General features: G+C 31.6%; 9 protein-coding genes and 1 pseudogene across 9 annotated transcripts; 6 read left to right on the plus strand and 4 right to left on the minus strand.

The window, feature by feature from the left end:
* Positions 1–1,375: 1,375 nt before the first annotated feature.
* LOC130494800 (cytochrome P450 704C1-like) lies at positions 1,376–3,521 on the minus strand. Its single transcript, XM_057004944.1, has 5 exons — positions 2,928–3,521; positions 2,556–2,840; positions 2,148–2,486; positions 1,852–2,052; positions 1,376–1,741 (listed from the first exon to the last, which is right to left on the minus strand). The coding sequence occupies exons 1-5, from the start codon at positions 3,450–3,452 to the stop codon at positions 1,553–1,555; spliced, it is 1,539 nt and encodes a 512-aa protein (XP_056860924.1). The 5' UTR covers positions 3,453–3,521; the 3' UTR covers positions 1,376–1,552.
* A 5,296-nt stretch (positions 3,522–8,817) lies between these two features.
* LOC108847432 (protein LITTLE ZIPPER 1-like) lies at positions 8,818–9,625 on the plus strand (annotated as a pseudogene).
* A 5,742-nt stretch (positions 9,626–15,367) lies between these two features.
* On the plus strand, positions 15,368–16,750 carry LOC108845855 (40S ribosomal protein S13-2). Its single transcript, XM_018619046.2, has 5 exons — positions 15,368–15,505; positions 15,598–15,670; positions 16,019–16,157; positions 16,234–16,420; positions 16,519–16,750. Exons 1-5 carry the CDS (start codon positions 15,483–15,485, stop codon positions 16,550–16,552), a joined length of 456 nt encoding a protein of 151 aa, XP_018474548.1. The 5' UTR covers positions 15,368–15,482; the 3' UTR covers positions 16,553–16,750.
* Positions 16,751–25,903: 9,153 nt separating this feature from the next.
* LOC108845198 (pentatricopeptide repeat-containing protein At1g10270) lies at positions 25,904–27,214 on the minus strand. The gene has a single exon (XM_018618450.2). The coding sequence runs from the start codon at positions 27,212–27,214 to the stop codon at positions 25,904–25,906; it is 1,311 nt and encodes a 436-aa protein (XP_018473952.1).
* A 278-nt stretch (positions 27,215–27,492) lies between these two features.
* LOC108845199 (pentatricopeptide repeat-containing protein At1g10270-like) lies at positions 27,493–28,698 on the plus strand. The gene has a single exon (XM_018618451.2). The coding sequence runs from the start codon at positions 27,493–27,495 to the stop codon at positions 28,696–28,698; it is 1,206 nt and encodes a 401-aa protein (XP_018473953.2).
* A 1,378-nt stretch (positions 28,699–30,076) lies between these two features.
* On the plus strand, positions 30,077–32,925 carry LOC108844576 (uncharacterized protein At4g17910). Its single transcript, XM_018617857.2, has 16 exons — positions 30,077–30,216; positions 30,296–30,359; positions 30,445–30,490; positions 30,630–30,763; positions 30,856–30,923; positions 31,020–31,092; positions 31,165–31,254; positions 31,338–31,411; positions 31,492–31,579; positions 31,655–31,781; positions 31,859–31,963; positions 32,031–32,154; positions 32,227–32,278; positions 32,364–32,408; positions 32,477–32,575; positions 32,658–32,925. Exons 1-16 carry the CDS (start codon positions 30,176–30,178, stop codon positions 32,808–32,810), a joined length of 1,383 nt encoding a protein of 460 aa, XP_018473359.1. The 5' UTR covers positions 30,077–30,175; the 3' UTR covers positions 32,811–32,925.
* Positions 32,926–38,886: 5,961 nt separating this feature from the next.
* LOC108847749 (uncharacterized) lies at positions 38,887–40,985 on the plus strand. Its single transcript, XM_018621077.2, has 6 exons — positions 38,887–39,259; positions 39,452–39,669; positions 39,755–39,898; positions 40,088–40,296; positions 40,397–40,655; positions 40,735–40,985. Exons 1-6 carry the CDS (start codon positions 39,034–39,036, stop codon positions 40,861–40,863), a joined length of 1,185 nt encoding a protein of 394 aa, XP_018476579.1. The 5' UTR covers positions 38,887–39,033; the 3' UTR covers positions 40,864–40,985.
* On the minus strand, positions 40,929–42,725 carry LOC108847748 (UDP-glucuronate 4-epimerase 4). Its single transcript, XM_018621076.2, has one exon. It carries the CDS (start codon positions 42,354–42,356, stop codon positions 41,049–41,051), a length of 1,308 nt encoding a protein of 435 aa, XP_018476578.1. The 5' UTR covers positions 42,357–42,725; the 3' UTR covers positions 40,929–41,048.
* Positions 42,726–43,351: 626 nt separating this feature from the next.
* Positions 43,352–44,404, minus strand: LOC108845201 (3-phosphoshikimate 1-carboxyvinyltransferase, chloroplastic; the record flags this gene model as incomplete). Its single annotated transcript, XM_018618453.2, is given in 5 exon segments — positions 43,352–43,547; positions 43,550–43,718; positions 43,791–43,852; positions 43,945–44,155; positions 44,282–44,404. Coding segments are annotated over 5 exon segments (612 nt in total), but the record flags the coding sequence as incomplete, so codon positions are not given.
* A 285-nt stretch (positions 44,405–44,689) lies between these two features.
* Positions 44,690–46,585, plus strand: LOC108847944 (protein GRAVITROPIC IN THE LIGHT 1). Its single transcript, XM_018621325.2, has 2 exons — positions 44,690–44,913; positions 45,092–46,585. Exon 2 carries the CDS (start codon positions 45,151–45,153, stop codon positions 46,402–46,404), a length of 1,254 nt encoding a protein of 417 aa, XP_018476827.1. The 5' UTR covers positions 44,690–44,913; positions 45,092–45,150; the 3' UTR covers positions 46,405–46,585.
* Positions 46,586–55,858: the final 9,273 nt, after the last annotated feature.

Raw genomic sequence — 55,858 nt, forward strand, 5'->3', positions numbered from 1 at the left:
CAATTTTGATTTTCGCAGGTATGTACTGCTGCTCTTATGGACGCCCAAAAAGATTTTTCTAACATGTATAAATCATAGGTGAAATATGGATTTGGTACCCTCTTTATATTGGCTAACTATGCATTTGAATCAACGATGCTCAAATAAAGCCTTTTAGTGCTTCAGAGTAACCACGTCTGTGTTACGTAGAAGAAAACATTGGTCACTTGAAACTCTACAGGTTAGTGGCCTCCTTTCATATCTCTGTTTTGATTCTCCAAGTTCCAAGTCTGATTTTGGTGTTGGCCTACTCATTTACTTTGATCTTGTAGGTCTATTTGCTTCTGCATCAACCTCAAATCCTATGTGGTATATCTCGGACCTCCATACTTTCTGCGCAATCACTTTAAAATACATAAATACATACATGAGTTTATATATGCATATATACGTACGTACTTTCATACTGTATACAGTCAAAATTGCTTACATACATCATTGTTTATTTGATTTCTTGATGTTCTGCTTCTTTATTGACTTTTCTGATTTATTGTTTCACTTCTTTATCTGCTTTATTGATTTGTTGTTTATTTGGTTCCTTGTGTGCTTGCTTCCTTGCTTTATGTGTGTTTTCGCTTGCTTCCTTATGTTCTGCTTTTGTTCTTCTTTGAATTTTTATTTGCTTACTTGGTTCCTTATATTATTTTGTGATTCCTGCTTACTTAACTGGCCTACCTCCCACAGAATTTTGTGATCTGATAATATCGACAATATTATCATTCTTTGATCATCTGTCTGTCTGAGAAACTGATTTTTAGATATCAATTGTTGCTCTAACATGAAGGAAGCCAATAACATCGTTTTGGTGCTTATTAGCAGTCCGCATTACAGGATTTTTGTTTAGTAAAAATGATTTTCAAACTGGCTATAGTTTGGAGTTTATTAACTGCTATTTTGGCCTAATCGCCAAGTAATCGCAAAACGATGAAGCCAAAGCCTCAAATCTCTGTTTGATCTTCTTTCTTCTTCACTTTACATTGAAAAGAAAACTGAAAGCAATTAACAGCTGTAGTCACTTTATGTATTCCTATAACCCATGGGGAGATACTGATCTTGTGAATGTTGATTGATAAAAGGTTGGCCAGACTATGTCTTATCCAAACCAAAATTAACCAGACGACAGTAAAACATTTGCTGACCTTCATTTTTTAGGTAAAGGTTAAAAACATACATAACATAATGCTAACCTTTTTAATCAGAATAGTTTGGACAAGTAGAATAGCTATAACTGCAATTAATCATCTTTTTGTAGATTGGAGATTATCTGGATGTGGCAATCTACTAGGAGGAGGTTTCTGTTTCTCGTTGTGAGATTTAGGTGTGTGTGGGGACAAGGGAAAGAACAATTCATGGTTGTTTCCCATTTCAAAACTTTAGACAACATTTTATGTCTAATATGTGGTGTAATGATTTGACAAATTCAATGATGTTTTGTCTAAATGGGTAACCAGATGTTGGGTTACGTGAAGCAACTCAGCAAGACTATAAAAGTGTGGAAAGTGTAGTAATGAAATCAAGTGCTTGTCCTTAGGATTGCATGGAGATGGAGTCCTCCTTCAATATGAAGCGTAAGCATTCTCTTGTAACGCACGTTACTCTTCTCATCGGTCATTTTGAAGCGAAAGAAGTGAAGAAGTGCCATTGATACTATCTTCATTTGCCGATATGCGAAATCCTTGCCAAGACAGATTCTTGGACCAGCCTATTACGTACACAGTCAAAGAAAAAAAACATGTTAGAAGATAATGTCTTCACTCTTAAGTCTTAACTAAACATAACATAGCTTGTCCAAGAAAGAGAGTGTGTACAAACATGAAAGCTTATGAATTTGAAGGGTGATTCTTGTTGGAACACGCCATCCTTAAGCCATCTCTCTGGCTTGAATTCCTCAGCATCATGTCCCCAAATATAAGTCATCCTTCCCATTGCATAGGCCATGTAGTAGACATTATCCCCTCTCTTCACTCTATGTCCATCTGCAAGTACGTCATCATTTTCTGCACACCTCATGTCCTTTGAAAGGGACCAAAAAAGAAGAAGAAATTGTTAAATCCTCGTTGGTTTGGTTCCATTAGATCTTAAACTCTTCAAAGGAGTGCTCATTTTACCACAGGCACAGGAGGGTAAAGTCTCAAGGTCTCAGACAAGGCTGCATGGAGATATTGCATCTGATCAAGAACCTCTTCGTTTATACTTTGAACAAAACCATTTACATCGGTTGTCCTCTCGTGACTTGATGTCACGTCTCTGATCTCTTGTAAGATTTTCTCCTGAACAAGTGGGTTTTTGCAGAGCATGTACAAGAACCAAGAGAGTGATGCAGCGGTTGTATCCTTTCCAGCTATCATAAAGTTCAAGATTATATCCCTCAGGTACTTATCGTTCATGTTCTCCGGATCTTTCTCACTCTCCACTAGAAACCTTGATAATATGTCCTCTCTAACAACCTAAGAACAAGCCAAAAGTTGTAAGAATCCAATCAAAAAGATAGTGTAAAACTTTAAGAGAGAACTCACAGTGTTATGTTCCTTGGCAAGTTCTTTTCTCTTAGTGGTAATAAGTCTAAAGACAAACTTGTCTATTGTAGCAATGCACTTCTTGAGTCTAGATTGTGATCCGATGTTGAGAAACCGTTTTAGCTTCCAGAGAGGATCAATGAATCTTAAACTAGTTGCAACGTTACCTTCATCAAAACCTTCCATGAACTCCTCTCCTTCTTTGCTAAATTCATCCAAACATTTTAACTCCACACCAAAACCAACTTTGAAAATCGACTCCAGTGTATATCTCATCAACATATCCTAACATCAAAAACAAAACAAAAGTACCCTTTTTAGTTTCCATAAATAAACTTGTAGGTTTCCATATTTAGAATTCATGAGACTCACTTGAGCATCAAAAAACTTTCCAGAGAGAGCAAACTCCGAGACAAACCCAACAAGCTTACATGCGTTTGTCCTAAAAACAGAGCAGCTAAAGTCTCTTAAAACTCTAGTAGAGAACTCAAAGCTCGCGAGCTTCCTCTGCTGTTTCCACTTCTCTCCATCGACAGCGAAGATACCATGCCCCAAAAGATCCGCAAGATTCTCACGACTGCTGTGTCCTTTGCTGTAGTTATCAAACCTTGTCTTGAGAATATGCTCCACGTTGCGAGCATCTGCAGTGAATATCTCGCTCTGTCCCGGACTCAAGAACCTGAAAGTTGGCTTCTTTCTCGCGAGCTCTGTCTGGTAATCGTATAACTCGTCGCTGTGGAATAAGAGGTCAAAGACCGTGGCGTGTACGGGAGAGTACTCCTTGTTGTGTATTGATTTTCCGGTGAAGATTCTGATCGTTAGGTAGGCTGAGAAACACAGAACGATAAAGATTGTGGCGGCTAGTGCGATGGATATGGTCGCCAATATCTCCTCCATTCCTTTCTTACTTTCTGCTATGCAGACTTTTTTTTTTTTTTGATCAAGATTGTGGCTGCTATGCAGACTTTTCTTTATTAGCTTTATTTTCTATTTAAATATTTTTCCGCTGGAGAAGTCACCTTCAAGAAGTACACAGATTTTACCGCGCACCGGGAAGAAAATGATTTTATTGGGCCTAAGCCCATTATATAAAGGTCGGCCTTTTGAAAGGAATTCAACCTTTTTTGTCGGCGAAAGGAATTCAATTTGATCTCTTGTTTCCGATAGTTGTATTTTCTAAATAAATTAGTTTATAAAAGAGACATTTTAAATTGAAAGTTTTGGGATGTCTACTTGAGGACAAAGCATCTCCATAATGTGATGCAATGAAATGATAGCAACGATAGAATGAAGGGGAAAGGAGAGGGCTAAGCTAGTGATGGGGCTTAAGAATAGACAGCGGAAAGAGTAAGTCATAGGAATCATCAATGGATAATCTGAAACTAAAATTGAGAGATTCTGATGGTAACAAGAAGAGGAGAATCTCCTTTTAACAACAATCTCATCACTATTAAAGCAGTAATAACTCAAGGACTTACTCTCTTCTTACTCTGGTAACTTTCTTGGCACTTTATGAACTCTTATATCTTTGGTTTTAGTGGTAAATGTCTAAGTTGGGGTTGATCCATTTTTGTAATAGTATATGGGATACTCAAAAGTAGAGATAACAATAATAGAGTATAATTATAACAAGTTTTGAACACTTTTTTAGAGAAGCGTGGATGGATGGGGTTTCATTTCGGTGTTGACTATCTCCTCTAATTTGATTCCTCTTGCTACATAGTTTTTCTTTGCATTTTGGGTTTCAATTAAAATATCAATACAAGACATGAGTAATGCACAGGTCGCACTCCCTCTAAGCCGGTACTGATATCTTTAATAGTGGTCCTAGTCCTTGGCATCATCAATTTATTTTAATTTTGTTTTCATCATTATCATCAATACATATAATGAGTATTTTTTAGTCGATGAGTAGCTTGATGGTTTCATTGAATAAATTGTTCATATGAAACTACTTTGTTCTGTTTCTATATTCTACATATAACCTGTATAAACTATTGGACGGGAACGATAACAACAAAATGGTGCAAGTAAACTTTAGAACGTAAGTTTTCTTGTTGTGTGTATGTAACGGAATGATTAACCATCATGAGATATGACTTTCAGTGAGTTGAAAATTCTGGATTTACACTCTTCCACCTTGGAGGCTCGGGTACGTAATCTTTTCCTTTCGTGACAAAACAATCCGGATTAGGTTTCACAAAAGTCATATTAAATAGAAAACACAAAGAAAAAGAAAAAGAAAAAAGACGGACTTGATGTTTTAAAACACTTGTACTTGCGATGAAGATCGAGGTTTTCACGTACGTACTCTTACCTTTTGACTTGCTTTGTTTTACAAGTAATCATGATTTGACCTTTTGCCAGTCAAAAAAATCTGCCAAATGGTTTTATAAAACGCATTACAATTATTGTTCTCACAAAAACAAGCAGAGGATGCATAGACGATATAGAACAACCTAAGGAAAAATTGATTTATTGGCTAAAACTTTTAGATCAGCTTACAAAAATATATAAGAAGTCATGGATAAGACCGGTCCAGAGATTAAGCCACCCAAACCGTAGATTAGGACATCCAAATTATTGAAACATATTTAAAAATAATAATAATTAATAGTATTTTTTTTTGTCATCGACTTAAGAACATACTCAAAATGACTCTATGAATCATGCTGGTAATTCTACATTCATATGAACGATAAAAAACGGTTGATTTCTGATATTTCGTGCTAGCTTATCGGCCGTCGTGTTTTGCGTCTGTGGTATATGAATGATCTCTGAGTTAATGAAACTTTGTTGCAGGATCTTGATATCTTCTAAATAACTTGCGAAAGTGGGTCATTCTTTTGGTTCTGAAACCATCTTCACCAGGTGAGAACAATCCGTTGTAAATGTAACCAGCATCTGACGTAAATTCTTCATACACTCCATAGCCCATAGTAACGCCTGCATGAAACGGAGATAAACTAGCCCTTACATTTTTTGCTCCCATCAATCCCTGAAAACCTTCTAATATACTATACCAACCTTGTTCGGAGAACATTCATTTTCTTTCCATGACCCATTAGTGAAACACCACCGGCCTACAATAGATGGTAAACTTGGGGCCTCAATAGGTTTTGTTGTTATTCCGGTGTTCCTCACATGTGTTTCCTTCCAAAAGGTTGATTCTGTTTCTGCCAATTTTAATGTTTCCCTAGGATCTATATCCAGATTATTAAATACTTTATTATTTCTTTCTTTCCAAATATACCATAATTTTCATGCAAATTGATGATCCTCCATCTATGGTTGGACTCGTCAAACAAAATGATCCATGTTTGTGAAGAGAACAAGTGGGAAATGTAGCTGGATTTAAAGTGATCTGTGAGAGTGCCCAAACTTAACGCGTTGGTGGGCATTCAAAAAAAACGTGATTTATTGATTTCTCCGAAGCTCCACATTTATCACATCATATATCCCCTTGCAATCCTCTTGCTTGCAAATTTTTCCTAACTGCAATACACCCTGATACTAGCTGCTATAAAAAAATGTTTCATTTTTGGTGGGCACCATATTTTTCCTTGTCTGGATAGACCCGTTCTACCTGATAACCTGATTTGACTGTATATTTTTCATTGTTTGTAAAGTGCCATCCAGCTGTATCCGTCATATATGTTTTACTCAGTGGGATTCTTGCAATGATCTTTGCAGCCCGAGGGTCCACTAAAGCTTGAATTGCCTGAAGATTCCAAGTTCTCAGCATCTATGAGAGAATCAACTTTGAGGTCCGGGTAAAGTTTATGTTGGTTTTTGTTTGCTGGTCTCGTGCGATTGGTTGGGAGCCATGAATCATTCCATATAAAGATAGATGATCCTGATCTCACCCGTTTAATTAGTCATTTGCTAACCAAAGATCTAGCTGAAGTGATACTTTGCCATCCATAAGACAGAGAGTATGAACGGATCGGTTCCAGGGGTGAAGCATTCCTGTAATACCGTCCTTTAAAAACTCAAGAAAATAGAGTATTCGGTTTCTCTATCAGGCACCATAACTGTGTTCCAAGAATTGCCGTGTTGAAATCATTTATGTCTTTAAAACCCAATCTGCCTTCCTCTTTATTTATACAAACTTTGTTCCATGATTTCCAGTGCATACCTTTGGGGCTACCACTTGGATTCCACCAGAATTGTGCCACTGCACTTGTTAGTTTCTTTATAGTTGCCTTTGGTATTCGATAACAAGACATTACATGATTTGGAAGTGCTATAATGACTGATTTAATAATCACTTACTTCCCTCATTTAGTAAAGAACTTAAAAGTCCAACCATTCACTCTACTAATTAAACGTTCCTGAACAAAACCAAAAACTTGTATCTTGGACCCTCCCATATTCTTTAGTAATCCTAGATAAGATCTCATTTCTCCTGTATTTTGATTCCCAAAATATCCCGTAGCTCTTGTTGAGCAGATTCGTCGATCATATGTCCAAATTGAATCGAAGACTTTTGAAAATTTATTAGTTGACCTGATACCTTTTCATATTCCTTTAAGATCCTGAGAATGGTTTGACACTTTTCTTTTCGTGCTCTGCAGAAGAAAAGACTGTCATCTGTAAAGAACAGATGAGATATCGATGGACAAGTCCTGGTCACTTTCATTCCGGTGATTTTTTTTCTACTTTCTGCCTTTTTGATAATCGCTATTAAAGTCTTTGTGCACGTAATAAACAAAAAAGGAGCTAATAGATCCCAGACGCAAACCCCTTTGCAGTATCATAGTAATATCTATAAACAAATAAATCATGTAGGGTTTTTATTAAAATATTTCTTAATAGATATTTTTAGGATAAAATTTGTTAAACCTTTCAACAATATTTATAAATTTGTTAAAAATTAAATATATTAATAAATTTCTAGTTTCCTATCAGGATTAAATATATAATAAATTATCAACAGATGAGACCTTATGGATCAAGTTCTACATCTAGTTTCTCTTGAATTCAAATTTGATCAATTCCAATTTTTTCGTTTAATTTTTAAAAATTAACAGATGCAAATGAAGATACTTTGACAGCATCATGTTTGAATCTGAAAGCTTCTTTAAAGAATGATACTCATTCATACATAATTGGTAATGATTTGGTTAAGGAACTAATGATTCTTCTGGAATCGATACCCGGAAAATTTGAAATCCATTGAAGTACTCAAATTTTTTTTTGAAAAAATCGAAGATTGTTATTAAACATACATAAATTGCTTATCACACATTGTTCGTCATTCTGGTGTGTTGCCACAACTAAAAGAAGTTTTCGAAGTTGATATTGATTAAGTTTGTTTTGCGATCTACCACATCACAAGAAACATTAGTGTGGACGTCGCCGTATGGAGATGTACAAAATTTCTGGCCCAAAATTTTCTAGTCACTGAAAAAAATTGATGATATAAAACCTTCTTTATAATTTTTTTTCTTTATTCAAGAAAATGTTAGCCATTTTAATGAAATAGTTTAATCGTAATGAATCACATTGAAGTAAAAATAAAATGTGTATAAGGCCAAATTTATTGCATGATTTTTAGGGCGGAATTCTTAGCGTAATAAAAAACCGTCTCTTGACTTTAGTTAAGAAAAACTAAGAACCATCTCTTAAATAAGATATTTAAGAGACGATTCTTAATTTTTCTTAGTTAAAATTAAAAAACGATTTTTATATTATGCTAAGAATCCTATCTTAAGAACCCTACGATGAACATGCCTTAAGGGTGAACCCAATGTATGATTCATTTGAGTTACAACGTACAAGTAAAGATTAGTTAATTACAATCGTTTGGTCAAAGATCCATTGATTCCCTTTATACATCTAAAAAGCTTGTACTACTGCTTCATTAGGTTTAGGTTAGAACGTATTGTAGTTTGTAAATATACCTGAAAATAATAGTTGTTGATGTATGAATAGCTGTTACAAAGATTTGACTAACTGTCATATTGACCATCAAAACCATGTGATTTAGTTGACAAACAAACAAAATGATCATAAAGTTATAATAAAAATTGAATAGTTTGTTTCATCCTGTGTACCTCTTTGACGGTGAGTCTGAGCTTTTTAGGGAAACTTACTAAATTCTTCTAAATAGTACTTTTAACTAGATCAATCAGTCCCCCCACCAAACCAAAAAAAAAACCCATAAAAATACAGTAAAGATTAGACTGTTTTTGTTTGTACTTTGTTCTATTTCATCCATCTCCAAACAAATTCATCTTCTTCTTCTCCCTCATAACCTCTTTCCTTGTCCCTTTGTAATCATTCATCTTCTTGTTACCTTTTAAATGAGTCTCTCTCTTTCCTCTCACACTCTCTAAAGAAAATGCAAAACACAAACTTACAACAAATTTTCATCTATATAACACCTCTATATCCCTTACCCACTAATCAAACACGTCTCACTTCTTTTATCTTTCTCCCTTCTTCCTCTCTCTATAATCTCCAAAGATGTGTTTACGTTCTTCAGAACCATTCTCATACACACCCACGAGATTAGTTTTGTATCTCAAAACACATGCACACGTTCGTATCCCTCGCCTGTCAAGGTTTTAACCGCACTCACCTCTCAGAAACTATATATATATATATATATAATCGACTCTTTAATTACGTTCTGAGTCACTATAACGTTTTGATCTCTGTTTTTAATAACTTTTTCAGGAGGAGAATGAAGTGGCAGAAAAAAAAGGAGATGGAAATGAACAATATAAAGCTTTACACTGAGAATCAACACATCATACAGGAGAACGAAAAACTTAAGAAGAAAGCTCTTCTTCTTCACCTAGAAAACAAAGCTCTCTTCTCTCTGCTTCAGACCAAAACAAGTTCCCATGTTCTTTAAAAACCTTACCGTCACCAAGATCATAGTCTTCTACTTCTTTAGTGATTTAATAATAAATATCTAAATGGCTCTAGTTATCTAAGTGGTCTTTTGTTTTGTTCAAATCTAAGGGGTCTTATAATTTACAATCAAGGGTTTAGTATTTCTGGGTTTACATCTAATTTTTTTTCTTCGTTATCTGTAATAATAATCTCTGTACTGTATGCGTGTTCTTTTGTTTAATGGCTAATCTGTCATTTAAAAAAACCAAAATATTAATCTAATCGACTAGAAATTTACATATCTGGCACGAACATCTCACGTGAAGTGGGTGTACCCCCTCAACGACTTTAAAAATCACCGGTAAATATTAAATTGGAGTATTCAACATACTTATGATTTTCACATGGCCATGCCGTGACGGCGTGACCGTTTAAAGATGGCAAAGCCATGCCGTTTCGATCAACAGAATCAACCATGCGAGCAGTTTAATATAGTAGAATCATACACGCGAGTAGTTGGAAGCAAAGGATTCTACATTCAGTCATTCACATACATGAAACGTCATGTCCATCGAAGTCTACCTGTTTTTAACCTCCAAGTCTACCTGTTTTTAACCTCCAAGCTGCGCATTGGGAGATGGAAGTTGGGTACAACAGCTGCTTTCGGTGAGATCCATTTCGAGCACTTCCTGCGTTCTGAACACATGAAAGCACATTAACTTGACTCTATGCAGAACAAAAGGTGCTTAAGGTCCTAAGGTTCAAACGGCCCATCGTGACTGCTCATAATATAAACTATACTCTCCCTGCCCAATAGTGGGTAGATCATGACCAAGCGGAGTCTAAGATTGATAAGAACAATTTAAAGTCTTGAATCACGCTTCATAGTACATTTATAAGTTCAATTAGGTCTCAGATTAATGTTTTAGTTTTATGGCTATCTTTAAGCAAACTAGTAACGGAGTATGAGCGATCTTGTTAACTAGATTTAAAAAATAACAGTTAAGTAATTATGTTCCACCAGATTTGTGGATAAACACCAGTTGGTATGCAATTAAGAATCCGAATTGCATAGTGATGCACGTAAACGAATGTCTTTTTTTAGTCTACGGAAAGTTACACTACTATGACCTTCTTAGCAATATAATTTAGAGAGGCATCCAAGTTTGGTTCACAAGTTTTACGGCATCACTGACTCTACCCTTCCTTCATATATGCTCTACTTCAGACAAGAGATCTTGTTCGCAAAACCTGGTGATGAGGTTCCAGTAACACAACTGTGGATCACTAACTGTGCCAACAGACTTGTGAAATATCTCAACTGCCTCATTAATCTTCCCGAGTTTGAAACATTCATTCACCATAAAATTTTTACAGCATTAGTTTTCTTATTAACATTTAGCTTCGTTGTTGTCTTAAATATGTAATTATATTTTAAGAAGATTATGTATAACTTAAGATATATTGTGCTGCAACAACCGTCTTACGGCATTTATATGGATTCAGAGCTACCGGTTTGGTTCACAGAGTCCATATAGTCTATTTTGTTGTTGACAAAAAAAAAGATATATTGTGCTTAAAATGAAATAAAAAATAAACTAAAGTGTTTGAATCAAAATTATGTAAATAAATATAATGATAATATTCTGAAGTCTCATGCATATATATAAATTTTACAAAAAACTAAATTGTTACATTTGATTAATATTTTATTTTCATTTGTCAATGCGTTTTGAGTCATCCTATAATTTATATTTATGAAATAAATTATTATTATTGTAAAATTATATTTTCTTATTATAGTCAAATCTATGATTTTAGATATAAGTTGGATTAGTCGAGTAACTCATGTTATGAGTATATTAACTTACATATATTCTTTCAAATTCAAGCTGAAGTATAATTTTTATTATAATTAAGTCAAGTCAAATTAATTTATTTATCGTTTAAATGTGAATGTATTTTCATAATATATATCAAATTAAATATTGATTTTATAAATTATATTAGAAAAGATGATATATAGAAAGTTACTTCTCATACTTTTTGGAAAGCTCGTGAACTCATATCAATATTTATAGTAAAAATATTTTTATAAAATTCTAACTAATTTCATGTCTTCTCTGATTATGGTTATATTAAAAAATTACACAAACATAAAAACATTGAATTTAAAAGCAAATTTAATATTAAAAAAACATACAATTTTAATAATGATAAAATATAATATATTTACCTCGTTAAAGTATATAGTGTGATTTTAAATATTTATAAGTATTTGATCAAAAAGATGTTTATTGTTAACCTTTATTTCTCGTTATATCTCTTAAAAATAAGCAGAAAAAAATTGTGATTGCATCTGAGAAATCATATGATATAAGTAAAGTATAATTTATAGATATTTTTTGTTGTAATTGAAAGATATTATAGTAACCAAAATATAGGAAATACAAATAGCATTTCAATAATACTAACTATAAATGATTTTAGTCAATATATCAGTTTATGTTACTTAATTATTTTATGTAATCATCTAAAAAATAGATAGATATATAAAAATTATTTCTGTTACTTTGAAAAATATAAAGAAAGTATTTTATTAGTATATTTTATGTTATTTTTAAAATATATTTAATACAATATTACTATTTGTGAACTTTCCTTTTTAATGATAGCATATTATTTATTCATATATTTTCGTTTCTAAATTCAATTTATAGCCTTTATAAATATTTCCTTTTTTATTATATATTTTATTTGTAAAATTTTACAAAAGGAATTTAAATAAAAAATCAATTATAGTATTTAAATATTCTATTTTTGATTCATTAAGGGTATCAATGTAATCAACCACCGTGAGAATTAATGTGAGCGCGACACATAGGAAACTGACTTCAAATAATATTATAGAGATACGAATTAGTCTTACGTAACAGCTTAAAAATCAATTAAAAATGTTGGTCCAAAATCCAAATTGCTATGAAACATTATATTAACTCAAAATATAAGAAGTGTGTATTTTTTCCTTAAATAAAAGCTATGGAGCTACGTAATATGATTAACATATATATAAAATTAGTGATTATGAATAATAAAGATTTGATAACAATTTTTGCATCCTTCATCATTTTGTTTAATTTTATATTATTAAAAATTAAACAATCAAATTAACCATATAATAAAAACAAATTTCATTTTTTCATATATGTTATATTTTAAATTTTTTAAAACAACTTTAAATTACATAAAATGTTAAAAATATCTTTGAAAATTTTGTGATCAGTGACTTAATCTTTTGTGTTATAAAAAGATACAAATAATCATAAAACCGTATTAATATGAATTTATATATATTTATATATATATATATATATATTATATATATATATATTAATTTCATTTAAATTAAAAAATGTACCATTTAAAAATACTTAAATATGTTAATTTTGAAATTTGCATTGAAAGAGTATTGAGACCTTAAAATTTTAATTTGAAATTTGCATCAAAAAAATACCACATCGATACCACATAGAAAATTTTGAGATTAATGGTTAGTTTTTTTTTGTTACATCAAATATACAAATGTTAATAAAACCATATGGGTAGAAAATCTCAATGATAAATATTTATATTAAAATATAATATATTTTTATGTCAATATCTTTGAAATATAATTATATACCATATCAAATAAATAAAATGATTATTTTGATTTATTTACCATAAATATATTGTAAATACACAAGATTCACTATTTTGATTTATGTGATTACTCTAATCTCCTATATATTAACTGATAAACAATTGATTACTCTAGCAAGAGTAAGATTTTATTAATTAATATTGTTCGAAAATCTTATACAAGAGATCGATAAACTACAATTTATTTAGAAGTTATTGAAATCACTTAGGGAGAACATGGATTACACAACAAATTTGCTTTCCTAACCCTAATTCCAACCCCCTTTCTATTTGTCACAACACCAATAGTGAATATTTGGAAGTGTGGATTGACAATTTGAAATGGTAACATTTTTAAAGTGTAGCTCATTGTTTTTCTTAAATGATCCTAGAATAGTTTTTAATAATTAACTAAATGAGTCACGTACATAGTAAAATATGTTTTGGATTAAAATTATTGGATACCCAAAATCAATATGAACCATCATCATTTTCGTTTAAATTTTTTTCACAATTAAAAATATAGGGTTGGACAAAATATATGGATCCAAAAAACCGAACCAAAACCGATCCACAGAATAGTAGTGAACTTTAACCAAAATTGGATAGATATCCGAATGGGTTTAAAATTTTGGTATCTAGAGAACCAGAACCGAACCCGATCTACCGAAATATTTTGGGTACCCGAATATATCCAAACAGATTTATATACTTAAATATATTAATTATTTTTAAATTTAATATTTAAAAGAATATACAAAATATATAAGATGTTTTAAAGTTGTCTAATATACTTAGAAATATATACAAATAGTTATAAGTACATGTTTAAAATAGCTAAACGATACTTAAAATACCTAAAATACTGAAAACACCTATTGATTTTTTATCCAAATATTTAAGCTAAACTAATTTTTATGTTAAGTTTAACTATTTTGGCATACATTATTAAAATTTATATGTTATATATTATTTTTTATTTTTAGATTTTGAAAATTAAAATTATATATGAAATTTAATTTTTGAAAAAATTAATTAGGTTGTCTGAACCCAAACCCGAACCAAATCCGTAAAGATCCGAAACAAATCCGTAAGGATTCAAATCGAATCAAATGATACTCGAATACCCACTTCTAATCAAATGTAAAAAATATTGGTAACAAAATGTATATTGTTTATAATATTTAAGTATAATTTATTTAAAAGATTATCATCTAGTTTTCTTTTGAAAAGAAAATTAATAAATGGCCGGGAAAAGTGCATATTCCAACCTGAACAATTTGGATCGTGCCAAATACAACCCGAACTAATGGTTAGTGCCAAATACGACCTGAACTCAATTAAAACTTTAAAAACCTACTCGAACTTTTTAAAACGTACCTAAATCTACATTGAAATATTATTAAAAAGTTGACATTATATAAACTACTATTTTTTCATCGTATTAAATTTTAAAACTTTGGTGATAATTTTTTCTGATTTACATAAATACATAACATGTTTTTACTTATTATATCTTCAATAAACTTATATCTTACTAAAATATAAATAATAAAATATTTATAATTACATGATCTTAAATATACTTAAAATTTTGAAGTTATTTATAAAATTTCTTGTATAGATTATTTTTATTTTTAAAACTTAAGTGATTTTTTTTCAAAAGTTATTATTATATATTTTAATATTTTGTTCAATTTTGAAAGGTAAAAGGTTCAAAATATAAATAACTTCAAAAATTTTGAACAAAATATCAAAAATAACTTTGAAAAAAATTCACTTAAGTTTTAAAAATAAAAATAATCTATACATTTTTTTTTTATAAATAACTTTAAAATTTTAAGTATATCTAAGATAATTTAATTATAAATATTTTATTATTTATATTTTAGTAATATATTAGTTTATTGAAGATATAATAAGTAAAAACATGTTATGTATTTATATAAATCAGAAAAAATTATCACCAAAGTTTTAAAATTTAATACGATGAAAAAATAGTTGTTTATGTAATTTCAACTTTTTAATAATATTTCAATGTAGATTTATGCACGTTTTAAAAAGTTCGGATAGGTTTTAAAAGATTTAGTTGAGTTCAGATCGTATTTGGCACTAACCATTAGTTCGGGTTGTATTTGTCACGATCCAAATTGTTCAGGTTGGAATAGGCACTTTTCCCGTGCGCCTTGTTTTCATTTGTGGGGATTTCATTTTTTTCATGGGCTATATTACAAACAAGAGCTAAGCTCAATAGTTGAATTATTAATAAAACGAGACGTAGGCCCAATTGTAAATGATGAAACTAGGGTTTACTATATTTTTCCCTCTAAACAAGAACAAACGATCTGATCTCATCAAAACAGTTGGTAGAAACAGTGAAGAAACCCGTAGCTCTTCAGGATGGGTCGTATGCATTCAAGAGGGTTCGTCAGTTTCTTATCATCTGTTTCCGATTTAGTATTGATTTTTTATTTATTTGTTTGATATCCTCTTATTCTCATCTGTCTTTATGTAGAAAGGGTATCTCTGCATCTGCTTTGCCATACAAGCGTTCACCCCCGACTTGGCTCAAGACCACCGCTCTTGATGTAAGACTTTCTCATGAAATTTTGGGTTTTGATTCGTATTTTAAATATTAGCTTCACTTCTATCTTTCATTGGTGTTGTAAAGACCATAACTTTGGATATTAGGTTCAGTTCTATAATTTGCATTGCTGTCGTAATGACCAGAAATTTGAGATACTAACTTCAGCCCTATCTTTCATTCTTGTGGTAAAGACCAGAATTATGTAGTTACAATCTGTTTTTATTGGATTTGTCGGAACGTTAGTTTTCCAGCTCTGTTGGTTTTCAATTAGTTACATTAACCCATTTCAGTGTATTTAGTTGATTTTATTATCATTTGTCTGCTCAAACGATGTGGTATTATTGAACAGGTTGATGAGTCGATATGCAAGTTTGCAAAGAAAGGTCTGACACCATCTCAGATTGGTGTGATTCTTCGTGACTCTCACGGTATCCCTCAGGTGAAGAGTGTTACCGGAAACAAGATCTTGCGAATTCTGAAAGCACACGGTTTGATCTTAGCTCTGAACTATATGCTATATCTATATAGGAGGAAACTGAAAGAGTTTCATTTTGTCTTGAAAAGGTCTTGCTCCTGAGATTCCTGAGGATCTTTACCACTTGATCAAGAAAGCAGTTGCTATCCGCAAGCACTTGGAGAGGAACAGGAAAGACAAGGATTCCAAGTTTAGGTTGATTCTTGTGGAGAGCAGGATTCACCGTCTTGCTCGTTATTACAAGAAGACCAAGAAGCTTCCTCCTGTCTGGAAGTAGTAAGTGCACTATCCCTGCCTATTTTTGAAAATGTCTTCTGTTTTTTCTCTTTCGTATCTTGTTTTATATTTCATGATTGTGCCCTTCTTTGTTGCAGCGAGTCTACTACTGCCTCTACTCTTGTGGCTTAGAGAGAGAGTGAAGTGCAATGGACTTACTATCAAGAAAGACTACCGTTTCTATTTGAGTATCAGTAGACTTAATTACTCTGTTTGCATTTAGTGATTTTTGTTGGCTAAATTACAATGATCGTTTTGATCATTTCAATGAACAAACGTTGGTTAAATTTGTCTTTCATAAGTATCATAAGTCAAAACTATTTTTAGTTATTGATGTTGGACCAATAAAAAATAGTTAATAATTACAATGATGTCTTAACATATCTGTAGTTTTCGGATCTTTATAATATTTATCCTTTCCGGCACTGGAGCGCCTGCTTCCTCAACTTATATTCGCACGGCCCTGTTTCTAGTCTTCTTCTTTGTCGCGCTATTCTCTGCATCAGCAGAGTAAAATATATAAATGAGGTTTGATACACTATATATTTACTTTATGTCTCTGAGCTGCTTATTGCACGACAAAACTCATTGCAGTATACACATGAAGTCTCTCTTGACCTGAATGATGAGCCATGTACAAGTAAACATGATATGAGTTAAATTTTCAAACCTTAATGACTGAAGAAATCATGAGACATAACCTTGTAAATGTGGTAACCTTATTGTATTGATTAAAGACAAGTAAAATATATATACATTACAATATCTACTAATTATAAATGAGGTCCTCTAATTATCTCTTTCTTACATGCCCCCTCAAGATAGATGCAGGTGTTTGACTCCATTCTTGGAAGAGAGGTCGATGAATTTGGAGCGAGAAAGGGGCTTCGTTAAAGCGTCGGTGAGCTGATCCTTAGTAGAGATATGAGTGACACGCAGAGCACCCGACTGAACATTATCGCTGATGAAATGATAGTCAAACGCAAGATGTTTCATCCTGGAATGGAAGATAGGATTAGCGGAGAGGTAGGTAGCACCGACGTTATCACAGTAAACAACTGGCGCAGTGGGGAGTGCAATGCTGAGGTCAGAGAAGAGGGAACATATCCAGCGCAGCTCTGAGGCAGTATTGGCGACAGCCCTGTACTCAGCTTCCGTAGACGAGCGAGCCACACCACGCTGTTTCTTCGACGACCAAGAGATCGGGTTAGCTCTGATGTAGACGACATAGGCATTAGTTGAGACGAAGTCATCTGTATCACCAGTCCAGTCGGCGTGGGAGTATGCGTGAAGTGTAAGAGGTATATTGGGCCGAAGAAGGATTCCATGAGATGAAGTACCTGCAAGGAATCGTAGAACTTGTTTGACGGCTTGCCAATGAAGATCAGTTTGCTGGTGCATGAACTGGGAGAGACGGTTGACGGCGAAAGCAATATCAGGTCGCGTAAGGGACAGGTACTGAAGGCTCCCAAAAATGCGACGATACTCTGTTGGATTGTCTAGGAGTGTACAAGAGGCAACCAAGAGCTTGGGGGTTGGAGACATTGGTGTTGCGACCGGTTTTGAGTTCGTCATGTTCGTCTTCTCAAGTAGTTTGGTAATGTAGCATTTTTGCATCATGTGGAGGCCTGAGCGAGTTCGGGTTGCTTCAATTCCAAGAAAGTAATGAAGATCACCAAGGTCTTTAATGGAGAATTTTGCAGCAAAGTTTCGGATGCAGTCATCAACCAAATTTGTGGAGCTACCTGTGATAAGCATGTCGTCGACATAAACAAGAATGTATACACAGTATCTGCCAATTCTTTTCATGAATAGCGAAGTGTCAGCTGTGCTGTTGAGGAAGCCAAGTGTGAGCAAGTAGTTTCGAAGTTCCATATACTAGGCCCGAGGTGCTTGGCGGGGACCATATAGCGCCTTTTTGAGAAGACAAACATGATTTGGTTTATCTTGATCGACAAATCCCTGAGGCGGAGTAACGTACACTTCTTCGTTCAAGGTACCCTGGAGGAAAGCGTTATTGACATCGAGCTGGCGAACAGACCAGGCGTTATCGACAAGGTACATAATGCGTAACAGTAAAGATTTCAACCACAAACTTCAATCATTTTAAAAGAAAAAAAATATGAAATGATTAAAGTTTGTGGTTGAAGTCTTTACTATTACGCACTATACCTGAAACTAGGTGGTAACATGTGCAATGCGCTGCGCAGTGTGAATTGATTAAAATAGATTATAAATTTTAATCTATATATATTAGAAAGATAAAAGTATAATCACAAATATTATATGTTACAAAATAAAATATTGAACGAAATTGTACAAATTTATATAATTTCTTTTTTAAACCTTGTGTAATTAGTTAGGTGTAATTGAAGTGTTTTTATGGAAGTAAATCTATAAGATTAAGTAAAGATTTGTAAAACATGCTCAAACGTAATTTTATCGCCTATGTTTCGTAATTTATTTAAAAATTGTTTATGAATTTAAGATAAAACGAAACATACACGATAAAATTATTGCTTTATAATATATATTATGAATATAAGATAAAACGAAAGATAAGCAATAGAATAATAAAATATAAAAGAAAAAAAAGAAAAGAATTATAAAGAAGCAAAAAAAAAAAATCACAACTCTTTTGAAAAGTGTCTTCAATTAAAAACTATTCGTTTGCAATTCTTTAAATAACAATAACAATAACAATAACAAATGATATCAGCTTACCAAAATAAACGCATTCATTTAACAAAGTCTTATGATTTTCATTTTAGTCTTCCATATTGACTTCAAGCCAGAGATGAAATCCATAGCACTTATTGTCTTTGCATATTTTGAAGTTTGTAAATTGTGATACGGTATCACATTATTTTTGTGAACATCCAAAAAATATAGCTACGTCTAATGAGTCAATCAAATATATTACATCAACTCAATTAAATTCTCATAAATTATGGTCAAACGTAAAATTTGTCAAATGAATCATGTAAATATGGAAAATATTATTATTTGATTTGATATTAATAGACACCATAAAATCCCCCATTAATTAAATTCACAGGTTGATTCCCTATTTTTTACTTGAATTATATAACTTTGTCATATATATTAAGATTATATATATGTTTTTATATTTACTTGAATTATATATCTTTAGACAAATGATATATGTTAACATGTTAATACAATATTATACTGACCAAAAACTCCACTAAAAATGTGTTTTAATAAGTTGAGCCTTTGATAACATTATTTTCTTGAGCATCCAAAAAATATAGCTATGTCTAATCGAGTCAATCAAATATATTATATCGACACAATTAAAAGCATTTCTATGGTCTCTCAACCAGAAGCTGAGTATTGCTTTCATTGTCTAAGGACTTTCACCTTAATCTTCCATAGAGACTTCTTTTTGGTTTTACATCAACAATGAAATTCAAACCTTGCGTTGTGAATGATACTTTTTCATCGTTTGCATTGTGATGGAAGCTTTGGCGATGTCAATGCAATATATATAGTCTTTCGAATATAAAGTGTAGGGGGGGGGGGAACTTCGCTAGGTAATTAATAATTTAATGCAAATAATAATGTCTACGATCACTAATTGATCGTATCATTTGGATATAAATTATTTATGTCTACAATTCCAAATTGCCGACTAATTTGCATTAATTTATAATCCTCTGATTGATAACATTTATGTGTAGTATCCCTGATTGATCATGTCTCTGAATTGAATTCAAAAATCTAATCAAGTGACGTTTCAAAATTGTATTATCGTCATATCTAAATCCGAGTTATATACAAGTTATCTATATAACTTGGCTGTATGACGAATGAGTCAAAGCTATATATATATTTATAAAAAAGTAAAAAACAAAAAACAAAAAACAAACAAACCATATAAATATCAGGAATGATATATATCCATATAACCGGAATGTGACCTTGTGCGGCATGAGATATAATATATAACCGGAATGTATATAGGGTGAAATGATGTAATCGAGTCATATAAATTTGTAAATTTTAGGGTGAAAACAAGTATATATTAAAATAAGAAAAACATGATTTTATATGATATAGTAATGTAACCGGTTTAAAATGATATAAAAGATCTTAATAAAGAACCGATTTTGATATTAACGAGTATAAACTAATCGATGCAACTAAGTTTATAATATTAAACCGAGTGTAAACTAAGTTAGAGATCACATTGCATACATGCTAACAAACACGTTATATAGTCATGTGAATTAAACATTATGCTAAGCTATAATTAATAAATAATGGTGTTGCCATTTAGGGAATGACATTCTTGTTAATAATACATGAGCATAAGGTTAGACTTCAATAGTGTTTCTATTTTAATACTAAGGGATATCTTTGATGAGCATCTTAATTTGTTACTGTGTCTGCTACTAGGAAAGATCTTCAATCATCAAGGAATCAGTTCTCAAAAAGAGGTTGTGTGTGGAGAATATGCCTATGTTCTCATTCTCAATGCTCTGCGATTCTTTGGATCAAGCCCTATGTTCTCAGTCTCAGTTGGAGGCATCACTAAAACTTCTCACATGTTCCTTTGGAGTAGAATTGTGCAATCTGCTAGTTCTTTCTTTCCATGAAACCACACAAACCCATAAATAAGAGATTAAGAGATTGATAAAAAAATATTAAGAAAATAAACTCTTAAACCAAACAAGTTTCAAGTTTAGAAACAAAAGAAATTGCAAAACTATAAATTAGATAGTATAGGGTTGGGAAATCGGTCAATTCATACATTAACAGAGGTTTGCAGTCCCGATCAATACATAAACTGATGACATGTGCTACAACATACATCAGTTAAGATTTATTTTAAATTTCATACACAAACTAATAAAAATTGGCTAAATCATACATTGACTATTTTCCGTTAGTCAAACGTTTATAGATGATGAGATATCATTAACGGAAGCTTATGTGTCGTTGAGTTGTATATTACAATTTAAAATAATAATTATTAAAAATTAATTTTTTAAATTTGTTGGAAGGGGGATTCGAACCCATGATTACCCAGATAAAATAATACTGCTAAACCACTGTGACAAATTGATTTCATTTTTTGTATTCACTATGGTTTACAATATATCCTTAGTAGATATTAATTCTGATATTTCTTCTTCTTCCAATCTTCTCCAATTTTTATCTACCAAAAAAATCATAGATGAGTTCATTTCATCAATTATACATATTTGATCATTTACATTATCTATTAATTATATAACTAGAATAAGACCCGCGCCTTGCGCGGGATGAAATTGTTATTTTTATTATGTTTTAGAGAATGAAACAATAGTTTGGTTTCATTTGGATTAGGGGTGTTCAATCCGAATATCGGGTTGGTTTGAGTTCGGTTTGGTTTTTCTGATATTTCGGTTTGTAAAATATAACTAATATTCTAAATCCATATTTACTTAGTTTCAATTTGGTTTATATACTGTCAGTTTTCAGTTTATTCGGTTTATATCAAAATCATAATTATTTAGTTTGAAATCATATTATATATTATACGAATTTTGAAATCGTGTTGTCAAAAATTCATTTATTAAAAAATATTATATATTTAAATAAAAAATTAAAAAAATTAAAAAGCTTCTATCATCTAATAAAATAATCAAATCTAGAGTTAATATCAGAGCACCAAATTTAAAAAATAAAATTAAAAAACAAAACAGAAGCATGAAAGAAAAGTTTTTATATTCTTTCATATTTAGTGTTCATCAAATTAATATGTCTTCGACTGAACACAACTCTGTTAGTTTAAAGATAAAAAAAATGTAAAAAATTTCAACTAATTGTGATCCATCAAATTTATAATTTTTACTTCAAATTAGTTACTGTTGAAATAAAGCAAAAAAATCAAAAAAGAAAAATTAAAAAAATAAGAAGCTTCAGTTGCGGTAAATTGTTAATTAATTTTAATTAAAGTGATTTAATATATAGTGAATATGTTCATAATATATAGTGAATATGTTCAGCTGAACATTTATAATTGTAATTGTGGACCAAAATCTATTTTAAATTTATGATGAGCCAGATCGATTTGGGCTTAAAAAAGTTGTAAAGAATTTCAACTAATTGTTATCCATCAAATTTGAATATTTATTAAATAAAAATTCATATTAATACAATTTTATGATCATTTGTATCCTATTATAACAAAAAATTAAGCTATTGATCACAAAAATTTTCAAAATGATATCTTCAAATTTCTAATAATTTATAGACGTTTTGAAAAATTCGAAATATAGCATATAAGAAAAAAATCAATGTTTTTATTATATAGTTAATGTGATTGTTTAATATCTTTTAATAGTAGAAAAGAAATAAAAAGAACTAAGATACAAATTTTGTGATCAAATATTTATTATTCATAATAATTAATTTTCATATATACGTTAATCATATTAGGTAATTTTGTAGCTTTTATTTAAGGAAAGTGCGAGATTATTTTTTGTACATTATTTATCAATTCGATAGTTAGTTTAATAAAAAGTGTAATATAAGTTAAGATGGACCAACCTATTTTCTAAGAATAATATATTTTATATAGTTATTTATTAAATGAGACTTCATAATCATATCGTTTTATAACAAAATATTTAAATCATTAATAAAAAAAATTTCAATGTGAAAAATTAATAAGTTTATAATTTATAAATGTTCTTAAAAATTCATTGAAAGTTTTAATATTAAAATATTTATGTCATATTATATTTTAATATATATATATATATATATATATATATATATATTTTTTTTTTTATTATTTTTTATAACATATATTTGTTTTATTATTAAATGATAACTTTTACTCATATTTTTTTAAAATTACGTGTATCTTTTTATAATAAAAATGTTAAATCTTTGATCATTAATTTTAACATAATAATTTTAATAGTTTTAGTCATTTATTTTCATTTTTTTAAATCCAAAATATAATATATTCGAAAAATCTAAATTTTAATTTTCTAGCTAATTTGATTGTGTAATTTATTTTAATAATATAAAATTAAACAAAAATGATGGAAGAGATAAAACTGTTTATCAAATCTTTATTATTAGAATCATTAATTTTCATATATATATATTAGTCATTTAAGGTAATTCCGTAGGTTTTATTTAAGGAAAGAAAATAAATAAATTAAATTGGATCATTCACTTTTTCAATTTCAATCTAAGCATGACACATATGATAAATTAGCATTCTTATTGGGTGATACGTGGACAATGAGACTTTTTTAAAATACTACAAAACTGAGGTAATTATTTTCAAAATGCTTCTTATTTAATATATAGGGGATAATTGTTAGAGTGAAATTTAAATAAATTATATTTTTATTTGGAAAATTAATATTGGAGAAAGGAAAGAAAAGAAAAATAAAATATAATTGTAGGCAGAAAAATAAATGAATAAGTGAACGGTGATTAAAAGTGTAATAACAAATTAAAAAAACACAAACATTTTGGGGACTCGAAAAACAGAGAGGGTGGGGAGCAACTTAACCTTTTGAACCGTTAGAGTTAAACAATAATATACGTGTGATAACATCACAAGAAACTTGTAATCTTTAGTATGTGGCATGTCCTTTCCACACCTGAGTCTACTCTTGGGTGTTACCTTATTTAACAAATGGTGAAAAAAGAGAAAGCGGTTTGAGTGTTTGATATCTCTTGATTTTGATGAGCTTTAGATTTATATTTTAGCTTATTATGATCATTTTAGGTTGCATTTATGTTTTTATGTTGCATTTGCATACTCATTTGCATATCATAGGGTTGGAGTGCACAATTGGAAGTTTGAGATAAATTTGAGAGGTTATCTTTGTAAATTACAAAGTTTGGGGGCAGAAATGAAAGACCACGAGAATTCAGGGACCAAGGCTGTAATTTTGGAATACTCGCGGGGGTTAGATTGCATAATCGAAACTTTGGGTTTGATTTGCGTGGGCATTTATGAACATATAAAAGTATGGGTCCGAGTTGAAAGCAATCCAAAGGTCAGGGACTGGTTTTGAAAATACGAAAAACCCACCATTGGAGTTATTGGTTCTTCTTCTCTCGACGTGACCTGGTTGATTCCGACGACAGCCACGGCTAGAAGCAACGACTTCAGAGCTTCTGAATTTGGCTTGCCATAATTGGGATAATTGCGGATCACAAAGGAGGAAGCTCTCTTGCGATTTGGAGTTTGAAGGAGACGTTCATTCATGGTGGTTCTGTTTTAGTCGACGGAATCATCTAAAGTTAATACCATCGGTGTAGATATATGTAAATACAAATTTGACCCAAGAACATCTTTGATAAACTTGTTTACTGTTAGAAATTAAAACTTGTCTTCTGTCGATCTATTACAAATTTGGGTCACATGTTAACGATCATCTAAAGTTTACTGTAAATTCGAGATTTGAGTTTTGAGGTTTTTTGTTTTTTTTTTGTTGAAAGCTTCGTACACATGATGATATAAAAGACATATTTGTTGATCATCGTTTAAAGAGACGAACAGTCATACGGTCATACGGTCTGAAGAATATCACATCGCTTGATTTTTCTGAAGAAATATCATATCGCTTGTTTAGACATTGCTTTAGTTAATTAAATAATACGATATCATATCATCATCCCCTATAGTTTCTATATTCCATTGTATCTAGCGAGATATACAAATTCAATTGGACCAACTCCTTTTTCAATTTAATCCTAAGCTTGCCACGTAGGACAATTGAACATTCTAATTGAATGACACGTAGGATAGGGTTTTTTTTAATTAATACAAAACTAAGGTTCTAATTTCCGAAATGTTTCTCAATTAATATATAGGGGATATTGCTAAAAAATCTTAATAATTATGAAGATATTAATAATCAATCAATTTAATTGTAAATTTAAATCTACATTTAATTATAAATCTGTTTAAAAAATCTAGCAAAATCTTAATAAATTTTTTAAATTAAAAAAAAAATAAATTCTTTATTAATTTCGTGATTAGTAATATAATATATTATTATAAATTATTTTTCAAAAAAACATAAAAAAGTAAAGTGCTATGATGTTTTGTAAATTTTATAACTATAGTATACATTATATTAAAATAGAAGTAATAATTAAATATGAAAATTTATTAAATTTATAATAGCCCTAACAGAATATTGCATAAACTTTCATTGCTAAAACTTGTGATTGGGTGAATTTATGCAAGATGTTGTTAGGGCTATTATAAATTTAGTAAATTTCATATTTAATGTATATATTACTTCTTCTTTTTTTTCAGCATTATATATTTTAATTCTATTTTAATATAATATATACTATGGCTATAATTAATTAATAAATATTAAAATAGTAAAATACTTAAATTACATTAAAAATTCGAAAAATTGGAAAAGTTCAAAACAAAGCAATATAGTTAAAACTAGTTTAACACCCGTTGACGAAATGACTAGTTTAACAATCTAGGGAACAAAACTTAGCAATACACTTGAGATTCACATCAACGGTAAGGTTCGCCATCCGTTCAGCATCATGGAATCTGGATGCATTAGCATAGGCATCGAGCAATATCCTATAAGTGGGGATGTCTGGGAAGATGAACTGCTTGGAACACATGTCTTCAAAGAAAGCACCTGCTTCAGACAACATACCCTGCTCACAGAATCTACTAATTATGTTCCTGTAACAAAGCTGTGAGCCATCGATGTTGTTTCCCACTCGATGAAAAGTATCGACTGCTTCTTTAAACCTCGAGTTGGCAAAACATGCGTTGACCATTATGTTACATGTCTCTGCATTAAACTGATGGTCCTCCAGCAGCATCCGATCAAACAATGCCCAAGCTTGTGTTTTCTTGCCGTAGTTAAGAAGAATTCGCAGAAGAATGTTCCCAGTAATGGCGTCCATTACGAATCTCTTGCGTAACAAAGATGTGTACCAGTTGATAGCTTCTTCATCGTTACCTTTTTTGAACCAATACTCTACGAATGTAGCAGTCACCATCGCGATTCCATTGTAATCCTCATCGATGATAAGATGAACCAAGTCGGCAATTTCATCATCTGCAGGCGAGACAAGCCTTTGTTTGAGATGTCTGAAAACGTCCAAGGCGGTTTCGAGTTTGTCCTGATCCAAAAACCCACGGATAAGATGATTGAAAACAACCGGACTCAACTGAGGTTTGGACATGATTAAAGCCTCTGCTTCTTGAATCCTTCCCGCATCAACCAATCCTTTAACCAATAAGCTGTACGTTTCTCCGTTGGGTGAAGAGCAGAGGCGGTGAAATCGGAGAGCCTCGTCAACACGACCTTGGTGGCAGAGAGCTCCGATGATGTGATTGAAGCAGGATATGTTTGGTTTCAGGCTTGATTCATTGAAAAAGTAATGGAAGTATTCGAACGCTTCCTTGTACCGTCCCGCACGACACATGGCGCCGATGATTGCGTCGCAGGTGGCGGTGGAAGATGAAGATGAAGATGATGATCCGTCTCTTGCCGCCGAGACTGTGAGAAGCGCCTGATCCGCTGCCGCATCGAGATTCGACAGCTTGATCATCATCATGACTCTTGCGTGTACGTGAGAGGCAGAGCTATCGAGTTTCCACATTATGTCCTCCTTCTCCTTATGCGGCGGCGCTGACGACGGATACCTTGGGATTGGATATGGGACACTCCCAGCAGCGGAGGAGAGAGACGACGTATTGTGGGAGAAGCAATGGCGGATCGGAGCAGGGAGGGATCGTAGGCGTAGAAGAAGAAACATGGCGGCTGAGGTAACAAGACGAAAAAAAAAAGCTTGTACAGTAGTATTATTGTTTTATTTTTTCAATGTATCTGTTCATTGGATTTGTAATTGTTTTATTTTTTAGTCGTCAGATAAAGTCCCTCAAGCTGTATTTAAGAGTATTTATCAACCAAGGAAAAAAAATTAAATAATAACAAAATATACTAATATTATATAAAGCCTTCAATCTCGTGCTCGACTTTCAGAACCTACAGAACAACAAGAGAACTTAGTTTTGTCTTGTTGTCTCCGCCAATATGTTTTTCAATCGCCTTTTTTCTACTCCTATCCACCACCATCGCCGTTTTGTTAACACATCATCCCTCTTCTACGTTAAACGCCTTTCTTCAATCCAAGCATCCCCTCCCATGTCCAAAATTGAATCGGATCCCTCTTCGATTCATAGCAGAGTCATGATGCTTATCAAATTATACAACCTAGACGCGGCCGCAGAGCAAGCACGTTTGGCCATCTTTTCCACAGGTAATCCTTTATTGACCGCCGAGACCTGCGTGGCTATCATCGACGCTATGCGCAGTGACCGACGGTATAGTGACGCATACGATTTGTTCCATTACTACGCTGATAAAGCTAAATCGGATCTGATAACCAACCTCTGCTCCACTCCAATCATCATTGCCTTATGTGATGAAGGCAAACTCGACGAGGCTCTTGAATTATACACACACTTTTTGTTGCGCAATCGTCCGAGTTATCGTGCCCAACTAGCCCTGGCTCAAGGGTTGGTCGACGCGGGTAGGATTGATGAAGCTATAGATAAGTTCTACTGCGTGGATAGGTCCGTTTATGGCATTTTCATCCGTGGGTTTTTGGATTTGGGGAATCTTGAAAGGGCTAACCAGCTTTTTCAAGAGCTCAAGTTGAGTGACGACTCGGACACTGTGGCGCAGGCAAGTGCGATGTTTATGGAGAATTGGTTTAAGCAGGAGATGGATGAGAAAGCTATGGAGTGTTACTTGTCGTCCAAGGAAGACTTCAGCGAGATCTATGCGACTGCTGCAAATGCCTTTTTGAAAGTGTTGCTAAGGTACGGTAAGAAAAAAGAAGCTTGGTTATTGTTCAGTCAGATGCTGGAGCAAAGCAAGTGCCCGAGAAAGTTCGATTCTGAGTCGTGTAATATTATGGTGGATGAGTGTTTCAAGCTTGGGAAGATTAGCGAGGCAGTTGAGATATTTCACAAGTCTGTTGGCACAGTTAGTCATCCACAGTTGGCTTACAGGAACCTGATCACCAAGTTTTGCGAGCAAGATCTCTTGTCCGAAGCAGAGCAATTTTTCGCTGAAATGTGCTCTAAAAAGTTTTTTCTCCCTGATGTTCCAACATATCGAACGATGATGGATGCATATGTGAAGAAGGGTAGAGTCAGTGATGCTGTAAAAACTGTGAACCAAACATTGGATGCCTCTTTAAACTATATTGCTAAGAAAGTCATAGTAGTGTAACATTTCTTTGTCTTAGCAGTTGTTCCGTTTCTTAATGAATAACTAAAGAAAAGTTTTTTTTTTGTAACTATGAATCAGACCGCAAAACAACGGCAATAGATTTTAATGTCATATAATTGATTGACAATTTACAGTCATTGTGATTGAGACTTGAAGTTATACTCTCCCATCTTTGTACTTTTGCAATACAATACTCAAGACATAAGAAAGGAACGCAGAAATTGCTCGCAAGGGTAGAAGATGTCTAATAGCCTAGATATGTAGGAGTAGGATTCAAAGCGATGTTCACACCTCAGAAGGATCCCAAGACTAAAGGTTAAGAATGAGCATAGTTAACTAACACAACAAACGAAAGTGGATGATTGCTTCACGAACCCTACTAGATGATGATCCAGAGACGAATTTCCTCTGACGCATGTTTCTTATACCTTCCACAGCCCAAAAAACTGCTGCTTTTAAGCATAAGGTGATGGTCGAGTACAACTGTCTAGTGTGAAACATAACGAACGATACTGTTGTAATCACCAACGAACCAGGGGCGAAGGCACATTGTGGACAAAGGGTGGTGCACCCACAAAAATAATAAAATCTACAATTTTAAGCTTAAAATCAATAGAACTTGTAAGTTAAATTGTTAAAACTCATATTGTGCACCCATAGTTTTCAATTCCATTCCTTTTAATTGATTTTTCTCGTCTGTTTATAGTTTAGGATTTAATTTATTGACGACATTAATAATATTAGTTTATTTTTTTGTAACTATTTATATTTTATTTATTTATTTTAGTAACTTAATATAGTTTGGTAAAATTTTATTATATTTTTTTAAAAGATATTGAATATCAATTAATATAATACTAGTGGGATTGGCTAGTAATCTAGAGATTTATCGTAAGAGATGAATAAAAAAACTCAAAACAGAATAGAAAACTAAATGGGTATCCGAACATCTAAATATAAATTAATAGTATTTATTATATTTAATTTAAAATTACCCAATATTTTATTAAAGAGAAAAAGTTCAAAATAGCACCAAACTAAGTTTTTGTCACAAAAATAATATCACAAAAAAGAAAATGACCAAAAAAGTTTTATTGAAGGGTAAATATGCATTTACAACTCTTGGGTTAATTAACATAAGACTTATGATTTAAAGTTAAGAGGTGACGTTTTAATAATGTATTCAAATTTTTTTTTTTAAAGTAAATATTAAAATTTTCAAAACAAAAAGTGTTATTTTAATCATTTTATTTTTTGATTATTATTTTTGTGACAAAAATTTAAAAAGTGCTGTTTGAGAGATTTAGACTATTTTTAAATGCTGGAATCCAAAGGTAGCATGATTGGTTTGTTCTTCAACCAACCAGACCTGCTAATTGAACCGGCCGGTTCGTAATTCAAGTCAATGAGCTAGAAGAACTCACCAAAGTTCACATCTTCTTTTTTTTTCCTCTGTCTATCGAGTTTTGAACTTTTGATGGATTCGTCTCTGAATCCAAACAAGCATCTCAAAGAACAGTAAAGGCTTCCCTCATTTTCTCATCGCCCTTTATATTTTTTTGCACTGTTTGATTTTGTAGTTCTTACATAATTGCAGATTCGTAAGCAATCTAGATGGATCATCAATTCTGGAAATCGCAGCACTATTAACCATTGTCCCTGTAAGTTGTTTTTTTTCTTCTTATGCTCTCATTACTTTTGATTTTCTTCAATTTCTAAAATGATGATTACGTTTGTTTGTTTCAGCTTTTGGTTCTTATTCGCTACTCCATTGGCTTTCACTGTAGAACCGGTTCGTTGCTCTTTCTCACTTTTCTGGACCATACAGTTTGCTAATGCCCTCTGCTTTGCAGCAGCAGTCACCATTAAAGTCATCTCCGTTTTTGCTATTTGTTGGATTAGTCTAAGTTGTTTTATTTTTGTGTTAATAGATATCAATGAAAAATCACTTTCATCGAAGAAAAACGACGATGAGATTGTTGTTTCCAGACAATGGAAGACTTACACTTATGCTATATCCTTGGACTTCATCCTCATTGTCTTCCCCATGCTCTTGTTCTTCACCGTATGTGCTCCCGCTCCCTTTTTTTTTAGCTCGGTAATAATGCTGTCTGTCTTATGATCATGGAAACTGATTGATAATTACTATTGTCGTAGGTTCTGTCAGAATGGGTTTATCATGGAGTAGTTTTGTTGTCGCTTGTTCTTACTGTGTCTGCCAAAAGGTAGAAACTTTCTTGTATTTTCACTTGCCTTCAGTAACAATCCTGTGGTAGCTTTTTTTTTTGTAAAGAAACTAAAAAAATAAGATACGATTCCAGATCCTCTTCAGGGTTGCAGAGAGGACAGTCTCTCTCTTTTAGAGCTAACGTATCTTCTTATAGAGTTGCTCTGGTATACAACACTACACTTTTGATTTTGCTTTTTATCTTCCATTTACTCTGAAGGGGTTTCTCTTTGTTGCAGATGCTAATTACATGCTTGTGTATCTTGGCTGTTGACTTCACTATCTTTCCGAGGAGGTATGCTAAGACAGAGACTTACGGTACAAGCTTGGTATGTTCTTGTAATGTCAGGAATCGCATTTTTGTCTTCCTTTAGGCTCTATACTTGTGATTAGCAACTTGAAATGAAAGCAGATGGATCTTGGGGTTGGCTCCTTTGTGTTGGCTAATGCTATAGTTTCTCGGCAAGCTAGAGACGTCTCATCAGGGTTGGGTGATTCTCCTTACTTTGTTAGTGGTTCAGCATTATGTAAACTTGGACCAACTCTTTTTGCGTGCATTGATTCAGGAACTGGATTAGTGGACTTAAGGCAACTGCTCCTCTGCTATTACTCGGGTTTATTCGTTTAGTTACCACTTCAGGTGTGGATTATCAGGTAAAGAAAACTCTGCTCCTTGATGTTTAGCGCTTTACAAACTCTAATCCTTGTTGTTCTAAACTGTGTGTGAAGGTCCACGTTACGGAGTATGGACAGCACTGGAATTTCTTCTTTACACTTGCAGCCATATCAATTCTCACATCATTTGTTAACATACCAGCTAAGTACTGTGGAGTCCTAGGTTTCGCTGTTCTTGCAGGTACATTCCACTGTTACTTCCCTCTTTAATCACAAGATAAAAGAGTCCTAACTATCTTCAACCTCCTTTGAGCTCAGGGTACCAAACATGGTTGGTTAGTGGACTGAATACATACCTACTTTCCGATGAAAGAGGAGATAACCTCATCAGCAAGAACAAGGAAGGAGTATATAGCACCCTTGGTAAGGTTTTGATTTGGTGGGGTTACTCTCTTTTGATATTGTGGCATCTAACTTTCTTCTGATTCAGGTTATTGGGGCATGTACCTTCTCGGCGTAGACTTAGGCTATCGTCTCTTTTACGCAAAACATTCCAATACTCGAAGCACCACGAGCTCAATCGCTAGAGTCTTTCTCGTTTCTCTTATATTATGGTAAGAAAACAACATAATATCACATTATGAATGTATCACTCACTCATAAGCATCTTTGTATGTCTGTCTCAGGATTGTTACTTTACTTGTTGACAACTACGTCGAGAGGATATCCCGTCGAACGGTAATGATAATCACTTATATAGCTCAAAAGCATTTTATGGGATAATACTGGTTGAAAGTTGTTTTTTTTTTTTAATCTTGTGCAGTGCAACATGCCTTATGTTACTTGGGTTCTCGCTCAAGATCTTCAGGTCTCTCTAAGTTCATGATTTGTCTTTGAGATTAGAGGTATGAGCTTTTGTGTTCTTTGATTTTTCAGGCGCTGGGTATATTCATGCTTTCGAGTTATATACCAATGAACATACTCTCATCACTTGAAGAAGCAATTGACCAGAATCTTCTAGCTACCTTTCTTCTTGTAAGTCTCTTCTTATCAGTTGATTTCTCACAAAGTGTTTACAGAGTCTTGATTCTCTGCGGAGTCATTGTTTTTGTTACAGGCAAATGTGTTTACAGGAGTGGTGAACATGGCCGTAGATACCATATTTGCTCCTCCACTAGCTTCCCTTGTGATATTAACAGTTTATGCCTTTGCTTTATGTGCTATTATCGGAACCATTCATTTCTCTGGTTTCCGGTTAAAGTACTGGTAAGAGGATACTACAACATCTTTGTAAACTCTTTACTGGTCTTTTAACAACAATGTAATTGATTCGGACCTGCTTGTAACGCATATGAAGAGAGAGAGAGAAGCTCTTTTTGGTCAAATAGGCTTGTGAAGTCAAAATCAATACTGTTAAAAAAAGATCATGACCAGTTGAGAAATGTTATGTCCAACAATTTATTCATCTTTTTATATAAAATATCTATATTATTAAAAGAGAAGTACTCTTTTAAAATACCCCAAAGTTTTTGAAGTTATTTACAATGGCATGCCATTGAGAATTAAATTGAATTTCCTATTTTAATCTTTTTTTTTCAGTTAAATTAATGTTGTTTTGTTTCTTTCCTATTTTAATGTTTGTCTTTTTCAGTTAAATTAATATGTTTTTTATTTCCTATTTTAATGTTTATATTTTTCAGTTAGATTAATGTATTTTGTTTTTTATTTTAACAATTAATGCTATTTTAAAGTTTTTTTTTGTCAATATAAAATTGTCTAAACTATTTGAAAATATAAAAAATAGTCAAAATAAACATATAAAGTAGATAAACAATAATCAAAACACCAAAAATATTTAAAATATATATTTATTCTCCATTTAAATATTGAAATTCAACAAGTTTTTTTTTTTTAGTTTATGTATTTTGGCTTGCATTACTTAAATTTATATGTTTTGAGAATTTTAAAGTATATATAAATTTTAAAAATTAAAAAAAAAATCAAACGGGTTATCCGTATCTGAACCGAACCCGTAAAGACCCGAATCAAATTCGGAAATCTCAAATCCAAATAGATTTTTAACCGAATCAGTGGGTATCTAAATACACATCCCTAACGTAGTTAATTTTAAATAATCAAATTACAAATACATCATTTAGTATAAATAAATATAAAAATAAAACAGAAAATTAATACCCGTGCGGTCGCACGGGTCAAGATCTAGTCTTATTTAAACACTAATCATGTTCTATTTCTAATTAACAATAACAGTTACGTTTTTCTTGTAACAAAACGGTTACGTTTGTTCCTTCATAACATGTATTCATTGATTTATTTTAATCTTTCTCACGGGTAAAAATAATTCTTCCTTTTTACTATATTTAAGGGATTATGCAGCGAAGGTTCTCTTTGGGTGAACGGTCAAAATGGTTAGGTTGGTTTAGAGCAGAGTGATAATGATGACAAGAATACTCTGTTTTAAAACAAACCTAAGGTCTGTTACAAATTCTTCCAGTTTTTTTTTCCAGTTATCATCCTAAAATGCTGCATTTGGTGCAAGCAAGTGACAGAGGTCTCATGGTGAAGACGTAATCCATGTCGGGGGCAAAAAATTTCTGTGACCAAACTTCATTTGAGATGATGATGATGACTTAAGCTTTGTGAAGTGAAAACTGTCCCGATTCTTTTGAAAATAACTGCAACAATACACGTGTACTTCACTATAATTTTTAAATGTTATTTATAATATCAAATTTTTTCAAAAATCATTATCATACTACAAGAATATAATTTACATCTCACCCGAAAAATTGAAATTTATTCAACCAAAAATTAATTTATTCAAATTTTAAATATTTTACATAGACATTAAATTTATTAATTAACAAAACACATAATATTAAAATAAGATTTAACGGGGTTTAAGTGGATTCTTAATAGAAATAAATATTCATATAAATTCATTTAATTTAATGGATTTTAAATAGGTTATTCGATTAAAAAATATTTACTAAATGTGATTTTATTTAAAATTAGTGAAGACCATATTAACCCATATATATATATATATATATTAAGATTTATTTTTTCAAATATTTTTAAAAAACAAATTCGATTTTCAGTGCGGGCTGGATTTGATATTGGTTTTCGGATATAACATTTTAAAATCCGTTCAAGTATATAAGTCAGGTCTAACAGAGTGTGAGACTTTGGTTTTTAGGTCGATTCCGACTCAAGTTTTTAGGATACATATGTATTTAACCAATTATGTTAGGTAACTAATAAAAAATATAATATGTTGCAAACTTTAGAAATATAGTTTAAAAATAATTTTTGAAATGTGTATGACATAAATGTATAGTTATGCAATTTGGCATATTTAATATAGTTACCAAAGTATATTAAATTAAATTAATACTAAAGACAAATATGATTATAAAAAACAAAACAAATACAAAAATTAAAGTTTTTAAAAGATTAAAATAAAAAAATATACCCGTCCTTTCAAAGGGCGGGTCAGAATCTAATATTTTACTAAATCTGATGTGTTCTTTCAACGGCACACAGTTCGTTAACACTGCATGTGAATGTCACGTAGTTGGGACCTGATATTATGAAGGAAGCTCTCTTTTGGTCAATCACAGTGTTGTGAATAGGCATGGCCGCATGGTCATTTAGATAATCTGAGTTTTTCGGTTTTAGACTTCAGTAACCACCCGAATCAGTTCGGTTCGGTTCGGTTCGATAATCATTAGATTTGGTTCGGTAATTATATCAAGAATCAGCAAAGTGAAGACCATATTAACCCATTTACATGTATATATATATATATATATATATTAAGATTAATTTTTCAAATATTTTTCAAAAAAATTCGGTTTTCAGTGCGGGCTGGATTTAATATTGGTTTTCAGATATAATATTTTAAGACCCGTTCAAGTATATAAGTCAGGTCTAACAGAGTGTGAGACTTTGGTTTTTGGGTCGATTCCGACTCAGGTTTTTAGGATACAGATATATTTAACCAATTATGTTAGGTAACTAATAAAAAATATAATACGTTGCAAACTTTAGAAATATAGTTTAAAAATAACTTTTGAAATGCATATGACATAAATGTATAGTTATGCAATTTGACATATTTAATATAGTTACCAAAAGTATATTAAATTAAATTAATACTAAAGACAAATATGATTATAAAAAACAACACAAATACAAAAATTAATTTTTTAAAAAGATTAAAATAAAAATATACCCGTCATTTCAAAATGCGGATCAGAATCTAGTATTTTACTAAATCTGATGTGTTCTTTCAACGGCACACAGTTCGTTAACACTGCATGCGAATGTCACGTAATTGGGACCTGGATGTTATGAAGGAAGCTCTCTTTTGGTCAATCACAGTGTTGTGAATAGGCATGGCCGCAGGGTCATTTAGATAATCTGAGTTTTTCGGTTTTAGACTTCAGTAACCACCCAAATCAGTTCGGATCGGTTCGATAATCATTAGATTTGGTTCGGAAATTATATCAAGAATCAGCAAATACCCAAAAATTTACCGAGCCTTGTTTGGTTTTGATTATTTATGTAATAAATCTATTTAAAAGTACTTAAGAATAAACCCTCAAATCATCTGAGTAAAAAATATCTGAATTATCCAAATTCTAAAAGATGTTCAAATATCTTAAATTTTTAAATAAAAAGTTTTAAATAATGAGATGTGAATATTTCGGTATTCGGTTTAAGTGTAATTAAATGATTTGGATTTATATTTATAATATAATTTTAAATGTTTTTGTTAATTAAAATATACTAGGTATCTTACCCGCATATGCAGGCACAATTTTCATACTAATATTTATTAGTTTATATATTTTATTAAAATATGTATGCTATTATTGTATTAAATTTTTGAAAACACTAACATATTAAAAATATTTTTGATTTTGAAATCTTATACTTTTTATCACTTTTTGTACACTTATTTTTACTTATATTTTGCTCATATTTTCCATTTCTTTTCCATTATTTATATTTTCCATTACATATATTTTGCTCATCTATACTATTCAAACATAAATAATAAAAAAATTACTTACAAAAAATAATAGTTGGATCAATACATTTATTGTTAGATTGAAATAAATAAAATATATATTTTTATTATAATAATATGATTACTATAAGTTTGTTTTATTTTAATATATATTTTTATATTTTGGATAATTATTATTAATATTAATTTTAATAATTTATCTGATAAAAAGTCATTTTTATTTTGTGGTTAATTTATATTTTATTCATTAAGGGTATACATGATATTGACCACTCTAAATTTTTTATTTTAAAACAGATTTTCAGATTTTGGATAATTCTTATCATTATTAATTTTATTTACTTATGTAATCAAAAAGTTCATTTTTATTTTGTAGGTAATTTATATATTTATCCATTAAGGATATAAACGATATTAATCATTCTAAATTTTTATTTTAAAATATATTTTAAATTTTGGATAATTCTTATCATTATTAATTTTAATCAGTTCCTAATCATAAAATTAAAATTCATTTTTATTTTATGGATAATTTATATGTTTATTCATTAAGGGTATAAACGATATTAACCAGTCTAACTTTTAACTTGAGAGATCTGTTGCAAAAAACCACTTCGTAAATAATAGTATAGATAGTTCCTGATCATAAAATTAAAATTCATTTTTATTTTATGGATAATTTATATGTTTATTCATTAAGAATATAAACGATATTAACCAGTCTAACTTTTAACGTGAGAGCTCTGTTGCGAAAAATCACTTCGTAAATAATAGTATAGATATATATAAGTAATATTTTGAAATATATATTATATTTTAGGTATTTAAAGTTCTCATTCGTTTATCAACTTGATTTGTGTATTAGTAATATTTTAAGATAGATAAATTGTTGGGGTTATTTTGTTTACTAGTTCGGTTTTTGGATCGGATAATTTTGATTTGGTATGGTTTGGTTTTTCGGTTCTGATTAATTTGCTTAAGTCTGAATCTTTCTTGTATATGATGTGTTATTTTAACGGGAAAATGGTCTTTTTCAACCCGAACAATTTCAGTCGTGCCAAATACTATCTGAACTATTGATCGGTGCTAAATACGACCCCAACTCAATTATAAGTCAAAAATATTACCTAGACTTCTTAAAATGTGCCAAAATCTACCTGAACAACTGATCAGTGCTAAATACGACTCCAACTCAATTATAATTCAAAAATACTGCATAACTTCTTAAAATGTACCAAAATCTAAATTGACCGTAAAATAAGTTAGCCAACCGTTAAAAAAACAAAACAACTTTGTTTTGGTTTAATCTTTTTTTTTAAAAAAATATGTTCATTTTGGGATTCGAATCCGTGCATTGGTGCACTTTAAAAGAGACACTCTAACCACTGAACTAAAGTAAATTTTTGATATATACTTCTTCATATTCTCTCTGAATAAAACTTTGGTGATAATTGTTTCTTATTTTTATGAATACATTAACATATTCTTTTAACTACCTTATATTTAATATACTTATATTATACTAAAATATAATTAAAATAAAATATTTTAAATTGCACAATTAAATATAATTAAAATTTTGAAACTATTTATAAAGTTTTCTTATATAAATTATTGTAATTTTAAAATTTTATTATATTACTCCATTACTATAAATATATTATATTAATTTTAAAAAAATAAAAATTACCATTCAAATTTTTAAAATTACAATAATTTATATAAGAAAACTTTATAAATAGTTTCAAAATTTTAAGTATATTTAGTTTTGCATCATTTCAAATATTTTATTATTTATATTTTAGTATAATATAAGTGTACTAAAGATATGATAATTATAAAACATTTTAATATATTTATAGAAATGAGAAAAAATTATCACCAAAATTTTATTTGGGGAAGATGAAGAAATATAGTAGTATATATACTTTCGAATTCATAATAATATATCCAACATTACTTTAGTTCAATGGTTAGTGTCTATTTTAAAGTGTATCAATGCACGAATTCGAATCCTAGAATGAATACGTTTTTTTTAGAAAAGGATTAAACCAAAATGTCGTCGTTTTGTTTTTTTAACGGTTGACTAACTTATATTACGGTTAATGTAGATTTTGGTACGTTTTAAAAAGTTTAGGTAGTACTTTTGAATTATAATTGAGTTGATGTTATATTTGGCACTGATCAATTGTTCAGATAGTATTTAGCACGATAGTAATTGTTCGGGTTGAAAAAGACCCTTTTCCCTGGCACACAGTTCATTAACTCTTCAAGTAACCGTCATGTAGTTTTAATCTTATATCTGATGCTGTTCCGAGAAAGACCCAACTAAGCCCAACCTGAGCCCATGCACCGAACTTGAGCTTGATCGTATCAATCATCTCCTCGGATCCAAAATTTGATTTCAATTGATCGGAGTTTGTTTATACGATCAATGGTTTCCCGGAGAGATTATCGGAGCCTAAGATCTTGCAGCGGATGGCGTCGGTTTCTATTGCTTGTCCCCGTGCTCGTTGTTCTCCCTCACCTCTCGTCACTTGTTGATTACTCTTCGACTAGGGATAAGAACGAAGCGCCAAGCACTCGTAGCAAGAAACTAGATCATCTCGTGCTCGTTCCTGCTGCTGGACTAGGCTTTCCCGATAGATTGCATTGCCGAGGTTAGTAGTTCGCAGATAAGCTCTTATAGGCACAGGTTTGAAATTGATTTGTGTGTTTTGAGGAAAGGTATAGATCTGAGCAATGTCGTCGTCACGAACTTAGGGCAAGAATAATACACAGATACTACGCCAATGTTTTAGAAAAGTTATTTAAGAAGCTGTAACTTGGTACACTGTCTATGTTTGTTTTAGGCACTAAGGCTCTGAACAAGACTCACACTACAACTTCTCATGTGTCTGGTGCTGCTGGAAATGGCGTTTCTTTTGTCACAGTGTTTACTCTCTATAATAACACATCATCCCTTGGTGATTTGAAATCCTCCGGTGTGGTTTCTGTTGTTGGGAATGTTACATATAGCAAGCCAGAGAGGACGATGGCTGTTCTAAACGCATTCGCCTACTTCATTCAGGTAACCTTTTGGTGAATTTTTCTTTGCTACTGCATTTGATATCTGATGAAAATTTATGTTTTTTTTTCATTTTTTGTTTATGTAGATGAGTATGCCCAAGAGTAATGTTGTCATATTGACTGATCCAGCTTCTCATCTCTCCATCCAAGCAAGCAACGTGATGGTAGAGCCTATTCCGGGTGATTATGCACGGGGTAACCTGATGCTTCAAAGAATCATGTCTTACATTGTAAGAGCAATATCACCACTAATAATAACCTTAGGTAGAATACATATATTTGTTGCTTTATTTTATTTGGCATCCATTTCTATTAGGACCCACATAAATATTTCCTTTTTATTGTATCTGAGTTATTGAGAGAGAATATGAATGCTCACTGGGTGGTGCATTCTCCTTGTTTAAAATGTTACTTTGCAGACCTTTCTTGAGATGAAGCTTGAGAAGGATGATGGTGTGATAAACCATTTTATCTTCACTGATTCTGATATAGCTGTGGTTGATAACATCGAGACTGTATTTGACAAGCATCCAGACTTCCATATAGCTCTCACGTTCAGGAACAATAAAGATCAACCTCTGAACTCAGGATTTATAGCAGTGAGAGGCACCCGTGAAGGGATCCTAAGGTTGGCTTTTCTCTCCTCATTAACCAAAATCTCCTACACTTAAAAAATAACAATTGTCTCTTTGGAAGAAGTATCTGAATAATCAGGATGTCTTATGCAGGGCTAAAGATTTTCTTCAACAAGTCTTAAAAGCTTACAAAACCAAATACATGAAGGCATCGCGTATGCTTGGCGATCAATTGGCTCTGGTATGGATTGTCAGATCTCATCCTTCATTTGAAGCTAAGAGATTCACAAAGCCACAAGCTTTCACACAAGAAATAGCTGGAGCTTCAGTACTATTCTTACCATGTGCTTTATACAACTGGACACCTCCTGAAGGTGCTGGTCAGTTTCATGGCATGCCATTAGATGTCAAGGTACTCTCACAAACTCCAAAAAACATCACAAATCTATACATCATATTCTCGTTAATCGATATATCTATAAAAAACGCAGATTGTTCACTTCAAAGGATCAAGAAAACGACTAATGCTAGAGGCATGGAACTTCCACAAATCTACTTCGAACATTCCAGATATGTTGTGTCTTGTTCTAGGTAGTGGAAGAACTAAATACGATTTCTAAACTTGTTTACAGTGACTACTTGTTATCCTTTGTTTAATATCTATAGGTGATCAATCACAGTTACGTGTTGGAAAATTAACATTGTTTTATTTGACAGGAGATGAATCAAATTTACTACAACAGTTACGTACCATACAAGTAACATAAATTAATTAAATATAATTACTCAAAAACAAAACACGAAATCATCTCGCGGCGGCTTTCTTCTCGCCGGCGTAATAACTCAGGTACCATCTCACGAACTTCTTCAACCCGGTCTGCAAATCCGTGGTCGGTTTATACCCAAGCTGACGTTGAGCTAAGCTGATATTAGCATGAGTGAAGGGAACGTCGCCGTTTCGTGGCATCTTGATCAAGTTCTTCTTGGCCTTCACTTTCAGCTGCCTCTCCAGTATACTCACCAGATCGGAAACCGGCACCGGCGAGGTGTTCCCGAGGTTAAACACTCTCAACTGCGCCGGACCTCTCTTCTTCCCTCCGCTTCCTGTACTCTTCTCCGCCGTATCAAGCGCCCCTAAGCATCCCTTCACGATGTCGTCTATGTAAGTGAAGTCTCTAGCCACCGTCCCGTGGTTCGCTGACTCGAAGATGGATATGGACTTCCCTTTGAGAATGTCTTTAGTGAAAAAGAAGTAAGCCATGTCTGGTCTTCCCCATGGTCCGTACACGGTGAAGAACCTTAGTCCTGTAAGGGACAGCCCGTAGATGTGGTTGTAAGTGTGAGCTATCTCTTCACCAGCTTTCTTCGTGGCGGCGTAGAGACTCGCCGGTTGGTCTGTTCTGTCTTTCTCGGAGAAGGGTACTTTCGTGTTGAGTCCATAGACGGAGCTAGAGGAAGCCCAGACGATAGCTGGTTGCGGGTTAGCCGCTTTGCAGACCTCAAGGAGGTTGACTAGTCCAGCGATGTTGCTGTGAACGTAGGAGCTAGGGTTCTCCATTGCGTATCTAACTCCGGCTTGAGCGGCTAAGTGCATAACGTGAGTGAAGGAGACGATCTTGAAGAGCTTACGGAGGAGTTCGACGTCGTTTATGTCTCCTTCCACGATGAAGACGCCGCTTCGCTCTAGCAAAGCTTGTCTCGCACGTTTCAGAGAAGGGTCGTAGTAGTCGTTGAAGTTGTCTAGGCCGATGACGCCGTCTCCGCGGCGTTTTAAGGCGGAGGAGACGTGTGTACCGACGAAACCGGCTGCTCCGGTGACTAAGACGGTCATTCCGTTGCTTGAGGTTCGGGTTCGAGCAGAGGCTCGGATGCGTTTCTCCCAAGCGGGTCCTCCGTAGGTGAAGGTTCGGAGTGAGCGGCGAGATGGGTCGGACAGGGAGGGGTTAACGGACGATGGAGATCGGAGGAAGAGTAAAGAGATGAGACAGAGGAGGAGGAAGGAGACGAATGCGAACTTGGTGGGAGATGATTGAAACCTGAGACGGTTGAAGTAAGAAGATTTGTCAATCTTGAACTTGCCTGGGCTTGATGGTATGTCGTCGAGACGAGACATCTTTGAACACCTTTCTTCGTCTTGTTGTCTCTTTTCTATTTAAGTTTTTATGACAGACTCTTAGAGTCTTCAGGTTTCTTGAAGGGGTTTAATCAAAGAAGCTTAAACACCAATATAATCGTTTATTTAATAATATTTATTTGTGGGGATCAAAGATTGGTTACAGGGTGTGTTTAAGAGTGAATTATAAATCTGAACATGGGGGATTGGTGATTTAGAGATCCAAATCAAGAAGAAGAAGAAGAAGAAAGAGAGTCTTCTTTTTGTAGAATAATTGATTGACAGTCATATTTAACTGCAGAGTTTTTTATCCTTGAAAAGATTTGTTGTCATGAATTGAACGGAGTTGATTGGTGTGAAATAATATTCCAAGATTTTAGGGAAGCCTCACGTCACATCTATTTTCGTGAGAGAGATTTTAGGGCCATCAATTTTGTGAGTTTTGCTGTAAATAATTACTATATATTTCCAAGAAATGAGCCTAATATAAAACTTCCTATGTATAGCAAAATAGGGTTGAGATAAATCATGGTTTAGTCTTTTACTGAAACCAACTTTTTAAATGTTTTAAACCCAAAAATGGTTATGTAATCGTACGATGTTTATATATTTTAATTGGAGTAGGACAATAGAAAAAAAGGTGAAAGTGAATGAATGCTATAATGGCACTCAAAGACCCCATGTGAAGAACTTGATTACATAAGACAAGAACATGTCCACTCCTTTCCCTTTATGAATTGGCAGAACATGTCCCCATGCCCTTGTCCCTCCTTCAGATGTATCTACTCTTAGATCTACTCTTTTGTCTCCATACTCATATGCAGTTAAAACTCCGTGACAAACACAAGAAACAAGAGTGAGACAGTGAAGCCCTCTTGTTCTAAGTTGGAATTAAGATTTAATATAAGGATGGGGTTAAATTAGAGATTGGGCTCAAAAAGGGCTGGGACAGTATGGGTTTGGCCGGTTTACTATTCACATAATAAAGGAATCGGTTAAGCTATAGTAAAAAAAGCATCTCACTCACTCAGTACAGGTACAAGCAAAATACACAACTTAATACTCTTTTGTTTTCGATAATCTTACAGTGGCAACAGATCCAGTTGGATCTTAAAAGAAAGGACAAATGGGCTTAGTTTCTTTTTTAGTGCTTTGTGATTCTTTCAAAGACTTGGAAGTAGTCAAGGAAGTTTTCTTGGTGCAACCAGGATCTTTGACGGTCACTGAAACATCAGCACAAGCTGCAAGAGAGAATGGCATTGCCATTCTATGATCATCATATGTATCAATCTCCGCCGGTTTCAGCTTTGCTGGTGGCGTTATCACACAATAATCAGAACCCTCTTCCACTGTAGCTCCAAGCTGAACGCAAAATTATGCATAACTTAAGTTAGACTGAGCACATAAAACCAAGAGAGTGAGAAAAATGTTTACCTTCCTAAGCTCTGTGCAAATGGCAATCATCCTTTCTGTCTCCTTTACTCTCCAGCTAGAAACTATATATGTGATAGAAATATTGGATGAGAGGAGAACTAAGTGACTACAAATCTTAAAAACTCCCAATTAGATGGTTAGATTGTGTACTTACCATCTCTAATGGTGGTTGGACCATCTGCAAAAAGAGCAACAACGGCAAGAGTCATGACTACATCAGGCATCTTGTTCATGTTGACATCAACAGCTCGCAAGTGTCTCATTCCAAAAGCATCTCTAGGTGGTCCAGTCACAGTAACACTGTTCTCTGTCTAGGACACTTAACATCCCATTTTTTCAAGAAACTCAGCGAACTTCACATCTCCCTTTGAGATTCATCACCAAAAAAAACAGGAAAATTAAGCTTAGATTCTTCATATGTTACACACAACTAATCAAAGCCTTAAAAAGAACATTACGCTAATCAAATTTCATTATGAACTTAGTGTTACCTACAGGCTAGTTGTTCCACAACCTTTAACAGTAACAGTTTCACCAGTAATGGCAGCACCAGCCAAGAAATAACTAGCACTAGAAGCATCACCTTCTATGTAAGCATTACCAGGCGACCTGAATCAATTTTTCCACTTGGATCAGTCATTCTTCTGTCAATCTAATTCAGAAAAGTGCAGAATTCTGACCGCCCTTAATAAAGATTTGGTTTAGGTTGACCACGGCGATTCGAAACTGTCAACCCGGTTTAATCCCAATCCAATCGGGGACACTGGAACATAATCAAAACCGGGGTGTAATTTTTCCAACAAACCCAAATAACCGAACCGATCTGAAGTTCGGTTTAGGACAAACCACGGCGATTGGGAACCCTCAATCTGGTTTAGAATCCGAGAGCAAAGCAAGTATTGATTGATTGAGCCTTTACCATTTCGTTATCGTTCACTTCCTACAAAAGAATATTTCTTTCCCCCTCTGTATCACCTTCACCTCCGGCTACATCTCCGGCTTAGAGCTTGATGTTTCGTCTTCTTCTACTTACGTGGAGTGAAAGCTGATTAAAAACATTATTCCACCGCGAAGCTTCTTCTGTCTGCATACTGTATACACACAGACACAAAATCTAATCCAGGTTTTTTTTTTTTTTTTGTACTCTAGATTATAGAAAGTTGTGTACTTTTAGGGAAGTTAAAAATGGTTAAAGATCTATAGGGAGAAAAAAGATATTTTAGGGTTTGATGCACTTTGAGATCTAGACAGATATTAGTTGAGTTTTGTCTGAGATTAAAAAAAGGACCATTCTTTTGTAGGAGAGTTTTTTTGTCTGAAACAGAGACAGATTCAGTTTCTGTTAGGTGGTTTTTCAAGTATGCTACCAAGTGGGTTGAAAGAAACTGAACTCAACAACAACAACCAGAAGGTCCATCCACAACCACAACCAATGGAACAACAATCAATCAACCAGAACCCTGAAGCTATGGAAGCACTCATCTCCAACCTCTTTGGAAACATCTCTTCTTTGAAATCTGCTTACATCCAGCTCCAATCTGCTCACACTCCTTACGACCCCGACAAGATCCAGGAAGCCGACAAGGCTGTCATCTCTGAACTCAAGAATCTCTCCGAGCTGAAACATGTTTACAGAGAGAACAACCCCAAGCCTGTGTGCGTCTCTCCCAAAGACTCTCGTTTAGCTGCGGAGATCCAAGAACAGCAGAGTCTGTTGAAGACTTATGAGGTCATGGTTAAGAAGTTTCAGTCTGAGATTCAGAACAAGGACTCTGAGATCGCTCAGATGTTGCACAAGATCGAGGAAGCTAATCAGAAACGTCTCAAGCTCGAGAAGAATCTTAAGCTAAGAGGAATGTCGTCGTCCACTAATGAATCTTCTGGTGATTTGCAGTTTCCTGACTTGACCATTGAGCTTTTTGTATCTACCTATGAAGCTGCTTCTAAAGCTGTTCATGATTTCTCAAAGCCGTTGATCAACATGATGAAAGCTGCGGGATGGGATCTTGATTCTGCAGCTGATTCCATTGAGCCTCATGTTGCTTACGCCAAGAGGCCTCACAAGAAATATGCGTTTGAATCATACATATGCCAGAGGATGTTCAGTGGGTTTCAGCAGGAAACTTTCTCATTAGACTCGGATGACACTGACACCTTCTTCCCTCAGTTTCTTGCTCTGAAAGACATGGATCCACTAGATGCTCTGGCTACAAACCCTGATTCCAACTTTGGTAAGTTCTGTAAGAGCAAGTATCTCATCTTGATCCACCCAAAGATGGAAGCTTCTTTCTTTGGAAACCTAGACCAGCGTGACTACGTGGCAGGAGGTGGCCACCCGAGGACCGCGTTTTACCAGGCCTTCTTGAAACTAGCAAAGTCTATATGGTTATTGCACAGGCTGGCTTACTCGTTTGACCCAGCTGCAAAGATCTTTCAAGTGAAAAAGGGTAGTGAGTTTTCTGATTCGTACATGGAAAGTGTTTTGAAGAACATAGTTGTGGATGAAAAGGGAGAGAGCCCAAGTGTTGGTCTTATGGTGATGCCTGGGTTTTGGATTGGTGGAAGTGTGATTCAGAGCCGAGTTTATGTCTCAGGTGTTAAGGTCGTTGAATGAAGGAGATTCTGGTCTTGTCCTAAAGCTTCCCACTTTGTTGTGCAACTTTTATTTTTTCTGCTTGTTATAAATTGTATTTTTCAGTAAGCTTGCATGTAATTGTTCAGAACTCATAAGCAAACGAGATATTTATTCTCCCAACCAAAAAGAAGTTTATTATCATATATAAATGTTGGCCTAATGTTGTTAAGATACATGAATATCTCAGATTATAATCATGAACAAAGTGAGTGCTTAAACAAAGTGCATGTCTTAAATTATACTATCAGCTATCACATGTTACCAAGTTGAGATTTTGGCAGAACTCCCAATGAATTAGCTATCATGTTTTTAATTTTTTACTATGGGACCAATATTTTTAGGTCAGAAAAATTATTAACACAAGTAAGAAAATTATTTCTAATAATAATTACGTTTTAATGAATTTTTATTTTTCAAACTAATCTAGTAAACAAATTATCTTGTTATTATTTGATTATTGGATGTTTTCTGAATATCAAAACAGTGTTCATTTTCGTAAATAAGAATTGAAGTGGGATCAGCTGAAAAGTACAATGATTACTTGAAATTTACGACAAGCTGTCAAACTCAAAATAATCGATCCACGTTCTTCTTTCAAAATTTTCTATATATATTTTAAAAAATTAATATCTTCATGTCGAGCCAAAAGCGCTAAGCCTAATCCCTTTGTTATGTTTGAAATTGGACGGGAGAATCACTATATGACTATACTGTTTTGCAATATAGCGACTGCTTAACTGAATTTCCAGTAAAAATTACATACGTCAATTAAAGACAACAAGAATAATATATCTAGAATCTATAAAAATATTTTTTTTATAATCGAGGTGTGATCCCAGAAGTTTTTCTAAGCCCAATCTATATTTTCTTACCACGAAGTTCGCAAAATCTGTATTTTCTTACTACTTAAGACATTCTAAGTGGTCAAGAAGAATCGAACCCATTACGGTATTCACAGCTATTAATCTTTTACCATTAGACCAAAACCACTTAATTTAAAATTTATAAAATATATTAAAAGTTATTTTACAACCATAAAACATTAGACCATAAACTCATAGAAATCCATGTTTGTGTTATAAAATATGCTACTACTATCACTGCCAATATCGTACTAATTGTAGATGTGAGTATTAATTGGACCTTATTACCACTGATAAGTAACAACAAAAATTGAAACTTAAACAATTTCCAGTTATTCATTCTATTTTTTTCTAAAATAGAGTAACCTTAATATTGTTAAGTTATAAGCCAATAATATTATATTTTAGAGAAAAATAGAATAGTAAATAAAATGAATGAAATAATCTTTAGTAAAAATAGAGTAAACTCACATTTATCCTATTACTAGGGGTTTGTCTAAGATACGTGCAAAACAGTTATTATTGTTTTTCCTATTGATTTGTTTTTCATGTGTTTTTCTTTATATTAATTTGCTACGATGATTTAGTGTATTTTATTTTAAAATATTGAACTATTGTGTTTGTTTGATTGTTATGTATATAACAATTTTTTTGCCATTGTAGAAAATGTTTAATATTTTGCACTAGACTTACATGTTGACAATAATGTCTTTGTGTTATTATCGTTCATTTTTATTTACATGTTGGTAGACAATGTTAGAGAATTAGATAATGTCTTATTAATTTTATTATTTTAAGAAGAAAAAAGTGGTACAAACATTGCTTAAATTTTAGTAAAAGGAAAGAAAAAATATTTGTCCCAAAAACTTAGGAAAAATTCCATAAAAATACTCCAACTAAATTTTGTTAAACTTTTTAATACCCAAACTTTTTCACTACCCAGTTTAATACCTCAACTAATTATTTTGCTCATTTTAATACTCAAACTTTTTAATATGTGTCCACTTTAATACCCAAAATTTATTTTATTTTAATAAAAATACTAATAAGTTTCAAACAAAATTTTTTAAAATTTCTAAAATTTACAAAACAAACTCAGAAAATTCTAAATTTTTGGTGTTTGAGAAATAAAAGTAACTAAATAGTGTAAAATTTCTAAGTTTTAAATATTGTATTTAGTTTGTTTTCTGAAATAAAAAACGAAATTTTTATTATTATTCAAATTCATTATTTTTTTAAAAACAATAATTGTTCATGGTTTATCTACCTTCTTTCCTAAATCTTAAAATAAATTTAGAATTTTTAATATTTTTTCTTAGGATTTTCGAGATTTTTTAAAGCTTTGTTTGAAACTTATTAGTATTTTTTGTTAAAATAAATAAAGTGTGAGTATTAAAGTGGGTACAGTTTTAAAAGTTTGGGTATTAAAATAAGCAAAATAATTAGTTGGTGTATTAAATTGGACAGTGAAAAAGTCTGGACTCTGGATATTAAAAAACTTAACAAAATTTAGTTGGAGTATTTTTATAGAATTTTTCCAAAAACTTATAATAAAGATAAATTTTAATAGACGACTAAAAAAATCCTCATTTGTTTGTAATAACAACATAAATTGCTTCCTTTCATGTTTTTGTTGGGATAACATGTAATGTCGATTTCACTGTTTTCAGTATTGTTACATAACAAAGTAGTTGTTCGACACATATACCGTGGAGAAACGTTTTGATTTGTTACAAACACTTATCATCCCTAGTTTCGCATTGTCACCATTCTAATTTGTCTAAATATCTTTTTCCGATATCCATTTCTCCTCTACATAATATTAGTATGCCATAAAAGTAGAACACATTTAGATATGAACCTTTAGTAGCCAAGTGAAGATGATGTGAAGCCCTACATCAGTGTTATTTTGATGAAAATATTCTTATATGCTTTTGACATAGTGAGCTTCTGGGTTACCGGAGTTAAAACATCTATTCATTAGATCCTCGTATCTGGTGAGACGAGAGGTTAATCGGTCAAAATTTAGAGTTCCATTTATTGGTACACCTTGTTGTTTTGGCGGCGTGAGGTAATGTTGTAGGCGATCACATATTATCATAGATGGTTGACCTTGAAACTTTACCAGCAAGTGAGATTATTTCAGTTTGGATATCTTGTGGGAACTTTTTTATTTTTGATAGGAATGACTTAGCCTAATATTTTTTGTAATTTTTTCAAGTGATGTGATAGGTGTTTTGGATGGATGGGTTTATGTTAACTGCAGTATTTTGAAACCGGATCAACCGGTCGAACCGAAAGATCATAATCTTATAGTTGGTTCCGTGTCGGGTTAAAAACCGGACTTGAATTAAACTGGTAAACTCGATCAAACACCGGTCAAACGCGCTAAAACAAATGATCTAATTTGATATTAAAACCCGGTTTTCTCTAGTTCAAGTTTTTAAAAAAAAAGATTTCATAAAAATTCATATTGTTTTTAGTATCTATCTAAATAAATTAGTTTAAATATTGTTGGACATGTTGCAAAATTGATGTAGACTATGACGACTAATGTGTATTTCTTATAAAAAAATATTGGTAAATATAATAAAACACGATACAATCGAGTGAAAAGTGTTACAAATGTGTGGAAAATAATGTGATCTCTACACTCGGCACTTTAGTTATGTTTTGCATCGATTTCACGAATCTTCTTTTTAAGTTTTTTTATTTCTTATTTTTCTAGTAATTTGATTATGTTTTTAGTTTTTGGTTTAATGTGAAAATTCCGTAAAGAAAAACAATATTTGACTGAACTAAAGATCCGACTTTGTGTGCATGGGGTTTTTTACCTTATTTTCTTAATTTATAACCAATCACAATTATTTATTACATTCTTATACAGAAACCTCAATCAACAGACGTTCAAAAAACTTCAATCAAGACTAAGTTCTGCAATATATGAAACTCTAAATTCTAAAAACATTTCCATTCCAGTGTTTTAGTTGATGAATCTTAATGATTCTGTTATTTTCTTTCAAAATGATATTATTGAGTAGTTGTACAGAGAGAATTTCATTTCACTAATACAAAAGATAGAAATGTAGAAACTAAAAATAAGTTCACTAAGAAATTAGTATGAAAACATTAAATTTTCTGTGATTGGGTTAAAAATTATAAAGTGAACATATCTATCTTATTAAAACAGAAACATTTCGTTGGACCTAACATTTATTTTGTAAGTTTTTAAATTAAATACACCTTTATAGTTTATATAGTTAAACATACATTAAATCACTAATGTTCATTTCTTTATACTACTATCTATGTTTCTAAACAATATACTTATTTCTTTATACTACTATCAATGTTTCCAAACAATATACTTATTTCTTTATACTACTATCAATATTTCCAAACAATATATTTTTATATTACTATCAATGTTTCCAAATAATACAATAATTAATCTTAGTTATTTTATATCTATCATTTTCTCTTTAAAATTTTGTAAAAACGTCATAATTCATAAATTGCAAAAATAGTGAACTTTAAAATTTTGATTATTAGATTACAAATTATGAAACTATTACAATTTAAATCTAATTAGATTATAATATCGGCATTCCCATCAGTTTAATCGGTTAGTCTCGGATTTTAGTGATTTTTTTAATATGAATATTTTAAAAACATAAATTGAATTGCCAGATCTCCGGATTAACCAGTATAATCACAATCGGGTTGAATTTAAAAATACTGATTTAAATGCAAAAATGTTTAAATACACACTCTTTAAAAATTACCAAAATATTTGTTAAATTATTAGTGAAATTTTTCATCGTAAAATATCCCGCGCTTCAAAAGCGCGGGTCAAAATCTAGTTAATTGTAAAATGATTGCAAAATCTAATGTCAATATTTAAATTGAAATCGATGTAAGTCTGTTACGTGTGTAATACAGTATGAAAGCATTAAATGACAAAGTTTCTGTTTAAATATACATGAGCTATCAAACCAAAATAATAATTAAAAATGTCCGTACCAAAATAATAATTAAAAATGTCCGTTTTGTTTCTATATGAAACTACGTAGTAACAAGAAGTAAATTTTAACCTACTTTTTAAAAAAATTGAATTTTTAACTTAGCAACCTTTTCATATCTTTTTTTTTTTGAACTTTACCTTTTCATATCTTCTTTACATCAAAAAGTTTCAATGTTTAAATCATCATATATATCAAACATTTATAACTAATCAATAATTCATTTAGCAGATTCATTAAATCCAACCACCACTGACCTATATATAACGAAATGGTCTATTTGTTATAATTATAACAAATTGTCATCAAGAAGAATTACAACGACACATATGAAATGATAACGATCGAGAACAAACCGTAGTCAGCCAAACAAAGTCTTTGCGGGCCTCAAACGGAAACTTTAATTATAAGAAATCAATACCTTATACTAAATTTATTAGGTAATTTTCATGCGTTCATGCACGAAGATAAATGTTTACAAAGTAAATCTATTATAATAATTAATAATATTTTATTTTAATTTTTATTATTTTGTATTTTATATTATAACTAATATGCATGATTTAATTTAATTAATATTTTGTTATTATAATTAGAGGTATGATTTGGATATATAATATCTGCTAGTTTGGTTATTATTTGATATATCAGATAAAACTATATCTTTTCCGATTTAACCATAATATTTTCGTACAATAGATCAAAATTTTGATTAATTTTGTTATTTTCATTTAATCTGATTGTTATCTTAAATTTGTAAATATAATTTAGTAATTTATGTCTAATTTAATAAATGTAAATAATAAAAATAAACTAAAGTGTTGAAGGTTGATTGATTCAAAATTACATTAATGACTATAATAAAAATAGTCTTTTGAAACCTCATACATATATATAATTGTACAAAATAAATTAATTGTAATAGTTGTTAATATTTCTATAATATTATTTGAGAATTTCATATTTTATTTATTAATATTTGACTTATTCAATACATATGTGTATGACTATTACTATAAATAATATAACATATTATTATTAGTCAGGATTTTATTAATATTTACTAAATTTATTTTTGTACATATGTGAAAATTTAATTTTATAATTTTTATTACATATGTGAAAATTATTTGTAATTGTATTAATACATATGTGAAAATTTACTTTTGTATTCAATTCATATGTGAAAAAGAAAATTTTAAGAAAGATTATTAATAATTACACAAAATTGTTAGGATTTTTTTTTAGAAATCGTACATTATATACTTATCAAAAAGTTACAATATTTCCTTACATAGTATTTTTTCCTTTCTAACAAAGATTGGAACTCTAGAAGTAACGTTTGTTGATATACAGATTAATGCAGAGAAAATGATCCAATTTGGAATTGTAACATTGCTGGAGTTTTTGGTCAAGAAAAAAGTTTACTGAAGTATCGGGCAACGATAATATTTTATGGTCAATAAACAGTAATTGTTTTGTTATTGAAGTTATATCGTTATATATTTTATTAAAATTATACTGGTTTTGGAGTGCATACAAATTGTAGAAGAACAAAAATAAACTGAAGTAAATAATATGAGGTTGGAAAAAAAGAAAAAAAAAGTAAAATATATATGAATTTTCTAATTTAGTGGGTTGATTAGGAATTTGAAATTGTAAAATAGGTCCATTACTCAAACTTAATATCCATTATGAGTCAAAATACATATGGGCCTCTTTTATTCTGTTTTTTTGTTTCAAAAAGTGTGTTTTTACTAAAACGTTTTGAGGGACCACGAGATAAGGGAATACTGTTCGGTTGTTGGATTCGATCTCTTTTCTCATCACTTATGATGATATCTAGATTTCGTTAGCTAAGCTCAATCCTAATATCTATGAAGATTATATAGCTGAATCGAGTGACTCAAGTCTCAAGAATTTGAAATTGATGGATTGTAAATTGGTAAATGTCACATCAACAATATCCATATTTAAAGGAAGTATATATATTAAAAATGATATTGACTTCAAACTTAACTGGAAAGAATTATATAAATTTTCAAATTTAATGTCTATCACCATTGATGTCAAAAAAATGTCTATCACCATTTATGTTAATTTATAATAAAGAAATCTTATTGCAAAAGTTAAGGATGGGAAAGAAATTTTAATATGTCATTCATTTTTGAATGTATTTACAATCACTCAAGATTGCGTTTAACTTTTTTATAGCACACATTTTGATTTTAACAATATAATCGAGTTTATATTGTCTAGGCACAATCATAAATGTCGCATATCCTTTAAAATACAAAAAACAATATTAATCAAAATTAATGTCCTGTACCAAAATTTTATAGAAGAACATAATTATTGAATCATTTATATTTTCCCAGTCCCTAAAAAATGCATGTATCATTTATGAATCATAAAAAAACATGAATATTTTGATTTTAAACTTAACCGAAAATAATTATTTTGTCAGCATTTATGTTATCGTAATCAAAAAGTCTTACTGCAAATGTTAATGGACTCGAAAATTTAGCATACAATAATTAGCATAATATTTCATAGAAGTTATCATATATTTAAGTGGATTTGTATTATGAACAGATCTAATCATTTTATCAATAATAATTATGAAGATTTCTCAATTAAAAAAACCTTAGTCCCTTAAGTTAAGGTATTAATGAATGTACTAGGGACTTTCTTTTTGATTTTTTTGTACTATCAGTTAATAATTTTTGTCTATTAACATTTACATTTTATATTTTCAAACATATAAAAACAGAGTAATAATACAAACATATTATTTTACATAATTTATTATTTTCTGGACATAAAACTATGTTTTCCCGTTCTAATTACTATAGGTTAAGTTAAGGGATTGCATGAACTTACTATGGAATTCCTTTTTTATTTTTCTTTTGTACTACCAGTCAATATTTATTAAAAAAATTAAGACAAAGAGAACATTGGATTGATTATATGATTACACAGATCCAAAAGAGAACATTGGATTGATTATATGATTACACAGATCCATGAAGATGCAGATGTTAAGCTCAAACGTAAACAAATATTTATTATTATATAATATAAAATACAAAAATACAATTAGTATGCTAACTAATAATAAAAGAAATTTTATACAATAGTACAACAGAAATATAGCAAACAATCTCGTGTATTTCGAGTTTAGTCACTGGGATAGAGATAAAAAATGGTTATTTCCATTTTTGGATAATTGAAACTGAAATACAATTTGAATATGGCAACACATACTATAGTTGCATAAAATCAAACATATACTATAATCACATTCTAGTTTTAGTTGGCAATGACATGCCATGTAATTAGTTTAGGCAAGAGATGATTAGTTAATAAATGATGTAAGGTGTATTTTAGTGAGGAGACATAAATAATGGCAAAGTTGTTAATTATATATGAGCACAAGGTTTATTATTAAAGATTCTTTTCGAATAATAAGAAGTGGATGATTAATTTCCATTTAAAATATATATATACGTCCTTTTTGATAACGAGATTTTAACGATCTTCAGTCTATCATTGCTACAGCTGCTTGTATTCATTTTCATTTGCGTGAGAATATGAAAAACTAGTGCGTTCATATTATCATATACATATTTGTATATAATTAATAGTAGATCATATTTGCACTTGCAGCATAGATATACATATAGAAACAGGAGTTGAATGCTTAGAATATATCTTACTGAACATGACTAGTGTAGTTGCACTTGCACCGAAAAAACATGATTGGATCGTTTTATCCACCACTTTTCTTTTATATTTTGATAAAACTTGTCATTGCGAAGGTTAGACTCAGTGCCGTGCGAAGAGTTATAGGGGCCTAAGGCAAGTTTTTAAAATAAACTTATTTACAGCTATAATGAAAATAATTTTCAAATAAAATATATCATTTTCACCAAATATACAAATCTAACACTGTACAAGAATAAATTTATCATGTGCTATATTATGTCATATAGAAAACAAATATACATTAATTCAGAAGATGAGTTAGTCGACTCTGGTGGAAAAGATCTTTTTAAAACCAAAGTCTAAACCACTAAAACATAAACTGATTAAAATTTTGGAGTTCTAAGAGTGTTATATAAATTGGGGGCTTGAGGCGAATGCCTTTTTCAATACACTGTAAGCACGCCTCTACTTAGACTTGAGACTATGTACGTAATATCAATGTGCCCCCTATGGGATGTAATAGAAAAAAAGTGTCCTTGCTGAGGTGAGAAATGTCGTCAAAGACTCGAAAAGATAGTTGTTTTTAGTACTTATAAGTATATCAATGATGTAATTTGGTCAGAATAGTACTTCGTGATAGTACTCAATTTGGTGATTACCTCTTCATATGATGTTATTTTATATTTATTCTAAATAATAAAATCTCCATGAATAATCAATGAGAAGACTACTTAACGTCCAGAGGTCAAATTACTTTGTTATTTCATGGTCAGATGAAAAAGACATGATAATTGAGGTCGTTGCTATGAGCCTATGAAATATTTATTCTAAATAATAAAT

Source organism: Raphanus sativus, chromosome 3 (assembly GCF_000801105.2).
Source record: "Raphanus sativus cultivar WK10039 chromosome 3, ASM80110v3, whole genome shotgun sequence".
Taxonomy (NCBI): domain Eukaryota; kingdom Viridiplantae; phylum Streptophyta; class Magnoliopsida; order Brassicales; family Brassicaceae; genus Raphanus; species Raphanus sativus.

Bases quoted from the DNA above. Each gene is read 5' to 3' on its own strand.
- LOC108845199 (XM_018618451.2), top strand. From the start codon at position 27,493: ATGTTTTTCAATCGCCTTTTTTCTACTCCTATCCACCACCATCGCCGT.
- LOC108847749 (XM_018621077.2), top strand. From the start codon at position 39,034: ATGGTTTCCCGGAGAGATTATCGGAGCCTAAGATCTTGCAGCGGATGG. The intron at 39,260-39,451 runs GTTAGTAGTTCG...TGTTTGTTTTAG, and splicing joins CGATAGATTGCATTGCCGAG to GCACTAAGGCTCTGAACAAG. The intron at 39,670-39,754 runs GTAACCTTTTGG...TTGTTTATGTAG, and splicing joins CATTCGCCTACTTCATTCAG to ATGAGTATGCCCAAGAGTAA.
- LOC108845198 (XM_018618450.2), bottom strand. From the start codon at position 27,214: ATGTTTCTTCTTCTACGCCTACGATCCCTCCCTGCTCCGATCCGCCAT.
- LOC130494800 (XM_057004944.1), bottom strand. From the start codon at position 3,452: ATGGAGGAGATATTGGCGACCATATCCATCGCACTAGCCGCCACAATC. The intron at 2,841-2,927 runs GTGAGTCTCATG...TTTTGATGTTAG, and splicing joins GAAAGTTTTTTGATGCTCAA to GATATGTTGATGAGATATAC. The intron at 2,487-2,555 runs GTGAGTTCTCTC...GCTTGTTCTTAG, and splicing joins TTGCCAAGGAACATAACACT to GTTGTTAGAGAGGACATATT.
- LOC108847748 (XM_018621076.2), bottom strand. From the start codon at position 42,356: ATGTCTCGTCTCGACGACATACCATCAAGCCCAGGCAAGTTCAAGATT.
- LOC108844576 (XM_018617857.2), top strand. From the start codon at position 30,176: ATGGATTCGTCTCTGAATCCAAACAAGCATCTCAAAGAACA. The intron at 31,580-31,654 runs GTAAAGAAAACT...CTGTGTGTGAAG, and splicing joins CTTCAGGTGTGGATTATCAG to GTCCACGTTACGGAGTATGG. The intron at 32,155-32,226 runs GTAAGAAAACAA...TGTCTGTCTCAG, and splicing joins CTCGTTTCTCTTATATTATG to GATTGTTACTTTACTTGTTG.
- LOC108847944 (XM_018621325.2), top strand. From the start codon at position 45,151: ATGCTACCAAGTGGGTTGAAAGAAACTGAACTCAACAACAACAACCAG.
- LOC108845855 (XM_018619046.2), top strand. From the start codon at position 15,483: ATGGGTCGTATGCATTCAAGAGG. The intron at 15,506-15,597 runs GTTCGTCAGTTT...GTCTTTATGTAG, and splicing joins GGTCGTATGCATTCAAGAGG to AAAGGGTATCTCTGCATCTG. The intron at 16,421-16,518 runs GTAAGTGCACTA...TCTTTGTTGCAG, and splicing joins CTTCCTCCTGTCTGGAAGTA to CGAGTCTACTACTGCCTCTA.